At 40.2% G+C, this 72,089-nt stretch overlaps 2 protein-coding genes across 2 annotated transcripts; one reads left to right on the top strand and one right to left on the bottom strand.

Moving 5' to 3' along the window:
• Positions 1-25,680: 25,680 nt before the first annotated feature.
• Positions 25,681-51,756, bottom strand: LOC4577884 (knirps-related protein). The gene is made up of 3 exons (XM_001230803.2): positions 50,569-51,756; positions 31,138-31,215; positions 25,681-29,133 (listed from the first exon to the last, which is right to left on the bottom strand). The coding sequence occupies exons 2-3, from the start codon at positions 31,213-31,215 to the stop codon at positions 27,598-27,600; spliced, it is 1,614 nt and encodes a 537-aa protein (XP_001230804.2). The 5' UTR covers positions 50,569-51,756; the 3' UTR covers positions 25,681-27,597.
• Positions 51,757-59,904: 8,148 nt separating this feature from the next.
• On the top strand, positions 59,905-60,454 carry LOC4577883 (eclosion hormone). The gene is made up of 2 exons (XM_001230804.2): positions 59,905-60,074; positions 60,137-60,454. Exons 1-2 carry the CDS (start codon positions 59,984-59,986, stop codon positions 60,319-60,321), a joined length of 276 nt encoding a protein of 91 aa, XP_001230805.2. The 5' UTR covers positions 59,905-59,983; the 3' UTR covers positions 60,322-60,454.
• Positions 60,455-72,089: the final 11,635 nt, after the last annotated feature.

Below are 72,089 nucleotides of genomic sequence, written 5' to 3'. Positions count from 1 at the left end.
CATCATCATCGCAAGTGACTACAGATCAGTGTAGCTAATGAGAATAATATTTTAACACTTATCTATAACTAGACTTAATATATGTCGCACAAGATCGTGTGAAGCTGTACAATAATGTTTGATTAACTCCGCAAAGTAAGGGTAATTATCAAATTTTGTAGCATTACATTTTTGATCTGAATCGCTATTATTTCACGTAGGTGAAATAGAACATGAACATCTGGGTTAATGATTTCAATGAATGAAATCCGAAAACGTCGGGCAGCGCCCAGTAGGAGGTTGCTGGATAAGATCAAAAGTTCGTAAAAAATGTATTAAATGGATATTCTATTCAGGTCACGCTTATGATTAGAGTTGCTTCCTTTTTTGGCTTCGATTCGCTGCAGCCCAGGACTCATACCGATCCATTCGTTGACAAACCTATGAATGACAAGTCGAACTATAGTTCGAACTGGTGAGCGTAGCATTTGGATCCGATATAACTTAATTGGCAGTGGTCAAGATGCTATCTGCAGGTTCGTGTGGGGACATTTGGTACGATTCGGTTTGTATGGCATCGTTCATCTGTGCGGTATCGTAGATTACCATTAGATTGTCAGCAGGTCGCTTTAAACAATCAGCTTCCATCGCAGTTCTCCACATGGTTCGCTTAGTTTCTGATGAGCGGCGACCTCATAATAAAATTTTAGTAGAGCGATAATTTACATCCTTAGTCGTGATTATTACTGCACGGTTTTATGTTGATTAGACAAAATCGCTGACGGCAACGGTCGGATGTGGCTGCGGATAAGGAGTATAAAGTGTAGAATCCGGAGACTGTTTCGATACAGTACGGCTGTTCTCGTGCCATTGATGAATTACGCTATTTGGGAAAATGTTTCGAATGAAAGCAAGCATCTAGAGCAGGCCGTGCTAATTGGACGCAATAGTACGAGAATGCTTGCACTCGCGCAAGGCATCGCCACTTGCCTAGTTCGGTAAATCGGCTCTGCGTGTTGCCGATGGTGTTTACAAACAAACAGTTCGCACCTTAGCGCTCTGCTTAATTTTGCATCGGTGAATGATAATTGGGTTGTCTCGTGTCGATCGCGCAAAGGGTACGAATTTTAAGCACGAGCAGGAGCACGTACGATCGGCGCAAAGTGCGCCACCTACTGCTGAGCAAAAGAGCAACTTAGCAACCATTCTTGCAACTGGACGGGTCCATCCCGTCGGATGCTAAGTGACCGATTAGTGCTAAAATAAAACGGCACTCACGCTGGTAATCACACGCAGAGAGCAGCATGGACTGGCGCAGAGTGCTGGAAGCAAGCGAAGTTATTTATGAGTTTTACGATCGGCAAACTTTTGCAAGTCCAGTGAAACAGCAGTGGAGCGCGCTGCAACTAAGGTGACTCTACTGCACAGGTCGGCAAATTGCACACAATAGGGAAAGATAATCGATCGCCTGGTACGCCAGTTCTAGAAGGTCGGCTGGCCGCTGGGGCTTGGGTCTTCGTTAGCATCCCGAGCAGATGTGACTTACCCCCGTTGTGCTGTGCTTTTTTATGGCTAAATAAATTCGGCGGCGACATTGTAATAAGCAATTTGTGCACTCCTTTCGCACAATGCACATATATTGTCATGTGCAGAATAGTACAAGCAGAACTAGATTATCTTTATTCGCAGTAAACACGGTTGGTGTTGGTGCGAGGTGACACATGGGCCCGATGGTCGATACTGTTATTTCAAAGCTAACTTGTATTTATGGCAAATTATATGATGTACAATTTTGAACAAAAAAGGAATGTATATTTAGATTCTACTAAAAGCAGGATTTGTGTCGGAAATTAAAAATGATGGTAAAAAAATATCTAACAAAAAAGGAAACACATTTTAGTTTGTTTGAAATATTTATAATGGTTAAGAACGTTGCACAAAATATTGGCTTTAGTACAATAAATTACTTACGTATTAGAAGCTACAATCAGCCAAAGTTAAACCCCACTCACAGATTCACGCTGTGGATCAATATCAAATTCCTACAATCAAGCAAGCCCTTCGCCCGAGGTATTATTTTACATAAAAAAGAGAAGTTAAAATATCGATTAAACTATGGTGAATGAACAAAATATTTTAGAATTTGCCCTCTAGCATTGCAATTTTCATTGCTTTAGTTTGATAAAAAATAATCACCTAAAATAGTAATATGGCCACAGTTTGATGATTTTTTCATAATTTCAGTTAATTAAGTGAGTGGGTAAAAAAATTTCAGCATCATTGCACGAATGTACAATAAACAGCAGCAGTTGAAATGATTAGCGCTAGAGACGTCTTAAAGAGGTGAAAAATGTAGCGCAAAGCTGTCGGCAAAACGCCCGTCGATGGTAATACACCGTTTATCCATTCGTTTGAATTAATCGACACTCTCTGCGTGTCGTGACTTGATTGGAATTCATTTATTGTTGCTTCCCATCCTTATCGTTGCCACATTTATTTTCCCCAACCCTGTCGCTGGTTGGTGTTGTCGTTGGCAGTGCTTATCTACCAGAAGCATTTAATATATGTCACCGAGAAGACAAATCCAACCGCATCGCCCCGTTTCGATTCTGACGACGTCCATCGCCGATGTTGAACCTATGGATCCCGTTCGGTTCATTCGTCTATTTGTCAGGCGCATGGGTAAGCGGATCCTCGGCAAACTTACCGATGGTTTTGTAGCTGGCGACACGGTCAGCTGGTATCGGTTGACAGGGTACAAGAGTATGCCCAACAGCTTAAGATTAATTTCAGCGCTTTATAGTGACGACGCCCGGTTCGGATGCTTCATCGTGCGGCTGAAAAGAAAGGGGAACTAGGAAAAAAACCTGCGATCGTGTGCTATACGGTTTCTACCAGTCCGTGCGCCATTGGCCAGTGGCTGAAGTGGAGAAGCAGTAGACGTTCTTGTTGTGGCAGTTGTAGCAGTACAAGCTTAACCACATTCCAACAGATCCGCACGCACTGTACGGTCCCAGGAAGAAGAAGAAAAAGCTTCCCCCGCCGCGAAATGATGACGACTTCGCACCTTACCGAAAGCATATTTCACCATGCGGGCGAGTGGGAATGATTGGAGGATCGTGGTTGGTGGATAATTATTGATGCTGCTCTCAATTTCGTATTTAAATAAGATTAATGATAATCTCTCAGATCCATGGCAGGCGGGCGGCACAGCCGAGGAATACTCCAATTTTTTGGATCGGTTTGAGAAATAGTTTGACAGTGTCGCTTTTCGTAGATGTTGTCTGTTTGCTTTCGGGAGCGTCCCGCTGCTTTATTCTTGGGGACGAATGTTAGATTTGGAGGTATCGATTGAATGTTGCCAGTGATCAGTGAAAAAGGCTGCTGGATTGATATTGGTGTTTCGTATATACTTCTAGCTGGTAGTTGGTTGCTAACGTCGCATACCGGTTTTGCTATGTTGAATGTGAGGATCAGAGAGCAACGATTTGTATCAACATATTGGACAGGATTTCTCAAATGTGTCCTTGTGAAAATCAAATATGATGTCGACGTGAAATTGTTCTCTACATGTATCTACAGATATATTAATTGTTTTGTCGTTTTATTTGTTCTACATTGTTAAGAGAGGAAACTTTTCAACAGGTTGCCAAACCAACCTTCAAATTCTTGGTATCGATTATGTGGTATTCTGGCTTGAAAAATATTATTTACCCACTGGAATGGTTTGTCAATTTAAAATACAATTTAATTTTCATTATAAACTTGCATACCAATAATGAAATGAACATTGCACACCAGACACGACTCATTCACCATTAGTAGTACTTCTATTTCAGTTTACAATGATGACCATAAAAATTATAAGTAACAACTCCGTGCAGTTAAACAACATGGATGTAAGGATTACCTCATCACAGGAGAATAGACGAGCTGACCTCCGCAAATGTACGATTGATTAATATTGCAGCTTTGCCGTGATTTTTCATCGTCGAATGAGCTGGGTTATAAAAATGCGACTACGAATGTGTTCACAAACTTACGTCTCTCTCACTCTGGAAACTTTGTAAACAATCTGTATGGACTGGAATATTAATCTTATTGGTCTCAGTTTACGCAGTGCAAGAAGGTTTTGCGTGCTGGAATCGAGTACCGATAGAGAATTTGAAGTCAACGTTGACGATAGTTTGTATGAACGAGCCAGGGGTCCATGTGTTTCATCAGCGTGCCGTCACCGGGTGTTTGTGGATGTGCACAGAAGGCGAAGATGTGTATCGCAGCTTCCAAGCAGGTCACAACTATTGATGATGGTGAATTGAGCGCGGATTAGCCATAGTGCACGCGTTTTATAGCCTAAATAAAAATCATTACCGAGCCAATCCTTAGTCCGCATGGTTGTCTTCACTGGCGAGCCTGCACGATGGAAGTTAGCGATCCGTACTCAAGAAAGCGTACGGCATCGGGGCTATCTGTGTGTCCTTCATTATCCGTAGGCTTGGTGCAAGGCTTTACGTACAATAGTTAGCTGTAAGGTGTCATGTAAAAATCATAAAACCCGAATTGAATTAAATCTGTTGGCATATCTTTGAGAGCGTTCGCCGTGACTTTGTTTGAATGTTCGTTTTCTCAACACAGTTAAATTGATGGTTTATCGATTGCAAAATACAGGATAACTGAACTTTAGTTCGATGTTTATCCAGTGCGGCCTAGATGCATGTGAATACTAGTGTTGGGTTTCATGAATCTTTCGTTGAGATTCATTCATATGAATCTTAACCTAACTCATCGGTTTGAATCGCAAATCGAATTTCCAAAGATTTATAAAACTTCAAGGAATCATAATTCTCCAAGGAAACATAAATCAAGGAATCAAGAAAGATTCATGAATATTTAAAGTTTCACGTATCTATGATAGATGAGTATGAATCTATTAATCCATAAACTTTCACAAATCTCCAGCGATTCATGAATCGTTAGAGATATATGGTTTTCAATATATTGAATGTGGACTATCTCGTAGTACAGTGGTTAACTCGCAAGACTTCCGGCTGCGCGGCACTTGCCAAGAAGTCTGGCAAGCCTTGTATTGACTGGCTTGACTACGTAGGTTGTTGCGCCAAGAAGAATAATAAGAACACGCTCTAGCTCCATGAAAATTAGAAGATTTCCATGAGATTTATGAATCCTTCGAGATTCGAGAATCTTTCGAGATCTCTGAGTTCTAACCGATATTCAGATTCCTTGAATCATTACAAAGATTAATGTTGATTCATGAATCCAACTCAGATTTATCCAGCACTAGTGGATACGAAACATAATGCAAGAGAATGAATTAGTTTTAAGTATGGTTAATGTGCGAAGTAATAAGTCCGTAGTGCAGATTCACATATATTTCATCAGAAGTATGTCAGGACAAAAACGAAATAGAGCATCATACAAAAATGAAACCCATTTAAACAAACATGAAGTAACTCAAATGAAGACACCGAATGAAACAATTGTACATGAGAGACATGTCTCTCTGTCACGGCAATCAGCATTCTTTTGCTTATCACGTTTATAATACATCTTTTTGCCTTCCTTTCGCTTTCACCTAAAAAACAAACAAAAGAAAAGATACATACAAATATGGTAAAACGAAACACGATTCAATGCAGCACAGCTTGTTCAGATGATAGAAGTATTTCTGCATATCGCACTTAATGGAACCGTTTAAAAGGAGAGTGGAAAGGCCAGGATCGTAAAATTATTCTCAAGTTTAATTTGTCGAGTGTCTCGAGAGCAATTAACGCGTGATATAAGGTGCAGTCAGTGACGCTAGCGAAGGCATTGCGAGGAAGAAGAAGATAACAAATATGAAGGGAAAGAACGTAAGCTTCATAAGGCTTGTTATTTGACGGGCTCCATGGACAATCGATACGTACTGTCCTCGAAAACCGTGATCGCGAAGATCAGTGCGATCAGGTAGGCACAGTGTGGAATGGTGCCTTAATTTATTACCAATAAATTATTTTTTAATTTGCATGGCGCAAAAAAGTTTGACATGATGACGAGACGATGATTACATTAATGTGTGCCATCAAATCTCCGTTCTTGCGTGTTGGGCTGTTGGCCAACATCCGAACTGGAAGAGGAGCGCACCAATTGGCAAGGATCGTTTAGCGTGTTGTACAAGTTCAATACTGGATCGCTGCACTGAAACGAGGGAAGAGTGCGAGACCGATATTCCACTTGTGTGGCTGCTCTTTATCTGACATCTTTCTCTTTTTGAGCAGCGAGGATAAATCTCCTTATTTTCGTGATTTTTATAGCCATCATTAAGTGCACACAGTTTGGTCAGCCTGCGACGATCATTGAAGTTGTGGAGATCCCAACGTTTTCGTGGTGGGCCATTATACGGACGAGCACTCTATTCGAACGATTTACGTGTAACATACCGTAAAGAGAGAACGAGATAGAGCTTCAGGAAGAGATTAACAGAACACATTCTTGGGACATTTCGATGTACGATCCGAATCTAAATGGATTGAGGGAAATAATACTGTCGCTGAGCAAATCAGAGTGAAGGAGGAGGAATTGGTGCGGTCCGAGTAACATTTGAAGTCCTTTTATTGAAACACATTGGTTTGCTTTTAAAATTGCTTGCCTGGGCTGTAAAAATTATCATGTATGCACAATGTTGACCGTAACGCAATTGATGGAGGCACAGCATCTAGGTGCTGTTACCGTATGTTGGAGGAAGAATTGTTTTCACCTATGCATCTATGTATACTTGGAGGTTTCATTGCCAGTTGTTGAGTATTACACACTAGCTGCTGCTACCTGTCTGATAATGTCATGTTGAAATAATAAATTCCCATTTATTTCACAACAGTTCCATGTTTCTACGGTCCAAGTGCACTTTAGTGTCACATGCAATTGTATAGCTGCAGCGGAAAGCAGCAGGTCGTGTGGGTAAAATTTAATGCATCCACACGATCCGTCGCACGACAAAACGAAATCATGATTCATTTCTTTTCCTTACTTTCGGTTTGCATTGGACAAATCCGCGCACCTGAAAGCCGGTGTATTCGACTGGAGGCCATGAAATAATTCTTGCACACTGCCGCTTCATGAATGACTCCCCGACCGAACGGATCTGGTGGGCCACACTCGCGTTTCTCACATAGGACTTTTCACACTAATCTCATTCATATTCATCACTCTGTACTGCAAGCATTATCGAGCAGTGCAGGGATGTAGCATTGCCGGGAAGTGTACTAGTGCTTCACGACCCATTTGGGCCGCTAAATCGCAGTACGCTCGAGGCTAAGCTTCACGATCTCTGGCTCCTGCTGCAGACAGGCTGGCAGCCTGTTTTACTCTCAGCAGACTGGAAGTATTATCATCGTACTCCTGGAGCATGGGAAGATTCCACTGGTTTAATACGTTTGCTCTACACACCCTCGCCAGTTGCAGGGTGCACAATGCAACGAACAAAAAGAATGAAAAGTTTATTTTCTTGGAAATGAATAGCAGCACTTCCGTTTACAGAATGGAAACGATTTTCATCCAATTGTAAATGCAGCTTAAGCAGCACTTGTCTGGGACAATATTTCATTGGGATGAAACAATTTTTCATTAAATCAGGGATTTCTTTTCTTCTAGTCGTCAAGAAACGTTCTGTCCTATAAGAGATGATCAATTGAATATTTCGACAGCATCTTGTAATTTAACATTGAAAAGCTTTGTTTAGCTGTAGAAAACGATTGAAATGTTACTTTGCGTACAGCACAATTATGTTATACCATTGTGAAATTTACGTGGAAAACTACGCATCTTCAATTGTATCCAATGTAAATGTACCAATAGTGGCCCAATTTGCAGATGTGTCGTAATGAATTTGAAGCGTCAGGAAGCTAAACATATGAATATTTTAGCATATATCAATTGGAATATGTATTATCTTCCCAATAACAACCATTTTTACCATAAAACAAGACAAATTTAGTTCCTATAGTCGTCGTATTGTGTTCCTATAGTGGTGGTAAACAAAGATACCTCAAAAACTGTGTATAACATCAATAGAACTTAGTTTTGAAGCTGTTTCCGTAGGAATAGCAAGTATTGCAGCCATAATATTGATTTTAAAATAACTCAATCGTAAAAAATGTATAAGTTTGAGTTAGAAGAACTCAAACACCGTAAGAGTGTGCTTGATTCTAAGTCGATTTTTCGCTCATTTAGATATGAAAATTTTGGCTTTTTTTGACAAATTACTTACAGGAATTTTTTTCGGTTGCTTATTTTTGTTAAAAAAATATGAAATGTTAAAAATATCCCCGAAAAAATCTGAAACGTATTGTTTTTACTGATTTTATAACTATAACCACTATAGGAACATGCCTGTTTTGTGTACCTATAATGGTGCTATAGTGAAAAAGACTTAAAAATGTAAACATGGTCAAAAAGCAATTGAGTAAATCGATAACATTTCACAGTTATCAGTTATGTTAAAACACTGATAATTGCGTTGTTAAGTGGTCATTTAGAACGTTAACAAAAATATGAGTTTCGTTATGAAATCCTAAGGATTTTGGAAAAATGTTGACGCAAAATACAAAATAATGGATTTTTCGGCCACTAAGTAACGGAATGGCCCCATTTAACTTTTAATTCCTTTGTAAAAGACTAGAGATCATTTCAAACTAGCATAAATAACTTAATCACTCTTAAATTATTGTATGGAACGGATTTTGGTGCAATACCACCACTATTGGTACTACCACCACTATACGTTTAGTTTAGATGTATTACATTGCACATTTTAGTTTCAAATGTGCAATGTAAATGGAAAGTACAAGCATCTTACTCTCTATCTCTCTCTCTCTTTCTCTCTCTCTCTCTCTCTCTTTCGCTCTCTCTATCTACCTCTCTCTTTTTCCTACCTCTCTCTCTCTCTTTGTTTCTGGATATTTTATCTAACTGTCATCAGACCGTCTGGTGGTACAATTGTCAACTCGTACGACTTAACAACATGCCCGTCATGGGTTAAAGCCCCGAATAGACCGTGCCCCCATACGTAGGACTGACTATCCTGCTATGGTAACAATAAGTCACTGAAAGCCAAGCTCACTTCTCACTAGTGGGGTAGGCAGGCCTTGACCGGCAGCGGTTATTGTGCCAAAGAAGAAGAAGAAGAAGTCATCAGACATTGATAGTTGAAATTATCGAGAGAACATTCAACATATTTGTCATTTATCATATTCGTCAGCAAGGCTGCATGGGTACAATGGTCATTCGGACTTTTTGGGAATCTCTATAGGTCAGGTATAGGCTTATAGCATATAAGTCTCCGACATAGCTGGATCAGTTGTTACGTCGTGGAAAAGCTATGCAAAGAAAATTAATTAAGAATAATTTTGTGCTGATTAAATTTGTTTTTTGGTTGGCGAGGAAACACTCTATGCTTGGTTATTAAGTAATATTCACGTATGAACCAACAGAAAATTTCGTTGTCGGAGAACTAGAAAACCAGAATGAATGTTTGCTGCCTGTTTTTAGTTTCGTTAGCTGTTATTGTGCAATTATTAATTGATGTTTAAGTATAAACGACGCTGTGAGATATTTTTATTGTTTTGCCATTGGTTTTAGGATGAAAGAATCACTATTCCTCTACAGTATGTATGTAACTTGAATCCAAAAATGAAAAAAAAAAAATCTGAGCGAGAACCTTTAGGTAATGGCTTAAAGCAAACAAACATAAATGATCCCCAGGAAAACAAATATATGATCACTTATATTAATAACTTGTGCGCTTATCAAAGGTTTCAATCTAAATTTTTCAATTTCTCGGGCCGTCAGTTACTCCCATGACTATCCCCAGCGTTATGCACAGTAAAGATGACTGCGTTATGCTGCTGCTTCATGCAAGGGGATGAACCGTTTTGTTTGGCTGTGTGCGGATGGTTGTGCTACATTTTGAGCGTAAGTTTCACGGCAAATGGTAACAGAGCAGAGTATCGGTTCTTGCAGCCAGTCGATATTTCATATTCGCGACGGTGTGTTCGCGTTTCTGCGCGAGAACACATTTCTCATATTTCACGGACGGTAGGTGCGCGCGCGCTCGCGCGATCGAGCGTTCGTAAAGGCGATTTCGTTTTGGTGCCTGAGAGAACCCAGCCGTGGACTTTTCCTGTGCCCATCTAACATGCACTAAATCGTACACCAGCGTATGCAATATTCTGAACGCCTTCCGATGAAGCGGTGGCAATGCGCCCGTTGGTAGGCAGTGTATTCAGCTTGTAAGATTGAGAACGGGGTGGCTGCCGCAAATAACAATAATATAAATAACAGTGTAAATATTTACCCCCTGCAATTTTTAATAAACTGATTTCAAAATATCAAACTGGTGCTTGAAATTTATGCTGAACATACGAGTACACATGCCTATAGGTTTCGCGGGACCTCCCTAAGCTTTCCGCATGTTTTGCACAGGGCATAGGATGGTTTTTAGGGTTGGAAGTGCAGAAGGGAAACAAATTGATGACAACCATAAAACGAGGTAACTGCAGTGGTGCAGCTATCTTGCGTGGAGCCTTTGATACACATACACGGTTGTTGGTGGTTTGCTGGTGTTAATGCGTAAGGCGTAAGATTTACATGTAGTTTAATTGGTGCATTCAGACTCCTAATTTGTGAAACCATGGATCAACGGCAAACAGTTGGAACCAATCATTTTCCATGGTTTGTGTGTGTGTAAATCAAGCAAGAAACATGAGCCTTAAAAATCGGCTGCAGTCATCAAGTTATTTTAAAGTGTGCGCCGTGATTGGTAGCTCCCATGGCTTATTGGTATTTGGTGAAACATGATGCGCAGTCAGCATTGAACAAATGTTTGGATGCATGCAAAAAAAAAACAAACACACATACAAATACACAGTCTAAAATGCATCAGTGTTTTTTTCCGTAAACGCCAGAACGTCCGGGTGATGGGAAAAAATCGAAAGGTCCGTGCCTTGGCACCACCAGCAAGAAATCGATCGCCTGTAATGATAAGCAGTGCTATAAATTTAATTAGAAGCGCAGATGAAAGACTCCATGCTCAGGTGGCTCGTATCGGTGTGGCTGAGGTGGGCTTAAAAGATCCGCCAACCCCCACGGGGGCGCCCGAATGACTCCCTGAAAAGCGATCGCACTACCGTAGGGCTCGGAACAGAAAGGAAGAACGATACAGGGCGCAGTGCTGCATGGGAGCGTGTGTAGAAGAAATTAACGGAAATTATCCGTAAGTAGCAATTAAAAAATTTGCTTGCCCTGAAAGCAATCACGGGCCTGGGAAAACCGTGAGAAACCTCACCTCCAGCCCTTGTACTTGTTAACAGGCTCGGTATGAATTATGCACTTTAAAGGGGAACTGAGCGGAAAATAGGGAAGTGTAGTGCCGGTAATGAACCTTTGACGCATCGTGGGCGATTTAGAATAAAAAAGGAACATCAGCTTTCACACGAGCAATGGAACGGAATAAAGGACATGACAGCAGTTGTGATAAAGAAGAAAGTAGGGAAGAACCATCGTGAATGATGATCCGGTCTATGTAAGGAATGAATTATTATCTCTTGGCAAAAGAAGTGAGAATGAATCTGCTCGTAAACGAATAGATTGTGGCGTTATTCTTTGCAGTAATCATTACGAGTTTGATAAAATGTATTGTATGATCCACATTCAGCGTTACTATATATGTTTGTATATTTACACTTTCTAAACACTATAAGTAGTCGTAACAATAGATGTATGTAGGGCAATTAAAAATCTAACATTTTTAAATTTAATCAACCCGTCATGCAGTTACTTGTATCCTTCTTACATAAAGAATGTCGCGGTCTTTCGTGTAATTTAGCGTACACTATTTACAACCATCATGATCACGAGATGGCGGGCTATTTTTACAACCACCGTAGATCGCAGATGATTATCCGCGACCTCAGATACGTGGTGTCAAATGATTTTGGAACACGCTTTCAGGTTAACGATATGCGCAAACCTGATGACACTCGGCGCCGCGTGCTGTCTAATTAAAGGTACGCAACGTCGCGTCCCGCGTTACGTGAACCTTCGTACCGGTGGCCTATGGTTATTGGCAATGTATAAAACCATATTCAAACGTATGTTAGATTCAGCAATCAAATGAATGTCAATTAAAATAAATATATTGAAAATAAAACGGGCGGGCCGAATGAGCACCGACGAGCCGGACGTGTGCATGATCATTTTCCTTCAATAAACATTGTAATAGTTTAGTGTTGCCATTTGTTTGGCTAGTGGGAGGGTTGTGCAGGCATGTGATGACACGAGTGCTATATGCCATGCATTGCGTTACCTACCAACAATACATCTCACCTTGCCAGCAACGAACAACTGGTGGAAGTTATCCGTAGATGTAGTACCGGACAAGGGACACCCTGTTTGTTGCTTACTCGTATAGCGAACGTGCAATTCGTTCGTAATCGGTTCGCCCGGGACAACATATTTACATGATAAAAGTCTCATCTCTTTTCGAGGCAACTGCTCTGCCTGGGTAGGATGGTAGAAACACCCGATGGTTCTGGTGTTTGAGTACGTTCTGCTGAAGCCAACACAAAGAACCGATAGTGGACGCGCGCGCGCGACCGCTCGCGATGCAATTATTTTTCTTATTTATGATGAAATATTTCGAATACTGGTGCGATTGTGGGATCGTGTCGATTAGCCAGCTTCGGTGCCAACGTATGGTAGATCGGATTTCCACCGTGGTGTGCTGCAGGTGGAAGAGATACTAAGGGACAAGAAACAAGTGATTCATGTTTATAACAAATTAGTCAAGCTTTTCAAGTGTTAAATATGATGTTGTGTGGATGCTTTGCTGACTCTCACCGTTCACATGGTCGCCGTTCCGGCTCGCCCGGGTAGCCTTTTACCAGTGCTAAAATGTGTTTATCAATATTTTTCATGTGTTTTCAAAGAAACCTCGACATATTGGAGCTGTCGAGGAAGCTTTTATCTTCCAGCCGTGCACCGCATTTCACACGAGCAACCTTGTTCGGGCTCGTGATCGTTCTGCAAACGAGTTAGAGGGTTACCGACCGGCCAGTTTTCCAATAAGTCGAACGGTATTAATGTTCAATAGGAATGTGGGAAAAATAAGCTTTCAGCGGTCATGGTGACGTTGTGTCGTTTGTTGTCGATGATTTAGTCTGGTTGCAGAAGGGATTTGGAACTAAGCATTTTTTTATAAATAGCTAGAGATTACTTATGTTTGTAGGACATCATTATTATTATTCAACTAATATTTTGAATGCGTTTGAGAGTTCTATTATTAAGTTATTAAAGTGCAAGTTGTGGAAGACAGACTAAAAAATACAGTCGACTTAAGAGTAGATGGAGCATAAAATCTGCAAATAGATTATACTCACTTCACACTACTTATACCAAGTATTTTGTTAGCAAAAGAACAGTTGTTTGATTTTAGTGTATATAACTTTTTGACCTGATTATTGGGAATTGCCACAGTAGAATGCAGCAAATTTCGATTCAGCTTATTGCAAGCAGGGTGACTAGCGATTTTGTTTCAGTTCCAACGGGTCATTATGCTATCAATATCTGAGAAATAGTTGCAATTACTAGCTTGGAAAGTAATAGCCATCTAAAAAGCTTATGCGCTAATAATTTAAAGCTTTGAAATCTCCTAGAGAAATGCTGTGTGCAGCTACGAACATAGGAAAGTAAGCAGAAGGTATACTGTTTTCGTGAAAATTTGATGGACGATTCTCATTCGAGCAATATTAATAATCGCAATTGAAAACATCTCACTTGTGGTTCGGTGTCGTTAAATATTAGTCCATCACATGCAAGATCCCCTCGTTTGTGTGCACTAGTGAAACCGAATGCCGTGGAATCGTTCCACCAATCGATGAACATAAATTTCACCCAACGTTACCCTTGGTGCCGAGTGCGACCAGGCTGTGGGTTTCAGTGTGGCGGGATATTCAAATTAAAATAAAATAAACAAAACCAACAGCACGCAGCTTTTGCATTCATCCTGATCTGCCGCTTCTGGACGGGCTGCCCACTAGAGCGTTCTTTGCCACCAGTCGGTGTTCTTCCTTTAGCGACTTTAATGAAGTGCGATCTCTCATTTCAGCAACTGCTGCGCTCCAGGTGAAGATAATTGCATTCTGATGTGGCCAAGCGGCAAACGTGCGGAAAAGGGGTTTGCGGCAGTCGCTCTACACCTATTACGCTCACTTCTCAACGAGTTGTTACTTTTCTTTGGGGAATGTCCCACGTTTCATCGGGGTCGAAAAGGGGGTGTTAAGGAAAACGGCTCACGGATAACGTTAGTTTCGAGCGCACGGGCGAAGAATTAGCCAGTAAATAAATAACTTTAGGGCGCAGAATCGTTTTCAAAAGTAGTTGAGGTAGCGCCGTGACACTGCCTAGCTGGATCCGCTCCATTACATACATAGTGAGAAATGAGCTAGATAATGTTCTCCAGTAAAAAGGCAGCGTGTATCAATGTTTTAGCTAGACCTAGAAGTAATATTTTGTCGGTCGTCAGCTGAGCATGGCTATGCTATTTTATTTAAACTTGCATGAAAAAAATCTCCTGCAGTTGTAGCGGATGTGCGTCCAGGATCGTGCGCAAACAGAACTCGTGCAGGCTTTGCTATGACAGAGTGAACGCGTTTACTTGCGTTTCGTCTGCTGGACATCGATCGCGTTGGGCCCCCAAGGGGCAGTGCGGTTAATATATTTTATTTGCAAAACGAGACAAATCAATTTGTAGGCAATTATTTAAATCGTTCTCTGGTGATGAAGTCGTTTCCAGGATGTTGATTAGAAGTAATTAATAGTTAACGTGCGATTACCGCGGTACTTTGGTTCTTTAACAGCTGAGCCGACAAGAGAGTGTGAGGTAGTTATAAATATTTTTAACGTGTGGCTGAATATCAACAGAACCGAACGCCACTCGACCAGATAGACTGCTCGCATTTGGGAAGATTCGATTATAAATTGGAACAATTAAGTATTTTAACGCATGTCTCGCATAAATTAACGAAAGTTGGTCGGATTGTCAAGCGAAGCTGCAGCAAAAGAAAATGTCGAGATTGAGCGACAGTGAGAACCGCGGCACTGGCATTCGTGTAACATGGTGATGATCGCTATCAGGTTCAGAGTAACGTCGATTAGTTTTAATGGTTTCCGCCGATGTGATTTATGTGATATATTTATTATAAATTTTACGTTGGTTCAAATGATTTAGTGGGATTGTGCGATAATACTTTACTGGATTGTTGTCTATTCCTGAGTTAATATGTTTCTGGTAAAAATCTTAAAATTATTACAATTTGTTTTGAATATTATCTTGAAAACTAATATAAAAATATATACATATTAATTGAAAACCATGAACATAAAATTGACATTGATGTTGATCTTGTTTTATATTCCTAACATTATTATAATTGTCTTTAAACGACAAATGATCTCATATATGAGACTATTTGTTAGTCCAAAAAGATATCGAAGCATCGCCGAGCAAGTAGAATTATGATGACTCTCATGTAGCTCATTCGAACGAGGGTGGTTACAATAACAAGTTTTTCTTATAAATTTCCCATTATGCTATAATATTCACTTTCGTTACGTTGGAAATCATCATACATTATAGTTTATAATGTAGTCAGTGAAACTCAATCATGCTGAAATGTTGATCACAGCACGGTTGTCATGGAATAGATGAGATGAGCTTGGTGCTTTTTTCATGTAAATGCTGGCACAGTATGCTAGGGTTAGCTTTCACCCTCGCCGAAAGCGCCCCAGCGTCATATTGTCGTATAAAATGTGTTTAATGCTCAGGCTTATGATGGCACGACGAGCAGTTCTGATAATTTATAACTTTTAATGAATTCAGCTTCATAAAGATGGCCATAGTATGGTATTCGAAACTGTTGATAAGAATGTGGTGAAGATTACGAGGTGAACCAGAAATTTTCTAATATGACACGTTGCCATGGAACGGTGTCAGGTAGACAATTTAGTTGATGTCATCTGTGATTCTCATCAAATCGCAGCCTGTTGCTCCGGTTGTTATCCATTTTGAATTCCGTTTATTGCCTGCTGCGAATGATCAACATTTCGTGATTCCTGCTAGTAAAATGTCTATTTTCTTTCACGAATGTAGACATATAGTTAAGACAAGTTTTAACTATTGATCTACTCTTCCATATGGTGTCCTATTACATTATGAGGGTATCGATTACTGAGCTGAATTTTTGCACATTAACGCTGTCATGAACATATTAAGGCACAGTAGGATTAAACGTTCTTGGAAGCATAAATGAAGATTTAACCATAATGATTAATAATCTCAAGACTGGATTTGCACCGCAAATCGACCAATACCTTGGTGTGTAGCTTCATTGTAGCTAATAATTATTGTTTTTGGGAAAAAATCTATTCGCGACAGAAAAGTAAAACATCTTATCGGGTAGTTTAAATATTGAATTGTACCTGCTGGATCATCTTTTTTATGAAAATACTTTTCACTAATTTAATGTTCATTTATAAATTGTTTACCATTTTTCATATTCTTTCTTTTTTTCTCACAGCAGCTTTATGGAGATGTCAATCATATCATTCAACTTTGCCCTCTTTCTCTTTTAACATTATTCACTTAGCCAATTGGGGAATACTTTTCTCGATGACTCTCCCCAAACTATCCAATTATAGATGGCTGTTTCTCCGACTTTCGTCTTCGTCATTACCGGTTAGTACGGTTTCAAGTTATCTCGACAGCGTGTAAGTTCGATGTCACCGAAAGTGGTATGAGTTGAGCAACCAAATTTACGTCCACTTGTTGTGGACATTTTAATTTTGCGGTGAAAAAATTCCTGTCATCTTTCTACCGTGGCTTCTTCCGTGGGCAGTGAGCGCTGGAGCCACAGTATTTTTGTTTTCCTTTTTGGTAATCTTACGATGGTAAAAGTTTTTTGGTCATCTCTTCAATCCATCAATCTGTTGGCGAGCTCGCTTGACAATAGCAATTATTTGTGGCCAGGTCAATAAAATGTCGAACACTTTACATATGCTTGAGTGTGACGAAAGGATGGATAGTAGTGCAATCGAGTAGGATTATATATTTATACGACTTTGATAATGGTTTCTGGCGGATATAATGAAGGTAGCATTGGTAGAAGAGCTATTTTTTATGTTTAAGACGGTTTTAAAGTTCCTTCAGCACGAGTAAGAAAACAACAACGAAATAAGATCGATTATGATCATTGGAAGATCCACGTTCGATGCACCCCGGTGAGGATCAATTTAATATTTGGCCGCGGTGTGTGTTTGCATTGGAGTGCACAAGTGTAGAGCATAAAATTAACAGTCATCATCTTTGTCCGCCCGCGCACAAAACACGAGACGCGGTAATTGTCTTGCAGCAGGCCAGACAAGAGCATCCCTGTAGCACACCCTATGGCAGACGCGCCATGAGAACCAATCCATCTGCACGATTTTGGACGTGTGTGTAGGCAGTACCTTCCAATGCTCTGTATGGTTTATTCGCATGAATCACCATCTGCCGTTCGTCTCTGTTCTTGTTGTGGGGTAGAGATGTCCTAAGGGATGCTTGCCAGTCATTTCGTACCGTTCGTCTATCGGGTTGGGCAAAGGGGCGCGTGTCAAGCTTTGATACATTTCAAGCATCTCTCAGTGTTCCTGGATGGGCCTGAGGTTCAGACAGACACAGATCGCGAAACCGTATATCAAACAACGTGTCTCCCGTTTACAACCGTCTAGTCTAATTTGCCATCATCAGCAATCAAATTATGACGAAATGGTGTAAATCCACCAACGCTTTTTATTTTTTTAAATCATTCAGCACAGGCCGTGGAAGAAATACATGTGCGTAACAGAAATCAAACAGATTTTATATTTTCAAATAAAATATATCCATCATTGAGAAATGGTAAAAAAATCATAAAACTATCGAAAAAATATTAGCAGTCCCATTGCTGGATGTTTCAAGAAATTGGTCACACATTACCCACATATAATACAATAACAATCATGAAAGTGGATCAGCATTTTGTAACCAAAAGAGTGTAGATTATGTTTCTTTATATGCCAAACAGAGGCATAGTAAACTGAAGCAGAGAGCGGTCCCGTGGTACAGTAGTCAACCTGCGCCACTTAAAAGCTTGTCCGTCATAGGTTCAACCCCCATATGGGCCATACCCCCGAAGCAACGACTTACTATCCAGCTGGCTGTGTGGGACTAAGCCTCGAAAGCCTGTATAGGCCGGCATGATCACATAGGTCGTTACGCAAAAAGAAGAAGAAAACAAAAGGGTACATCACACTGGTACAGATAATGGTACAAGAGCGAAAAATATGATACACTGTTTTGGAAAATGCAATCTTTATCGAAACTTCGTCTTATCGACTGTTTGTGTTTACAAAGAGTAGCTTCAATCAAATTTGATGTATTGATTCCCGTGACAGTAGCAACGGCGAACAATGCTTTTCTACCCTCCAAGGGTGGTAGTCTGACAGATCTGACCACGATGGTAGTGATAATTATACGTTTAACATTTGATGGAGGAAGAACCGAAATTATAGTTGAACTGTGGATGATTACCGAAATCAAGAGCATTGCACGCCATACACGCTGAGCCAATTCTGTTCACGTTCTCACAGGTTTTCCCTTTCACCTTAAATGTTAGGACGCCGCTATGACGAAAAGAGAACTGGACCATCGGAAGACGGACGCGCTAAGTCGACTAGACTCGGTAGCCGGATGGGAGCGCTTGTTCCTTCGCCACTACGGGCGAGCACGAGCCGTGTGAACTGTGAAGCTTTATCTAAATTACAGGAAAAGCGTAAACACTGCTTTGCCGCTTTGCGCTCTATTCATTCAGCATCCGAGCACTTAGAGATCCAGACCATCCAGGCCAGCGTTCCAAACATCATTTGATTGGCAGTGAACACAATTTTGTACGGCGGTGGTCTGGTACAATCTGTTCACCAGCGAAAATCGATTAGCCCGGACGTGCGTCTCTACTAAAGCTGGATAGTTTTAATTGTATCGAAACGGTGCTCCGTACTCATGGTAAATCTATGCGAACTACTGTAAGCATCAGCTTCGTCTTTTGTTGAACGATGTGTGAACAGCGATTCAAGACTGGTAGCAAGTTCAAAGAAGAGGTTCGACATCAAAATATTTTTTTTCATCCTGATCGTACATTAAATTTGGTCTCGTAGGAATGTTATATTAACAATGCAGATAAAATAAATTAACAAAAGTACTGATGATAATTCCTGTTCGCTGGAATTTCATTTAAAATATTTATTTATTTATATTAAACATCAGATTTATTTGGAGGTTTACTTTTATTGAAGATTGAATATTTAATTTATTTTCCTATTATAAACTAAAATGTATGTGCAGCAGTAAAAAAAATTCAATATTGTATGGCGGCTAATTACCTGGTACAAAGAATTCATTAGGCTGAGTCAAACTTGGCAGTAAAATCTGTAAAAAAACATGTTTCAATACTGCCCTCGATGCGAAATCGTTTAATGAAGCACTGAAATCAATGAAACGTATCTAACTAGACGGATTCATGCGAACAAAAGACGCTCAACTGCAATTAGAGCTGTGTTGAATCAGAGTTTGAAACAAGTATTTGAAAGAAGGTTAAAATATAAACCATATTAAGCAACATTACAATACGTTAATCATATTATTTTACTATTATTTTATATTTAAGTATTTCAAAAAATTTGAATTACTAAAAATACACATCATATACCTGTCTATTTGAACTTCATTTCTAAACATAAATATTTTGAGAATCGATCAGTTGTCTGTTTTGTAATAACGCGGTACAATTATTTGGGATTGGGGCAAATTTACAAAAAATATGTTCAAAACATCATTGAATGCTGTGCAATATGAAATAAGATGACCTTTCGTTAAACCCGTTAATGTACGTTAAGCCTCGAATGCACAGTTTTGCGCTATCAGCTGCCAAGCCGACCGAACTGGGAATATTTCTTGACCACATCTCCCAAAACTCTCATCCAATATCTTTGGCCCGGAATTCCCAACACAAAAAATGGGGGAGAAAACGCGAGCACTAATTCTCTATATTTAACAATAGATTATCTAATTGAACCGTGAATTCTTACAATTCGCTGGCTTGGTTCCCAACGAATTAAAAATCAATAAAGCCAAATTGTTTCATGAAGCAGAGAAAAAATCGAGATCGAAGAAGTGCACCCCCGTACTCCGTGGCTAGTCTAGCTGGTAGGTGGGCATCTTCGAGGCTTCGAGAGGTTCTGTGAGATTCTACGTGTATGTTACCGGCACCTGATAGTACCATCGAACGAAAATTCAACGAAACCCATAATTTTAGATTCATTCATAGAAGTTTGAAGCGAGCCCAATGCCACAACCGCTGCTTCTCTTATGTTTGCTTTGGATGTTGTAGTTAAGGGAGCCAAGGCGGCTGAACGTTCGGTTGGGGGCCGCTTGAACTGGATGATGGTGTTATTGGCTACTGTTTGGAAGGAAATCATCGAAACCACCGAGCATTCGAATCGTAATGGATCAATTAATAAGTAAGCCTCTTTTTTCCTCGGTTAAGTTGAATCCAATAATTTATTGTGTCGAAACGTTTGCTCAGATCGCAACGATGGGAAAAACGATTGAAGTTACGTTACACAGGAAATTATCTAACTGGACTGGCGCGTTTTTTTCAGCAAAAGAGTAAACGGAGTTTTGTATAGCTCCTGTGCGAAAACGAATAGCTAAGGACAATGACATATAATGGAAGTGTTAGGATTTCTCTACTATCGGTTATTTTTTTTTCTTGAGTTGTTCAACAATAAATTGATGCTGTATTAAGTAGTGGAAAAGAAGCATTCGAAGGTATTGTTATTATTCTCAAGGTACCATAAAAACTGAAAAACTGAATAAAATTCTACAAGTAATTTATGAATTGCTGTTTTCGTAGAGTCAGCGCCATCGTAGCGACTATCTCTTTAATATGGACACATAAACAATGCTCCAATTTAGAAATTGCGGAACTCTCTATACTAACCGTATACTCGAGTCTAACCATTAGCATGCATGATCTCGCACGTAAGCAACCCACGATTGTGCGATATCCCCGAGAACAGGTCAGTTGTTTCGTGATCGATTGAGTGCAATTTATTATGAAATGAGGGTGAATTATGTTTAAACTTTGCCTCTTCACGCCGGTTATGATTTGGATTTTTTTTGTATGGTTGGCTCCAGTAATGTGCAGTGATCTCAATTCTCACGCGAAGATCGAATTCTATTTTGGGGCCCTCTAACCATCGATCATGACATGACTTCGGAAAGGCTTAGATTGCTCGGAACACACGGAAAACGTAGAAATTAACCCATCCCCGCAATAATAGAGACTATACGCTCCCTCTTCCATACGATGGAAAGAGCTGCAATGCTGCGTTTGTTAGGAGCTTTCGTCGCGCGAGATTCGTAATGTAATGTGAGAGAAAAGTGCATGAGCCACAGATGATACCGCAGCACACGTGCAAAACTCCCACAATATGCATCCATCCACCGCTCCACTTGTTTTTACTTCGTTTCAACGCTCCTTGTCCTTGGTGCTGGTTGTGATATTATTCACGCTTCGATTTTTCTGCCGCGTTCTGCCGGGCAGTGAAATACTTCAGGTTGTCCGCAACGATGGATACGTGCTGATCAATATTTCACGGGAAAATTTATGCTTCATTTCATTTGTAATAAATTTATAGCAATTTTGCTCTAGAGAAGGTTTGGTCGCACAAGGAGCTGTGGATGGTGAAACACATTGGCCACGTTAGATGCTTGCAGTAGACGCAGCAAAGATTCAGAAGCGATTGAACTGAACGGGAAGTGAAGGGGAGTAAGTTCCCTAGCAAATTGATAATTTTGTTCGGCGTTTTAGGTTGGTTGGGGGTCTCGAATACGTCGGGACTTCAACCAGACATCAGTTGGGGCGCTGGAGCATACGCAAACCATCAACCGAAGTCACCTTGCCTCACATGATGAATCTGCAGGGCAACGTGCCGATACAAGAATTTACCTTTCCGCGGTTTCTTTCTTTTGCTTTTTCATCCCTTTAGGAAGTTGATGGGTATAATTCCAAGTTCGGAAGGTGAAGCGACATGGTCTTCGTATAACGGGTGGTCACACGGAGGAAAGTGACTTCGACTTCAACGGCTCCGTGCGCATCTATCATATGACCTTTGGTCGCGCGATGGTCTTATTCGTTCGAGTTTGTTCAATTCCGCATTCCGCGCCGCAATCGCCGGGGAAGGCGTTCACGGATTATAAACGCTCATCAAGCAGTTCTTGGCGTTTTTGTTGTGAATCGGTGTTTCACAAAAAAGCGCACACATACACACATTAACACTCTTATGCATTATTTCTCTTCCTGCACACACTCTCTTTGAGTTTATTATTTCTTGACAACACACCTCCCAAAACTGCTTGTGTTGGAAAGCTCGATTTTCACCTGATAGATGTTGGCAGGATGATGTTTTGTGCGTAATCAATTAGTGTTTGAATTCATCTGCACATGGGCGGACACATTATTTACAATGGGATGTAAAATGATCACAAATTAGACGTTTATTCAAAAGAGACTGCAGTAGATGTGGAAGATGATCAATATTTATTCATGTTTAGGAATATCAGCCAGATAGAATGGTACACGTGATACATCTCACAGTGCATGTTCCGATTACGATTGAGATCATTTCTTGAACTGTGTTAAAACAGATCGAAAAGTAGCCGTTCCCTTCCAAACAACAAACAGGGGAATGGGGGTTTCTTCCACATTGTTAACCAATAAAGAAGCAGAATGGTGAGTACGTAGAAATATTCAGTCAAATTGTTATGAGCTATAAACATACATGTTAACATAAAACACCGTCCGCTGAAATGTCAAAGTATTTAAAAAAATAAACCAGAGAAGAGATCATATGTATATAACTGCTTTACATTTATCTTCCGTTTGCCAATAAGGGGTGTTAAGTAAATAACATAATTATTACTAATACGAAAAAATTCTCATTTTTTGTTTTCCATTCGAAACATTTTTAAACATTGTTAAAATATATGACCTATGTTTTTTTTATAAAAACATATGTTTAATATGTAACATGTTGTTAAAAATATAACACTATATGGTAAAATTAATCGATGAAGAAGCAGTACCTTCTGATTCTAGACAAACAATGAAGATAGATATATTCTGATTTTTTTTTGTCCCACGATCGTAGCCCGTCAATTATCTATTTACTAATGCATTAAATTAGGTGTCATCCATCAATTTTCGTAACGCAAAACTTACAAATTTTTGACCCCTAGTGTAACGTTGGAAGAAACCCCCCCTCCCCTCCACAAATTACGTAACAGATGGACCCCAAACCCCTCAAATAGCATAGTTTATTGAACAAAATCAGATTTTTTTTGTGATTTTTTTCTTTTTTATTTACTTTTTTGTGGTATATTAACAATTTTTTAAATCTTCCTTCTGAATAAAAAAAACAGTTTTTTAAATTGATAAAAAAACATGATATTATATACAAAGAAATACCAATGCAGCAATCAAATTCAAAAAGATTCTGATAATCGAATCCTCAGCACGTTTTGCAACATACTTGCATCACCATCATCAGAAGCGTTTTTCATCATGCCATCTTCCTGGTCCTTCATAAATATGTCTATTTTTACAGAAATGTTCTTTCTTTAGATATTGTATCATCATCAAATTGATTATTCTATTTCACATAACAACAGTTGTTTAATATGTTACACATGTCCTATAAATTACGAACAAAATCGATAGTGTTTGCAAGAGTTTCGGCTGTATTTCCGATATATTTTTAAAATTACGACCAATGATCAACTCTGACGAAAAAACGGCTGCATTAATTACATCTCCAATTTATTTTAAACAGAGCTGGATTAGTATTACACCTGTTTAAACCGTTACAATTGATCATTGTGCCATTTGTTTCAAATCACGTGTCGTCATTTGTGAATTGCGCATTCGTGTTATTTTTAAGTTTTTTCAGATGATCATGTACAAAATTACTGGTACCTTTTTTTAAAGAATATTTTGAAAGGTAAGGGATGCTATGTTGTTCCTATTTCTGTATATATCGCCATCAATAAAGTTATTCATAGCTGATAGAACTCAATTGTAACTTTCTCTCTCTCTCTTTTTCTCTTGTTGGCCTGCTCAAGATAGAGCACGTCGGTGTAACATGGCCCGGTCAACAATCATTCCAAAAGTGTCAGTAGCAAGTACTGTTGTAGTTAAACTTAGAAGTTATCTTCTGTTGGACATCTACATAGGCTCATGTAGGCTCATATTGATCCTTTTCTAAAGTACACAAAAAAAAGTTGACGATCCACTATCTATCTACTGTTTCAGGCCGTATGATTTGGTCTTAAAGGAACGAATAATTTACTCCTTCTAAGGCACATTGAATTTGAAAGATAGCATTAAAGTTATCCTCGTACTGACGTCGATAAAATTAAATGGAAATTGATTCGTTGTTGCTGTTTCATCAATATCTTGAATGTCTGCAAGTCTAAAATTTTGTTGGTGAATTGTATTAATTTAGATGAAAATTAATGTATAAAAGGAATTTGATATTTTATACCAAAGTTTGCTTGTTACAATTTGTTCCAAAGTTTGATATTTTTGTAAATAACTTTGGTAGGTGTAGGAGTGTTTCGAATTATAACATCGTTTTAAATTAAGCTTGATTTATCTAAAATACTTTCTTAAATTTCCATACACTACTAGAGATGGTAAAGAAAACGTGTTAGAAAACGTCTCATTTTAACCTATGTCATCTACGTGATCTTCACAATATCCGCTCGTAAATGTAAACTGAATCGAACCTTGGGATGCTTGGATCATTCGAAAGTGTTTCATGACTTCCTTCGATAATGAAAGTGGGGGATATTAAATCGCTAATGAGTCCGAAGTGTAGTGTACTTTGAGCCGAGATAAATACCTACTTCTTTATTGCACACGGATGAAGAAAATGTTGTCACTGGCATCATCTTTCTTTCTATCTGATATTCGGTCGTGGGTCATCAAATGCCTCAAAGTGCGTGAGAATCACCTTGGCTACGTGGAATTACAGTCAAAAACACACTGTGTAGATTACAGCTCCAAAAGCGGAGCCTAATTTCATGTGACCTATGCCACCCAACCGGATAAACGGTATTCTTTTTTCATTACCTTTGGCAGTCTGCCTATGTTCCTGTAGGAAACGGTGAAACAAATACGAAGCTCTTTATACTGTAAATGAGTATAAAAACACTTGAATTTCTGAGTGCTGTGGTATTCCATTTAGATGATCTTTAATAAAATATGTTCAAGCATAATTGAACTTTATAGCATCTTTATTTTTTGCCTGTCCACAAAGTAAGAAACACTTTTTAATCGTTGTTTTTATGACCTAAACAACGAGAGTAAGTAATAGTTGGAATTGATTGCATTTCTTATAGATTGCAAGGTAGTGGTATACAAAATTATGCTCATATATGATGTATAATAGACTTAAACGATAAAAATACAATTTAATTTCGGATGAAGCTTGGTGGTACTCTTAATAAATGTCTTTTCTTTGTTTTTCATGTTTTTAATTATTTTAGATTTATTGGATTTAAGTGTTACTATTCTTATGACATGCACAACTGTGTTCTTCATTCATATAAACATGTTGAATATCTAGCTTATTTTACTAAATTTAAAATAAATTTATCAGAACGTGGACTTGATTGCATGCTTAAAAGAATTAATATAAAAATTTAACTATACGTATGAAACGCATGTGCCACGCTTGACGTTATTCGACCATTCGGACCAGTTGAGGTTGAATATAAAACAAACATTACATTACCATCGTCTTGTAAAGGTGTGTGAGGACAAATCATGTTAATATAAATAGGATCGATTAGTTATCGACTGTTTTAGCAGCTAACAGAACAATCGCGCAGTTTAATAAATAAAGTTTTTTCAATAGATGGAAAGTAAAAGAGCTAAGTAGATGTTTATAGTGTGAAAATGTTTGGATCATACTTTTGAGATATTTGATTACATTATGTTGTATAGAAATGGCGAAAGAATAACTCTTTTGATTATGGAATTTTATTGCACGAATTTTAATTACCTCTCCAAAATAGCGATATTATGACAAACGCACGTTTTAATAATCGCCACAAAGAATGCTTTTAATGTTAAACTGTGCCAAACTGTGGATTAATTCGATTGACGTAGGTAAGATATTCACAAAATTATTATAACTATTGCGAAGGCCTTTTTTTAGATCATAGGAATAAGTTGAACTCGCCGAAGGCTTGGTGTAAAGAGTTGGTAACGATATATTTTCCTGCTCAAACATAGGCAGTACGGGAATGGGGAAAGAAACTGAAGTCCTACGAGACGAAATGAAAAATGATGATGATATAGAAAGAAAAGCGGTCGTTAATTTGTATGCATTTGATCGACACTCAACCCAGCATGTACATTGTTGGATAGAAGCAAGGCGAAGCATGATGGGATCCACTGTCTCAAACCAGTTTGAGTAGCACCAGAAGCCTTTTTTTCTGGAGTATTTGTGGCACAGGAATTCCGGTAGCTGCTTTGGCGTTAAATATCCGTATACTTTCGTTGTTTTTACAGGCTCGTTTATTACATTACTCAGAAACACCCACCAAAGGCAAACTTGCTTCTTCACGCATTAAAAGTGCCGTCTTCATAACGAAATGTGGAATGTACAGAAATATTTGGAAGTAGAGGAGTCTAATAATTGACTATATTGATATGAGGCGTTCACCTCATCCCATTGTCAGCAGACCTAAATCGAATCATCATTAATACTGACCAATGTTGCCTTGCCAAAATGATTATATCTGACTGGTAATCTACAGGTGACATTCCATGTACTGGCACATTGTTTTTAATCAATAACTCACTTTGACAAATCAAGTGTGGCGTTTTAGAATCGTCGAGTTTTTACAACAAAACATCCCACTTGAATATATGTTGATGCTTGAACCAAAACATGGTCGTTTATGTCATGGGATTCTCCCTTCATGCATTTGAATTTGCAATTGCAAATTATTACTATCCGCACGATTTTACTATTCATCTATTGATATGGACACACTTAGTGTCTGCAGCTATATCTAACAATGTAAAATATTTACAATATTCACAAACATGAACATCTGTATCGAACCATTGTCGATCTTTGGTAATGAACTGCTGATAAATGCTCTGCAGCTTGTTTTGATATTCATCGTGCGATATTTTGTTAAAACAATTGCTACTTCACTTGTACTATACACTTATTATTCTAGGCAACTGGCTACCTCCCATGTATCGCAGAAGATGTTTTGCACTTGTTGCGAAACAAAATCTAATCAATTATCAATTATTTTCACTTAGCTATACTCGACAGTTCTAAACAACAATTGCACCACAACATTCACTTCGGCAACATATACGGGAAGCGTCTTCGAACTTGGGCAGCTTAAACCTTAGTGGTAAGGTCCAACGGCGTGGTACCTTGCAGCTTCATACGTTTAACCTCACGATCGTACTCGGTTTCCTCTGGCTCGAGGTCTGACTCGCTTCCACTTCCAACATGATGTGCAAGAGCGTGACGTTGACGATGTGGTTGCTGCTGTAGATGCTGATGATGGTGATGGGTTTGGTAATGGTGTTGCAAGTGCCGCGGAGAGTCAGATCGTATTGGGGACACTCGGTGAGGCTGTACCGGGTGTGATGGCGATACCGACAACGGGCGTGGAGAATGACGTACTGTATCATGGTGATGATTTTGGTTGTTGCTGAAGCTGTTGTTGTTGTTGTTGTTGTTATGATGGTTAATATTGTTGGTGGCCGAAATGTTTTTGGTAGCTACAGGGATTGCTGTGGTAGCCAAGTTAAAATTATACTTGTCCATTCCGGATGACGGGCGACTGTCGGCATTAGCTTCATCATCGGAACCATTCGATTCAGCACCGGACATTGAAGATCTGCGCTCGTCAGCGGAAGTGCAACTGCTTCCCGTTTTCATACTCAAATCTATAGGATTGTCTTGTTGAATACGATGGCTGGAAGGAGTCGGAGAATTTCGCACTATCGTGTTCTGTTGTGGAGCAGACACAATAGGAGACCGTGGAGGAGTCATCGTTGCAGGAACCACCTCTTCCGATTCAGGTTCGTCTTTATCGCTTCCTGTCGTGCCATTACTAGGACAACGCTGTGACTCGAGCACCTGATCAAGAATGTAGCGTTTTGAGAAAGACTCTGGGGATTTTCCGTTATCATTACCGGATCCCGCGGTCGGATGGACGCTCTGATCGGTGTTGTGATTTGGTGTAAAGCGACTGTTGTTATTGGCGAGGGGTGAGCTAGGAAGCGTTAAATGAGTATCAGCAGGCTTTAGCAGACCTGCTTGTGGATGGGAATAAAGTGCCGGATGGAAGCCTGGAAACATGAGATGTGACGAGGGCAGGAAGCCAGGAGGCGGCATCAATGGTAGTCCACCAAACGGCAGTGGAAGGAACAGATCCTTGTTGATTGGTGAATCGTGCAATTTACCCTGCCGTAGTAGCGCATTTCTGCGATCATTGATCTCATTGGAGCTATCCGAGTTGTGACTATCAGGAGAACTAACGGAGGGCGATGCAGATGGGTGCTTGCTGTACTCCTCTAGGCCGAGAAGCATCAGCTCTTCCTTTGTGCATGGTGGTCGAGGATACATGCCATGAGGATAACCCCCGTGAAACATTCCCGCATGGATCCCGACTGGTTGTGACGGTTTCTGATGGTTTCCTTGTTGCTGGGCGGCTTGCTGTTGCTCCTGAAGCAAGCAGTGGATCTTAAACCAGTTCGACCGACGTCCGTAACGAGAGCCGCTTTTCGACATTCCAACCATCAGGCATTTGCGCAAGCGGCACGCCTTGCAGGCGGTTCGATTCTTTTTATTAATGATGCATTCTCCGTTATTTTTACACTCCGAGATCGAAGATAAGTTGTTGTATGATCGGCCGAAAAAAGACTGAAATTAAAATAAAAGGGAAAACAAACGAAATCGTTACATATGTACTTGCAATGCATATGATAATAATGGTGACGCATTGTTCTGCAATCATCAATTATTAGATTAGATACTTAATTATTGTATCGTGGTGTATTTGTATGAATTAGTGAAAAAAAAACTGGAACTAGAACAGCAAAAACATATATTATGAAATGAACAAGTAAAACTCTTTTCTTGATGAAGACTAAGGATCATTGCAGTATACCATACCAAATAAGTGAAATGATGGGAGAAACGTCCATCAACAACTAGCTTACAAATGTAACCAGTTGTATATAAATAACTGCAAGCAAGTGTTTATGCACTTGTTCGTATGCACTTGTACGTGACCAGTCGACTAGTTCAATAATTTTGAGTAATGGGATCTGTACGTTGTGGAAAAGAACGATTGCTTAATGGAAATTGCGAATGTACTTAGAGACACGCTTTTCAGTTGATGATCACGCAAAGTACTGTTCATACTCGGAGTAAATCAAGCTGTCATCAGCCTTTTCTTCTTGTAGAAGTTCAGAAATTGTTCTACAATCTGATGTTCATCGCGGAAGAAATTTGTTGTTGTACTTGAAATTGATATGACTTGAATGTGTTGGTTACGCAATACGTGGCAGGTTATTGCTAACTTACAAAAGATCACAATGATCGAGAGTGCTTTAATATTAGATAAAAATTGAAATTGCGTTTGGGTAATGTCACAATAGATGTAGAAATAGAGCTACATTTTACATAGATATTCGGTGTGAAATGAAATCCCACTGTGTGAGCACTGTTAAACAATTCGATTGCATTCACCACGTGCATTGAATCTGATTGATCTAAAGGGTCGTGGCAATACGTGATGTTAAAACGATGAGTGGGAATCACACAGCAGGTAATCTGGTTGCAACGGCAAGTTTGATTGCTTTTTCAACTTCCATTCGATCGGCTCTCATCAAACGATGATGGCGGTTGACTAATGTAGGCTAGGACTGATTTGTCATTTGTAATTTAACTTGAGAAAAAAAAAGAGAGCAACGCTTTACCCCCATCCTCGTGAATTTGAAGAACGGACCTGCTCTATCGTACCTGCGAAAAGTACGGTAACAATTGTGTTTTAACACGATCCCTAAGAAATCGCCGCAAGCGAAAGAAACTCGCTGAAATTTATGAAAATAGCCCACATCACTGAGGCTCGATCGATTCAAGTCCGTTTGTCTAGTTTGACCTTTAACGTACGGCAATGTAACCTTCATTAGAGCAAACCAACGCGATGTCGCAACTTTTGTTCTCCTTGTTCAGCAAATGAATGTAGGCTTATCCTCTTGATCGGTGTATCTGAATCCGTTTACGCTCAGTGAATGGGCAAACTGTTGATAAAGCCGTACAGTAAGAATTGTAGTTATAATATACAAGTAACTAAACAAGTAATGTAAAATTTCAATCATGGACTTTGAATTTGTTCTAAATCTTTAACAGGAACCATACACACAATGAAATATAGCCACTAAACTTGCAGTGCGCGAGCGATTGGCAACTTATTTGCGATCTGTTTATGCGTGGATTACTATGTTCCCTTGGTGACAAAATGTATGTGGGTGTTGCACGGGATGAGCGTTTACGATGTGATATTTGTAGACCAGAGTCATTGAGCAATGAGTTGTCACTCAATGCCCCGCAGTGTGATGCTGATTCATCAGCCCTTCCACAATCGTTGGCAATCCCATGAAACAAGATATTTGGGTGGATGGAATGAATTTGCTGGAGAGTGTGCCTAATCTGAACAACAACACGCTGACGATCCTTTTATGTCGAGAAGCTATACTGAACACGGCTGAACAGAAACACTACCAAGCAGTGCAGCGTTTCCACCAACGTCAGGAAGGGTACTTCTTCCGGCTGATGCATTACTGTGCGGTACTAGATGCAGAGCGCAGAATGAGGTTGTTGTTCCCACCATTATTATGAAACAAGAAAACAGCTTCTTACCTTGCAACCTTCGCAAGTGAAGGCTCCGAAATGAAAACCGGCTGCCGGTTCGCCACAAACTTTGCACTGCTGATTCATCTGGAAAAAGGAAAGACAGAAGGGTAGAATAAATATTTAGAACGAAAATTTATTTTGTTTTTTGTTGTTTCGGTTAAATAGGGTCTTAAACGATCCAACACGTCTTACAGCATATAAAACACGCGCGAGGAGAGGAAGAAGCATCAGTTTAACCGAGAATAACTAAAGCTCAAGTGGTAGTAGATACATTTTGTGGAATCCTCTGGTACACGTAAATGCGAAAAAAAGTAAACTTTGTTGCACTGCTACACGTTTCCAGTTAGCCGGCATTATCCTATGATTTACTGTTTACGAGTTCAGAATTGTTGCTTCCATTTTTGCACAGTCCACACCGATTGGAACCATTGGAACCGGTAACGTTGGAGGTGGGGGTCTGGGGTTGATGTGAGGTTTGAGGGGTTTCCCGGGAAAAAGGTGAACTTAATTACCTTGCGCTGGAAGTTGCAAAGAATAAACAAGCGTCTCGTTTTACCACATGGAACTTACATTATGACGCGGTTTGAGTTTCAAAATTTTTCTTGAATGGTTAACACCAAAATTCTGTAGAATGTTGCAGCATTTGATAAAATGCGCGTTTCGTTATCAACAATATGGCACACAAGTGCGGCTAAAAGTATGATATTTTCAAAACAGACTACCCTTACAGCCCGGGAAAGAGATAATTGAGTTTTACGGCTGCGACCTTACATTGACCTGTCCAAGTGAGTCTATCATAGCACGATGGAAATAAGCCGCGAGCAGATTTTTCAGTTGAAGAATCTGCGATGTGCTTTGCTTATGCAACACATAAGCATATGTGCAAGCGTTGCTAATTTGGGAGGTGTTTTATAGATGTAGCATCTCTATGCCAATAAGACTAATTTCACGTGGACATTAACAAACGCCAAATAGTTTTACTTGGATGATACTTACGATTTTGTTTTGTGCAGGTATCAGTGCAGGTAATTAAACCTCTATACAAAACATTGGACAAAAAATGGTATTGAGAAGTTTTGCACTCATTGGAGAGCCGTTTCTTAAACCAACCAAATATGATATTGCTCCTGTTATCAGCTTAGCGACTCGACGTCAGTTAATATTTAGCGGTAATGTTTACTGCAGTTGAAGAATCTGGTCGGCCACAAAATTCTGCATTCTAATGAGTTTCGATGAGCTTTATTGCTGGCATGGTATATTATGATAATGCATTTAAATTTTATGCCACTTATCCAACCAAAATAAAGCTTGGCCAGTGAGCATTCGCACGGAAACTGTTGGAATGGTCGTCCTCAGTCGGTGCTGCTATTTATCATAAACGGAACACACCTTCCACGGCACCGCAACCGTCAATCGCGTCCCACATTTGTGAGCCTTTCAATTCCGATTATCCTTTCTTTACATCGCACTGCTCAGCATCTTCCTTCTGGTCAGGCGTGATAAACTGCTTGTGGGAAAAGTCATAAACCGTGCTAAAATAATTCATTTTCGTGCATCGCTCGCGGACCGAAGGAAGGAGAGGCAAGATGGGTGTCCCAGCACAGATCGTCGTCGCGTTTGGCGCTGTGGATTCCCAAGTGTTAGCAGAGGAATAAATTTATATCACGATCGCTGCATTGTATCTCATCCGAGTGGCATTGCTGGTTTTGTTTTGTTGCTCGCGGAAGAACCAGTGCAATGATGCATGAGCTAGGTTGAATCGCGGCTGAAAAAAGACCTGTTGCTAAGTTTAGCGAATTGCCCCAAAACTCGAGGGTGTTTTCGTTCTGGCTATCGGAATAAAAGCTCCAATAACGAGTTGAATGCTAAATCAAGTCTCGAACACACTATCTTCAACGAAGTGGATGGGGTTATATGATAAGTTGTTTCGGTTACTTGCTCGTTCGGTCATTAATGTGCACAGTTTTGTCAGAATGTGGTTTTAATTGCCACTTTTACGACCACTCGTCTCAGATGGTGGTGTTAAGGCGGCAAGATAAAACCGCATGGATTTGGGGTAAAATTTGTCGATGTATTTTATGATGCATTTAAAGGTGAGCGAACCTCTACCATGATGCATTTGTGCACGGCACTGCTGCATGACGGAATTAAAATGATCCATCAATTCTCTGTTTTCTGAAGTCACCGTACATCTCTCAACTTCAAGGTTGGAGCACAATTTTAGAAACAACAACCTGTACCGTCGCATGTCCTCCAACATTTACCCGGCCTTAGCATGACGTTGACGAAACATTCGCTCGCACCCTTTTGGGACACGCAACTGTACCGTTTTGTTTCGTATTCCGTCAGCGTTCGAGCGTTGGATTTGAATATTCGCGCAATCGATCGAGGCCGCATTGTAGCAGTTTGGCGCTACGCTCTATTTCAGATGGCTCTCGTGTTCGTGCACAGGCACGTGCTTCAACGCTGCCGGTGGGCACTCAATCGAGGTAAGAGACGAAAGTTGCACCGTCCATTACAAGAATCGAGTAAACGTGAAAGAATCTTTTTTTTTCTTATTCACTATCCACCATCCTAACTTCATAGTAAGACGCGAATGCTCAAACTGGTGGCTCAATTCTTTGATCTCAAATCTTCCCTATGGTTCTGTGGCAGAAGAAGGAGTGGGTTTGTCTTTTTGTAAATGGAAAGAAGTTGCATGGGCCTGTAAATACCGGACAGCAAAACAATGCCGATTTCACGCGCACTGGATACGTGTAGGAGTGAATAAGATTGACATAATTCGAACACTAACGAGACAAGTTACTACTCACCTTCCCATCAGAGACAAGCTTGGAGCGTACCTGACCTAGCTCAAACCATTCGGAGTGTGTAGGCGTCGCGCAAAATAGCGAGAGTGCAGAAGAGATAAATCGGTTGTCTTGCCCGTGAACAATGTAGTAAACCGAGCAGCACCGATTCACGAACGAGTGTGGCAAACAAAGAGAGTACTAGAAAAGCGCGCAAAAACATTAAACGGCGCAACTTAACTGGAACGCAAGTAGAATGAAAGAATGGAGCAAAAGTGAGGAAAACTTGGCAACGGAACTAACCAATTTGAACTGTATCAAGGTTGGGTTGTTTTATAAGCGCTCCAGTTGAGTTGAAAGTGAAACTGCCCGAATGGTCAGATTGAAATGAAAACGAAGAAATGAGCGAGGGGAGAAACATGCAATGTAAACAAACAGCTGTAGGGTTTGCAACAAGCTAATTTGCCTTAGTGCGTAAGGTGTATCTTTAAAGAATGAATGGTTAGCAAGTGAGCACACGCCGCACCCAATTACCAAACAGAATCACCTTAAAACATTACAATTCGGTAAAGCCAATTGCTTGCAACGGCGAGGTAATGCAATTAGTTGATAACGTATATTGATTTCCATCTTGTCGTCCCATGGTTTGTAGGACGATTGGTAATAAATACTGCTCAAATAACCAAACGATTAAACGGCTAAGCTGGCCAAGCCTGACATAAGTTTTGCCAAAAGCAAACGAAATAGTTTATATAGATTGTTATAACTTTATATCAATAAGCAGCTGCAAGACTGCAACGCAAATCATAGTTCACGAAGCATCGATGAAAAATGCTGTCTAATAGACTCGATACATTAGTGAAAACTATGGAGGAAAGAAAAGAATGACACAACATATAATACCCTACCATCAGAAATGTTAAGTATTGTTCAACTTTACGAAATGTCCTAAATGAAATATGACAAATTGCTTCAAAGTTCATTTCTCATGGCAGTTGTTCCGGTAAATCCTAAGGGGCTAGTGCAATTTTCCTATTACATAGCCTTGATTGATCCGATTCCGATAAGTCAAGTCAGATGATGCATCGATCGAGGCTGGTTAAATAGACTGAGGTGGGGAACAATTCCGTAGGAGCGATCCATTTGTCATCACCCAACTGCTCGGTTAAGCACACGAAAACGGAACAGGGCGTGAGATAAACGTGACGGGAGCATCTCTACAAAGAAGAACTACACTATTTGATGTGTATCTTGCTGCAATGTTTCGATGTATACCTCCCGAAAAATGTGAAATCAAAATTATGTTAAGCGTACAGGGGACAAAGCTCTGCATCTTACGGTTGCGAACATGACGAAGCAAGTTAGCGTTCAGAGTTTTGGCCAAATTCCAAAGCCTTGCCAACGCTCTTTTGCTCTCATTTCGTTTGGGATAGTACGTAAACGCCGAAACACAATTACGAATGTCACCGTGTCGTTCGTTGAGGTTTATTTGGCAAATTGCTTGTCATCGAGCGTTTATTGCACGGGAACAGCTGTGGGATATAAAATACTTTCACAAAGCTTCAACGATGTGTTGCATTTAATTGCTGTTTTTGCATTCTTGCGTTCGACGCTTAATAATTTGTGAATAATTCCGTCTTTACGAGCCGCTAGTCCTTATTATTCATCCAATAAACGCAAAACAGCAGACAGAGAAAAAGAAGGAGAGAGCGAAAAAAAATAAACAGAACACTATTCATCCATCCATCCATCCGGAAGAACAGTGTTGCAGTGCGAGATGGTGTTGGGCATCAGCAAGCAGATCAGTGAGATCATCATAATCCCATCATGCTCGGCAGGAGAGGGAAGGAGGAAGTGCATTTTTATAGCCCGCGTGGCAGCCATCCGCGATGGAGTTTGATTTATTTGAGCCAGTTCTGTTCCGTTACCGGCTTGTAGCTCAACCGGGTGAAGTGGTAACATGCATGGAAAAAAACAAGTAAAAAAGGGCAACGTAGCACCTTAAAACGAGTGAACCTGTGTTCGGCCGTTTGCCCTCTAAATATCCGTACACATTTACGCAAAAGGTTGTAACAGGGTCGTCGATCGCGGAGGCTTTTCGTTGCTGTTCCAACTTGGAAGCGATGCCAACAGATGATGACTGGCGAAGAGTCAATCGACGGTTCGCCCCATACCCAAGTGCTACAGAAATCGCTTACACTAATACCTTCCCAAGATGCAATGACACATACTTAGCAGTCGAACTGTAGCAAAGGTACACACCGTGCACACGAGTTTGGAACGTGGTACGTCGAGATTCGCTGTAGTTAGTAGCTCTCGAGTAGAATCCCCTCGCCCTAGAGTGTTGGTGTATTAGTAGCGAGTACGCTTCGCTAGCGGGCCGGTGAATCACAAGATCTAATCTCACACCCTCGTGGTTTCTTTTCGTGAGAAACTATCGCGCTGAAAATCGTGTTTATTTCTTCATTACCGTATTATTATTCCCGCAGAACTGATCTCTTTTTCTATTCGTTTGATTGTATCCGGCTGCAGCGCTCTTTCAGTTTTTAGCGGCTGAATACGAGCAGGCGGAAGCTTCCCCGTATCGTCCGGGCACAAGAGAGCAGACCCACCGGCAGTCATGTAGATGCCATTAGAACACAGGTATGCGGTCATCTTGTCTCGTTTTCGTCTCCAATACACACACGGGCAATCAGCAGTGTTGTGGAACGGAGGCCGGATGCTGCACCCAGTGCAGCAGCAACGCAGCGGTGGAAAGGGAAGTTCGTACTCTAAACGTTCCAAACCCGGCGCGACGATGGTGCTGGTCATGGATGTGATAGTTTAATTTTCCATTTCGTGCACACGGCGCAAATTAATAGTGCATTCATGTTCGTGCTATTCTACTTTGCAGTTTTCTCCACCACACACCGTCAGGATTTGTGGCAATTCGCTTGCAATACACCGCGAATGTGATAAGCGCAGCAGAGAATATGGCACAAATCCCATTCCAGTGACCGGCTGTCAGCGGTTTATCGCGATAAGGTCAATCTGTTACGGAGTGTACAGGTATTCGGGTAGGCAGGCAGATTCTAGTGCATCGACAACGAAGGTGATGTTTGTAGTCGAACTCAAAGTGAGAACGTTCTGGGGTTTCGTTTCTTGAAGCACCTTTTCCGTTCCCATTCAATGCATTGTTTAACCTCGTTCGTCGTCTGACCTTCCGGTCGAAAGGTGTCCATTAGTGTCGCAGCGTGTCGCCCCTCCGGTAGGAACAATAGCGAGTGACTTTTCAATGATTTTTCTCATATCAACTAATCTAGATGAAGCGGGAAACTATCGCATTGTTGCGTCGCTGGCTGATGACACGTTGACAGCGCTGCTCTTAAAGATGCTTCATCGGCAGGGAAGCTGAACGGTAGTGAAGGTTTCGTTTGTTTTATATCGTAACGTGTTCTACGCTCGTAGAATCTTGACAATTTTCCATTGAACCTATATCATTAGTTGACGATTTATAGGTACGGCAGTATGTACGTTTAACCAATGATAGTTATAATACTCCACCGAGAATAGATTAGAAAGGAAATGTGTTGCAAAACAAGTGTTGATGTAGTATAATCTTTTCTGACTATGTATTTAAATATGTTACAAGAATTACGTAAAGCGATACAGATTACATTTCCGATTAAAATAACTAACACACTAGAACAACAAAGACAATGCAAAGAACAGAGCGTACAAGTATCGTTGATGTTTGCGCAATAATAACAATGCCTGAGTATTAGTATAATCCCACCTAACTTGGTATACAGATCATTTGGGCCTAGAGTTCGTTGAATGCTGGTGAATTGAGAAATAAGCATAAACTGGTAGAAATTTAGTGTGATTCGTTACGCCTGGCTTGCGTTAAAAGTGAATTTTAGAGCTTGAGCTCAAGCGCATCGTCTGAAGTGCGAGGTTACACGTGGGTCTCGTCGAGATCAGCAGTGTAATAAACAAATCTGAAGCAAAATTAATAGGTGTGTCACTTGCTGGCAGCAATGGATCTATTGACCCAACAAAATAGATTGAAGGCAAAAGCACTCATCCGTTTGCATGCAACTAGTTCGGTGAGCTCATCGAATAGATTTGATGCCGAAGCACATCGCGAAGGATCGCAACAGGTTGTGTGTCTCAGTCTGTCTCCACAGTTGTGCTACATCCAAGCATAACAATGGGCGCAATAAGAGAGTAGGAAGTAAACAAATGGTTGATATTTGTACATTAGCTCTATTAATTATGCAATTAACCTGCTATTGTTGAATGTAAATCAAATCGAAGAAAGAATGAAACGAAAGTGAAACGATGAACCTAAACAACCCGTGCCACTCCCTGGCATTAAATTGTGTATCCCATTTGTACTGTCTACTGTAAGATGTGTAAGATCGGGTTAGTTGGGTGTGTATGCGGAACTGAGAGTTACTAATCGCGTTGTGAGCAGGGTAGCATCAATCGAACCTTAATTAAATAATTGAACTAATTTTAGCACGCGAGCTTCACGCTCCAATCAGGCTGAATTCATGGCAGATGAATAAGCTCCATTTATCATCCATCGATGTGCTGACAAAATGCATATCTTGTGTATGAGCCTTGAAGCTAAGTGTAGGGTACATCCGAATTCTAGCCTCGCAAAAGGTAGACCAGTTTTTTTGCCAGATTGAGTATCACTCAAAATGGGGCAGGTAATCTAGTTCAATTTGTACCGGACTGAAAGGGGAATTTGATTGATCATAGTACGACATGTAACAACAATAGTACATTTGATCTGACACAATTGAAGTATCATGGAGATCATTTTAACACACTGATGGCAATTGCTGTACAGTTTTGAGCACGGTTCAAACCACTAGACAAATGCGGCAGGGCTGCACTCGGGCATCTCTAGTACAACATCTTAGCATTGGTTGCAATCACGCTGCATGCACTGGAGTGGATTTGAAAGAAGGCCGTACTTGGCGGTAAAATGCAATTAACGAAGGCACTTGCTGCTCAGCAACACGTCTGTTTGTCGGATACAGCGTGTTAGAAATAGCCGAATGCAACTATTTACCTTCCCATTCTTCGTAGAGCTGTTCTAATCTAAATAAATTGAAAACGTAATAATGGATTTCAAACAAAGACGACCCTTTAGTTCGTGTCTCGTGTGCACTGTTTTGTGGTAAACAGAACAGTGCAAACAGCATTTCCTTTAGTTGGTCAGAGATTCTCATTGACAGATGTTAAAAGCATCCTCTTCAAGTGCCGCCAGGCAACGTTTCTTACCGCTACACAAGTCAACCATGTCTGTGAAGCACCTTCTAATGCATGCTACCGGTATCGAACTATCCTCTTGGCGACCGTATTCCATTGTGTATAAAATCGAACGGAGGAAATCTACAACTGCTGTACTCTGACTCTCAAGGTTCGACGAGTGCGACTGCTAATTAATCAAACGATATCTGTTGCCTCATGTGAGATGGGAGTCTCACGGTAGTGAAGATTAATTTCATGCAATAGGTTGTATTGGATAGTTTTTCATAGTATAAACATTACTGACTGCTATTATTATTTATATAAAGCGGCAAAAGGTTATTCGTGACAAACTTTTACAATTATTTGTACCCACGATAAAATTAGTAATTTTGTATTTTTTTATTTATTTCTTAATTATTTGTTTAAATATGCTCTAGTTTAAGACAAATTCATCAAGATGAAGGCAAATGCATCAAGATGCCTATTGCGTCGCTTATGGTCGAAGTTACACAAATACATTGACGAACTAAACGCGGTTCAAAAACAGTCATCATAGATGCTTGCCTTACACGAACATCCCTGGTTTGTACGCAAAGATTTGCTGCAAATCACTCACAAACAAAGTAGTAGAGCACCCAGCTAAATTATAGGTTTCGGAACGAATTCGTTGGAACTGAGCGACATTGCATTACGAAGCATAGAAGGATGAACCATTTTCTAGTGGTATAATGAGCACATAAGTCATTTTCCATTGCGTGTGCGACAGCCGCCGTTCAAGGCGTACCTGAAGATGATCTTTGCGGTTTCGTGTAATTGAAAATTGCGCACCCTCAGCAGAAATCGTTATTGTCATCAGTGATGTTCACGGTAGTTGTCGCGATAGGTTCCTCAAAGACAGCGAGGGAAAAGGGATTTCAACACCTCTTGGCGAACAGCGTAGAACAACGGTGTAGCGGTGAGCCGAAAGAGTACGATGAAAGGTGCGGTCTTCCTAGAGTAACCTTTATGCCAACACACCGCAAATAAACTATGATTTACAAGTAATTGAAAAATGAAACGACCAAATGTTTGCACAACCGGTGGCAAACCATTGCCGCTTCAGTTGAACAAATGTGAGCTACAGCGGCTTCGGGCTACTCAGAGACAGTATTGAAACAGATAATTGAAGGTCTGTTTGTACGTAAAATATGCGACGTGAAAGTAACAAATCGATCCGGTTTGCTCGAGTGACAACAATTTCAAATCTGTTATTTTTAATTGTTGGCATGTAGAAACATTTCGGCCACGCTTCGGATTCCGTTTACAGAGGTTGCAGTTAACAATTGAAAACAGATAATTTTGCAATTGAAATCGAAAGGGAACCAAACAATATATCCGAAATAAATTATATTTTCATTTGTGCTACTAAGCTCTGGCAACCACAGCAAAACACGTTACTAACAGGCAATTAGCGGTTATTCCGTGGCGGACAGATACGGTCAAATGTTTCAATCATCCGAACGACCTTGATTGAGCGTTATGCATGAGGTGCGCCATTTTTAAAGAGTCCCAGTGGACTCCATTACATTAACGTCTGTTTTTCTACAACTGCATGGCAGCATGAATCCCACCTCCCCCCACACCTCGTAAACGGAATATGTCTTTGATCGTTTCGAATGAAGACATCTACGTGCCGACAAGTGCTGTTGGTGAAATAACCACTACAAACTCTTGCATCTTATGCTATAGCTTGTCTTTAGTTGTCAAGTGTACAACATTTCCATTGTACGGAGTAATTCATAAGTTCGACAGCTTACGAAAATCTGTTGCTACTGAAGCGTAAGCGATCAATCGTGTCGAGCGCAAAGAGAAGCATTTATTGATAGGCCGAATGTCAAGCGAGCGCGAGCGAGACTCAGTAGAAGTTCGTTGTCTAACTGCTCATTGAAATCATTCATGGAAGAAAAGCAAAAAACAGTTTGATTGACGCTGCTCTCTTTCGGGAATGTATAACGCTACATAAACGTACAAAAATAACTAGTTTCTTGTTCTTGTTCTTGCCATACCATTACACATGGTTTTGTAAACACCATCGACACAGATTATATACCCTGCCGTGCTATGCCATTCAATATGACATTGTGAAGCACGTAGGAAATGAAATTGTTTTCAAATCGGTACAACGAAATCAAACTACATTTTAACATTTCTGTAACGTTTTTGGACAGCTAACAAGTGTTGGGAATAAATGAAGGGGTCCTCAAACCAACGGGGTGGCTACACCTTTGGACATTAGGGAAACCACTTGGGCGCAGATGGGGAAGCAAAAGTGTGACGAGACAAATACCGCTACAAAAAAAAAAACATCAACATCTTTAACAATGCGTCTTGGGAACTCCGATTGAATGTGCTTGTTTTGTGGGCGGACAGCTATGTCTGTGGTACGTATTGGGGAAAAACATGATAATTACGACGAAAACTATTAAATCGTTACTCTCTTACCAAAGGTGTCAGCGTTGTTTTTGTGTACGATGGCCGAGGTGGTATACATGCGTCTACCCATCCTGAAGCGCGTACGGTTAAGCTTTTTTTTTCCTGAGAGCGGTGTGTGATCTTCACCTTTCGCTCGCCTTTCTCTATAACTAGTTTGCTTCCGCTTGTACATCCACGACTTTGGCCTCTTCTTCGTTTTTGTTGTTTGACACGATGATCGGAGGGAGAATGTGGTAAGATGTACGTTCGCATTTGATGACTTTTGTAGTGCTTGGTTTAATAACAAAAATCATCACTCAAATATCAGCGATGATCATTAACGTCGGTCAACGTTGGGTTGGTGCACTCAAGGTTCATGCTCGAGTCGCCAATAAGCCGCTTTGCGCCGAGTTGGAGGTGATAAATGCCGGACTTAATGTGACTGGGAATGGTTTATTTTCACAGGTCAAAGTTTTCCGATATTGAGATAAAAAAAGGGGTTGATCACAACGATAGCTAGGACATTTTATTGCGTAACAACACCTGTAAGTTGCTGTACGATGTTCAATCGGAAACTGCGATGAAGAAAATATATGAATGCGCGAAAAAAGAAACGGCAATGGTAAGTTAATATCCATTTGCTTTTGCTAAATACGTTTCCAGTCAAGAAAGTCGGCTACCGAAAGGCATGTGTTTCAATGGAGCATCAGACATATTGAGACTCATATACAGCTCCGACATGAACATAAAGCAAGATAAATTAAGTCGTTGGCCAACATAACATGTACGCACTTAACGAGAGTTTGCCGATACTTTTAAAGACTCTGAGTGACAGCATTCGTGTCATTATGTGCTGTACGCGATTGAGTTATCATCATCCTACATGTTTCCCAGATGTTAAGTATCAGTGGGCAAAGAAAAGGAAAGATATAGTGCACATCATTTATCTGGTCTTGTTACTATCAGCCCAATGCTGCCAAAGAAATTGAGCGATAGTTCTGAGAAAGTGGAACGGAAACTAAATGTTTTTAGTTTGTGAAGTGTGTGTGTTTGTGTGCATTGTATATTGGTATTAGTGTATATATATATATATTCATACATACATTGTTCCTTATTGTTCTAGTGGAATATAGATATGTATGACTTGTGTTCTGAATTTAACGGTTTTTATTACACAACTTCTGAAAGATTATTGCACAAAAACCTCTTCATTGTATTTTTTATTAGTTTGCACCTCAATCGTTGAAAGGATAAGTAACTGGTTGCATGTTTGCAAAATCGCTAACGGGTCGCGACGGGATTGAACTGACCGCAAAATACCGATGCCAAACGAGAGGCGGCGTCCGAATGAATAGTTTTCCCTTCCACAAAACACCCCCCTAGCAGGCAGACTAATCGTACACGGCCGATCTTCGTTTGGAGATCCTCGGAAACCAAAACCCGTACAATCAAACCGTGGGAACTAGATCATTCAAATTCTTGAACTCGATAATCGTTGACGATGATGATGGTGGCTGCTTCTACTCGGGATATCGGTTTCCACCCGCAATCGTGTACACGTGCTGGACAGAGAGTAAAACTGCAACTGTAACCACTGCAAGCGACCGGTGCAGCAAGAGGTAAAAAAGTAGAATGGAACATCTAGCAAGTCACCATTCCGTAAGAATGAAAACGAAGCATTCATCAACAACCTCGAAGGCGTACCGCATCGTCTAGCTTAGTTAAGGTAATGTACTGCAATCTTTCTTTCTCGATTAAAAAATTTCTATACAAGACGCAAGATGTGCAGCGCCAACTTGCAGTTTGCTTGTGAAAATGTGAGTGTGTGCGCAAAGACGACAGAAGTGTGTGGAAAGACGAAAAAAACGTTTCTTTGTGCTTCGCCTTCCATGCACTACTGGTAAGGAGATTTATTTACAAGAAGCAGTACGTACAATAATCCATGAGCCCAACTTCGTTATGTCAAAAAAATAGTCATCAACGCTCGATCATCGTCAATCGGTGGAACTTTATCTACATCTACAGCCATAGTCGGTTGTTGATGGAACTTGTCGTCCGTTTCCTGAGAGTATCTTGAAAGTGTAAGCTTACGCACGATATATTAAACTATTTTAATGCAATTAATAATAATACCATTGAAAGACTGGGAGGCTACAGCTGCTGTCACTACTGCTGATATATTTTGCATAACCTGACCGAACAGACGCCCTCGAATGTCCTCGTTTTGTGAGTTAAGCTAATTATCGAGCTGCATCATTGTACGTGCCTTTTTACGACAACTCCCTTATAGACAATCGTTTCACGAAGTGCCATGGCCTCCACCGTTGCTCCTCTACCTCAGGCATCTACAACATCTTCCTCCCGCTCTCGTGCCACCAGTTTGCACCGATATTTGCCACTTGCCATAAATTAATTCACAAAGTATAGCAATAAAAATCGCGCGCAACAGGCATGAAGATGAGCATGAGCTGCTCGCTAGTTGTTTGCATCCTCGTCGACCGGACCCATTGAGCGTTTGTGCTAACAGAAATAGCTGAACGATAGGTTACTGTGGCTGGAGACGTGCAGTATAATGTGAAACAAAAATACCATCAAATCGTACAGAAAATCAGTCGATCTCGAGATGAAAGAAAACCTTCACACGTCCGTGCCGGTCACGTTGAGTATGGCTAATTAAATTTTTACAATCTTGCCATATTTGAATACATGTTTGGAGCAGTACGAGCTCACGAATGGTAACTGAGTGCGAGTTGCAAGCGCAGCACTAAATTTTGAAACGAAAAGGGTAGGATATATGTTTTTTTTTAACGATGCAGAGTAAAAGTGATCGAATTCTCAAACAAAGTAGTATTTATTTCATCCCAATAATCCTACTTTTGCTGTAAGCTTTTGTCTCGAATAAATGTGATGGATCAAGAAATGAAAGCGAGCGACTTCAACGATCCTTAAGCGTTGAACGCAGAAGCATCCGCTGTTGCAATGCTTAACTATCACGAACAATGAACTTATTTTTCAATTTCGATCAACAATGATCAGCATATGTCCTTCAGCGCAAAACCGAACCAAAGCGTGATTTTGCTGTGTTGAATCTGTGCCAGACTGGAGGGGTATAATTTTATTTATTTATTTATTTATCGATCGATACACTGCATGGTAAGCTTCGTCTGCGGCAGTAAGTGCATCACAACAACATGCGTATGGGTTCGCTAGTGAATAGCACACAGGATCTTCGTTGAGCGATCAACGCTGTCTACCGGGCCGAAGTTGTACGAGTCTGATGCGTCAGTGCCCACCGCATGCGGTGCATTACGCAGCACGCAACGTACAGTATGACAATAATTTATTGTTTATTATATTCACTGCATTGCAATGCAATACGCGAACAAAAAAAAACGGGATGGGTGGATGTAGGGACAAGTGGATCTGTTGGGTGGCCTCCGTTTAGCCTGTTTTACAATTTGACGATACTGACAGCTGGCGACAATCATAGTTCGGCAGATTCATTCACTTTGACGGCCCCATCGTACACATAGCTATATATAAAATATTCACTTTCGAGAACGAATTATTAATAAGCGTAAGTAGTTTGTTTTTAATAATGTTAGTCAAGGATGAAAGGTATATGTGACCAAATACAAATCGCTCAAAGTTTGCACAATTGTTGGGAAATTGAAAAAGCGTCACATAAACGATCTAAATTCATGCGAACGTATACCCACCCTCATGTAATACAAATCGTGCATTTCATACGTTTTTTGCATACGTTTATAACGCTTCCGAAACAGTCTGTTAACTAAAATTCAGATCACATAATGATGACAATGGGCGACTCCCGCATCGAGTGGGTATGATTTGTGGCTTGTGTCCATGATTCTGGGTCGACGGTAAGCACCTACCGGCAGATATCTGGATCACATCGTTGAATATAGTTTCGGACACGTACGTTTATCGAACGTACGCCATGTTTATCGGACCACAATCCTCTTTCGTCCTTAGAGGACCTTCGTGAATGAAGATGACCTGCATAACCAACGACAACTAATACTGATTGTTAGTTTGCAATTGCATCAATCTGATTTGTTCTTGAGAGCTCTCCGCAAGGTGTTATCGAGGTCGAGTAATATAAACTGAAAGCGGTAGTGGCAGTAAAGCTGAACTAATAAATTGTATCGTCGCTACTACTATCGTCGCTAATACTCGATTTGCCCAATCTAAATGGGGTCGTGTCTTAATGACTATGCTCAGAAGAAAACATAAGAGCAATTAGTTAACCATCTGGGCACAGGCATCCCATTGAGTGGTTTGTCATTACGAATATGAATTGAAACGTCATAATGCTGAGTGGTGCCTACAATATGCATTCTTTATTCAACCAGAAGGAACAGTGATCGACTGAAATCGTGCCGATTATAACAATTTGTTATGATGTCATGTATCGTTCTCCACAAGATTTACACTCCAGTTTGCAATCAACCTTTTTGGATGGGCAACATATCGATGATCACAGCAGCATACTACATGTTTTTAACGTTGTCATAGCACAAGCTATAAAATGATACTACTTCTTATGTGTACCATTTGGTGCAGGTAATTGGACATCTGAAGACATCATTCGATACGAAAGCTTGTGATCATAAGCATAATAAATTTACGTATTGAAACATTTTCACGAGTTAACTCAATTTTGGAACAAAAATTCTGATCAAAATCGGGTGAATCAAGCGTGTCTGAGAGGCAATCCATGATCGTAGCATTTTGCGATCGTTTTTTTCGGTTAGCTGGTGAATAACAACAAAAACATGGGCTATTTTATCTGCAGAACGAGACGTTCCAGCACTGGCCTTTCCCTCCGTCATGCAACGATCAGCATAAATCGGTGTTGCCGTTCATTTGCGCCGACAATTAGTGAAGATCAAGATCGAACATTGTCAGCGGGTGCAGGTGAGCGCGGAAAGTCTTAACGCAGAGGATCGATCGGATTGATATAAAATCGGTTATTCGTTTCATTTTCGACGCTTATTCATCAGAATCCACGGTTCTTTCAGTGTCTTCCTAGAGCAGTGAGCGCGAGCCGTTTCCCAGAATAATTTGATTACCGCATTGAACATCTCGTGGAAACCCTTTCTATCAAGACCCTTTCTATGCCTTTGCTGTTCATCATTCACATCAAATTTTATGACTATTCAAAATACTTGTACGGTCAGTCGGATTGGGTTTGGTGCTTGGCCAACAAATCGAACTACCATATCAGAAACAATGTGGATTACGCGAGAAGCTCCAGAACGGTTGATGTGCCGACAAAGCTTCGAAACGGATCCTGAACTGTTGACCGGCTGCCGTTACGGAAAGGCATCTTCCCCGGGAGGCTTTTGAGATTTTATTGCTCCAAATATAAGTTGTTTGGCAGCGTCCGTGGCTGAGGACCTCCGCTTGGCAATTGATGCGATGCTAGAAGGCGGCATTCGCCTTTCATCTGCCGTGTCTCGCAGGGTGATGCTTGCAATAAAGCGCACGTCTGTTTCGTTTGGCTCCCCAGCTCCATTCCAGAGACGCAGCACCGAACGACATCGCTTACTAGTGTACTCGTGTGTGTTGTCATTCGTCGAAGGAAAGCTCATTTGTTTTGACTCGAATCAATTACGTTTTACGACATTCTCAGTTCACTTAGCCTTTTTGTTCAATTAACACGTTCGACTCGTCCTCATCTTGGGAGGATTGACGGATCAGATTGTATGTTGAATAGCAAGGGCCGCTCATGGTGAAGTCATCTCGCAGTAAAGTGTAAGATTTTTTCTCCTTTGCCGCCACACACGCGTCTTTGCCAAGCGCACCTCTAACCTCTGTCATTTGGCGCGGTTTGGCAGTCCGGGTGGCATCGGTAAAATCGAAGCCGACGCCCTTCGGAATGTTGAAGCGACGCAAATTGATCCTACAGTGCAAAAGGTATATTGCAACGTTTGCCTCTTCGAGGTGGTAATAAAAATTAAACCGCGAACAAACTCTCCCAGCTGATGGATCACGGTTTGTGATGAAGTGCGCACATAAAGGTACTGCTCTAACTTTCTCTACGCAGATCGCCCCTATGCAATCTACCTGCAATTGAAAAGGAGCGAAAAAGAGTGCGCCGCAATATAAGAAGGCAGTGTGTACTCTTTTGGAAGGACGAAAGCAAGTGTAACTGTTTCTTTGAGTAATAAAACTTGATCAAATTTCCCCAAAACAAAGCAAACCAAGCCGATGAGCCCTTGAGCCACGATTTGGCACCTTGACGATGGATAATGTACGGATTGGTATAAAGGGAGTGTAAAGGAGCCGCCTATAGATTGGGAAATGAAGTAATCTGAAATCAATCGAACCTACTACTTTGACCATAATACGATGGCCACCCCGAGAAGCAGCCGTTAAAGCGGCATGTATAAATCAGTTGATTTCACCGCAATAAAACAAATATTTTGATTAATGATGTTGATTTGATTCATATTTCTCCATTTGGTGTATTCTGTAAAGAGCTGATGCAGACTGGCAGAAAGCCACATTACGCGGTGGCAACTGGGGCTTTGAATCTAAATATAACAACTACGGTAGTTTTAGTTTTATTTTACAATTAGATATGTGATAGAAAATATGAACATGGTTTATTTAGCATTTGTTTTGTTTCAAAACATAAAAAATGACTAAATAATTCGAATTCCTATTGAAACAAATTATGTATATATATAGTAGAATAAAGCAATAAAGTGACAGCGTGTTAAACTATTGCACCTGTGAATCATATAGGATACGGCACACCGTTTCCCTTCCAGGTGCTGTATTGCTATTAATTAAGCAAATCTCGATAGTGACTCCACCTATCATGGCCAGCAACACGAAGCTTCATGATCATGTAAGCACATTGCACACAGCAACCATACCGCTAGACTAGCGTAAATGAATCCCCAAGTGCTCGAGCTCGCGCTAACCGGAATAGAGGGAAAGGCGCAAAGCGTGCCAACATGTCCTCCGCGCGCTTGATGCCGAAGACCAGAAAAAACCGTGGGAAATAAACCTATTTAACGCCTCCGGCTTGCGACGGTGGCTTTCTTTTGTTCCGTGCTTGTAACCGTGGCGCGAAGATAGGAGGATCATTGCTGTCGTTTTTCCCGCAGCTTGTAAGCTAGCATTAATCGTTTCGTTCTCCCTTCCTCATTCACCGCTGGTATCGACTGTCATAGGGACACTTGGAGGCAACTCGGTATCACTGCTCGTGATCAGATGGATGATCAGTACCGGTCCAGTTTAAGTTCTTTTTTATGTATGGAACTTTTCTGTTATTTGTCGAAAAAAACTTTTCAAAAATCCAAAGAGCTGATTTGATTTGTTGTTATTGCGTAATGTATTTATCAAGAGAAATCCAGAGAAAAAAGAAACATATACTTTAACGCAACAAAATTCGTTGCAACGCAAAAAAAATTGTGTCTATGCAAACATAAACCTGCTTTTCTATATAACAAAAGAAACGCCTATATTGTAGCACATCTAACGAATTCACCTGCAAAATGTATGCTATGGTTGTGCATCAATCAAATAAGACACCATCTTATTCGTTGCACTCTGATGGGTGATTCCGATGCATACGAAGTGTTGGAATTGTAATTAAACGCGAAAAAAACAACGTTTAAAAATAAGAATCGCCCAAACGCAATCACAGAGCGTGCAAAAATAAGACAAGCTGTCAAAAAGTCAAATTTTTTGGCAAATAGTTTCCGGTCGAGCGTGTCTGGCTTGTGCCGCGCGCTGGAAGTCTGTGCATTTAATTTGAATGCATTTGCAGCGACACTCATTGGGCCACCGGTGTACCCCCGGTACAAGAAACCGGCGATGTAAGCATGAAAAATTATCATCAACCAACGATATGAATTAATAATGGCAATAATCAGCAAAATAAAGACAACCACTTAGTAGTGGCGTTTATGGGCGATGCGATCGCGATACGCCATGCAGAACAATTATTCGCGGTCTCAAATTCCGTCGTCGGATGTCTTTGTGTGCGTATGATGTTTGCGAGTGGCCAATGAGAACAATGAGGTGCAATTTTGCAATATCATTAATCGTCGCACGCCACCCATCAGTTGCATCCCGCACGGATGCAGCGCGATCGCAATGCGAAAGGGTGGACACACGTACCGTATCTGTCAGATGAGTGGTTCGACCTAATGGATGTCTGCTTTGAGCCACTTTCCCCGTATGCTAGTAAGAAGGGTAGTGGCGAGCGGCAAGAATGGCGAGTCCCGTCTGCATAGCCGTGACCGATTTCTGACTGACTCCAGGTGCTGATTGTTATTCACCTGTGTAGTACAGGATAGGTGAATCGAGCTCTTTGTGTTTACCTTTTTGTCACGATTTCAATCGCCGTGTGTGGAACGCTTTTTTTGTTGTGTTCTAGACTACTGAAAACGCTACCGTTGCAATTTCTTCTTATAAGTGTGCACACAAATAGTGACGATAAAAAGATTGCTGATCGCTCCCTCCCCTCCTCCTACGCTTTATTGTGTTGTTTGCCCTTTTTTCTCTCTATAAAAAGGCTAATGAGACAAGAAGCCAGAGCGAAGTGAGCGTCACAGGCTTCAACGTGTGCAATGCGTCTGTCACGGTTTATTGAGCATAATTAAAATGTAATTTAAAAACACATTCCACAACGCACGGCCTCTTTTGATATTTTTTTGCAATAAAAAAGAAGACACGTTATAGTGAAACGTAGAGGTCAACTTTATCATTTTTTTGCCACACGAAGTACACGCTGCAACGCTTCTTCCTTCATCCATCGTATGCATTAATAATTCTGTTGCATCGTGAGGATTTCATGGTTCGGTAAATTTTGCGTGTTATACATTTTCAAACGAATTTGACGCGTGTTAGATTTAAGTTTAACAATCGGAGATGTTTTTTTTACACAGATTCTCTGACTCACCTTTATATTCTGCTGTGCGAGATGGGAGTTTGCCTAAAGCTCTAAGCAAATGCTTTATGCCGGATGCCGTTTCTTTGGGGTGATGCGTTTTCAAATTACACTACTGATTTACGTTAAATGCACTTTGAATATCGTTGTATGCTGCACGTCGTTCCAATAATTTCACAATCACTTTGTTAAACGTGTACTTAGTATTTCATCTACCGATATCGTGAGAAACGTGTAGACTACAAACAACTCATTCTTTCGGTATAGTTTGCTTTGTAGATTTGACCGTTTAGTTATGTTTGGCGACAAATGAAACACATTCCTTTTGGGGCACTGTTAACTAACACACGAGAGGCAAGATGGAGGAGATCGATAATAATAATCTGTGCTGCCTGTTGTCATAATCAATTTTCGTCAACACGCCACGGGTCCATCTTTTTCTTTGATTTTGTACAGTATTCTCGAAGTAGTTCGAAGATTTGAGCCGACGGTTCAGCTTGCTGCTTGTTGGATGAAACAATTAACATTCGTTACACAAAAGCGAACCTTTAAATAAACCACTTTGCACCCGGAATCATTTGATCCTTTTTAACAGCTTCTCACTTTTGTTCGCGCTTTGAAATTTTGTGTTAGCGCTTAATCACGAAGATAAGGGATAGCATTAATAGTTCCGGACGATGTACGAAGGCATCAAATTTTGTCGGTTTCCACAGCTATAATGCGTGTGATTGAATTGTGCCACTTGTTAGATTTTTTGTCGTATGCATATTTTCAATTCGGTGCATAAGGTTTCTTTTTTGCGACACAATTCGTCACTAATTCACTCGAACACTTGAAACATCACTATCAAATGGGCCAATGATAGCATCATGCGCACGCAGCATAACACTTCCACTGAGAAGCGGCGATAACAACTGACCAAACTGCACTGATCGAAACTGCACCGGAACTGCACAGACTGCATTGGGGTGCGTCCACCCCTCCCTGGATCACACGAACAGATCTTTTAGAATACGAGCACGGCGACGACGATGACGAGAGGGTAAGGATCGTAACAGCGAAAGTAAAACGCTGCCGTGGTTGCTGCTTGGTCCGAATCGGTATCGCAAAGTACGACGGTTGTTCCAACAACGGCGGCAGCAACACTGACATGCGATCGTGAGCGCGCCCTGTCTGAGACTGGAAAACATCTCGGCTCAAAGTGCGGCCAAAGCTCTGCCTGCTGCTTCTAAAGGTGACTTGAGTTGGGTTACCTTTGAGTGTGTTGGTGTGTTGTGTGCGTGTGTGAGTTTAATACCTGAGTTTGTTCGGATGGTGATGTTGCTGCACACAGGGGAGGTTAGAGATTTTTCGCTGCGTGAGCTAAGAAAGTGGATCGTAACACGACGTCTGCTCGTACGGACTAAAGAAGGGGAAGTAATCGCACCAATCGTGATCAATCTTCATATACGTTAGCTAGCTTACACGTGCGCAATGGGGAGGAGTCTAACGCAAAACAGCTGGAGATGCTTCGGCTATCGCTTTACTAATGTAAGCTTTTTCCTAGGATGAATACCTTTTTGTGTGTAATAAATACATCTAATCGAACTAGATTTTAAAAATCGTTCGTCATTACGGAAGTGACTGTGTACTAACGAACACAGCAACACGAACAGACGTTTCACGCTGTCCTTAGCAGGAATCGTCACAAGCGTATTGATATCGATGTGTTCGGAGTACACAGGTACATCTGATGCTGAAATTTTTGCGGGCGTAATATTTTCCTTTCCCGTAATGTTTGCTCTGCCCGCTCATTTTCACTGGATTGTAATTGAACCACTTTTTTGTGCTTTGCTCTAGGGTGTCAGGTCATAAGCGGCAAAGAAACGCATAGCGAGCGAGCGGGGAGTGCACACGCTTTTATTACTTTATAGTTTGTTTTGGGTCTCGATGATTTTATTGAACGCCTTCTTTTCGTGACAGGCCATACATAAAAAAGGCATCCGTCTGATCCTTACCTGTACTAAACCGGTACCGCTCAGGTTTTTTTTTTGCATTTCGCTTTTAGTTGATTGTTTCTGCTGGTTGAATGTTTGCCATTTTTTGAATCCCATCTTTCTGCATTGCCTTTTTGTGATTGGCATTCAAACAACCCGTGTCCTTGTGCGGAATGCCACGCAAGGACACGACTGAGGTACGCATTTTTGCAATGGTTTTTCGGAGATGCTTTTTTTCGGATCGGATAGTGTGGTATGGTTTGTCTACCCATGACGGGTTTTATTGATGACTCCCAGACCAAGGGTTTTGTCGTGGTAAGAGCATTTTTTGGCTGGTTCATTTTTTATAAACATATTTACAATGTGAAATTGTTAGTTTTTGCAGTACGCTTTACATGTCATCGTATTTCTTATTCCGTTTTAAATTTGTATCTTTAAAAAATCATTTATCTGAGAATGGTATGCATATCTACATGCAAAGCATATTTCATTGCAAATGAGTGTTTTTAGATAACAAACATGGCTTTATATACAACGGTTTATAGTATAGTACAGCATAGAGCATATGGTCTTGCCAAGCCTTTCATGCCAATAATGTTACGTCGTTCAAAGCGTTGAAAAAATGAAAGATAATATGTAAAATCGAACAGTTTGTTTTTAATGCAAGAAAATGTTCCATAAAATTAAAAACGCTTCATCACTGACATAATGTGCAATGAGTTGAACGAAGGCGTGCTCAATGACTGTAAGAATTACCTGTTGATGAAAGGATTTGTAAAGTTACTTTTGAAAAGCAAACATAGGTAGAACATGTCAGGATGACAGTTTGCGCATCACTTGAGACTGGGTCGTTATTTCAAATATTTACCAGTACGTGATTTGAAAGCAGGCATCCAAGATTCTGAAGCATATCCCTAAGGTCCTAAGAATAACAAAAGAGTGAATAGGTAAACAAGTACACAAAACATTATGAACTATTTAGCAAAAAGTTAGAAGAAAACAACAATCGACGTTAAACATTTATTCAGTTCTAATTCCTAACTTGTGTTTGACGTACTAGTAAATTTAAAATTAAGCTATACTCCCATGCCCTAGATTTATGTACGATATGCAAAAAGCTGGTTGTGTGAAAACCCAACCGTATAAAGAAAAACTATAACCAAACCGCATAAACGGTTGTAGGCTCTGAGACAAATCAAGACTGCCCCAAAAACTAAACCAACAATTCGGAACGGTCAACTCAGCGGGAATTTTTGAGCACCTCTAGTCAGCTCGGCAAATTCCAGAGTCAATCGAAGAAAGGCGACAAAAAAACTGTCCGAAGCGTAGAACGGATACCGTATGCAATCATCGGTTATTTCTAAACAAATATACATAATTCATAGCTGTTATAATTTTTCCCTATCCTATTATTCCTATTTGTCTTAACAGCATGCGGTAATAATGGATTAGCTTTTTTTGTGGAACTTCCTTTGGGATTGTCCTTCTGGGGCAAACATCCTTCTCAAAGAAACCCAAATAAGGCGAAAAGGATGCATCGCACCGCAGCAACGCCAAGCAATACAGAAAAAGGGTTGACGATATCTGCAGGAGCATTGCCTGACCGCAGTGTGACTTAGAAACAGCGGGCAATAAAAAGATAATCCTTTCTTTGTCTTTTCCATTCTTCCAGGCGTTTGGATGCATCGTGCAGTCTACGAGAATTCAAAGCAAATGTTCAGATAGTAGAAAAAGGGTTAAAGGCAATTGACAGTTACCCTTTCTTCTGTACATAGTGGATCCACCGAGTAGTCTATGAAGCTGTACATTCGGGACCTAGATCATAAATCTTCGAGTGTCTTCTCGCTACCGTTGGCCTAGAAAATGTACGCAGGCCCACAGTAGGGCTTCCGTTTGATTCAATGTGCCTTCAAGCAACATGGTGTTAAATAGCAGAGTGGATGATTTGCATTGCCAGATCAAAACAGACCCGTGCATAATTTATGAATTATAGTAATCATTCCCTCAACAGTGTAGCTTTTTAAATAGATTATTGGACCAAACTTTTTGACCTGGTTTCTGCTAGATTCTGGGGTAGTCTCGAATCTGATTTGGGACAGGACAGCATGTGTAATAAGCATCCTGAATAGTGAATCCCATTTGCCATTGGTCATCTACCGCTGGGTGATCATGTTGTTGCTATATGGCCATTGTGAATGGTCAACCGTTAGGAATGTTTTATTACTTTATTGTGCTCATCATTAGCATGAGTAACATACCGGTAGATGTCATAACTTACAGCTCGCTGCTCATGTGTCGCGATGGTTGAAATTAATTTGAAGAGAATCTGCTTTAAATGGTCAGCGCCTATTTTCCAGATATGGTAATTTACTCTTGTATTGATTGTAAGTCAATACAAGCGTTGAGAGTTCTACTATTCATTCCTTTATGTAAAAAGAGGGTTTGTGATACTCCTTGATAATTTTCTTCTTTAGCCTAGATGAGTTTCTGAGAAGAAGAAAAAATAGGAGAAAATGGTACGTTTCTTTTTTTATGTTATTATTTTGATTAGAATCTCTTTTTACTGTGTTTTTTGACGATATTCCATGTGGATTCATTTTAAAAGATTTTGAGCATTCTGTGGCTGGAATTAATGCCAATGTATCAAACAATTTGTGTTTTGGAAGAGATTAGAGTGGGCCTACACGTATTATGCATGCTTGCTATTAGCTTCAACGAGCTCTTAAATATACGATGTTTCTATCAATGCTTGATTCATGCCTTATGTATAGTATGTCTTTCATGGGATTCAATAAAGTACTCATTGTGTTTACCCGTCGTACCATCGGTACAACGGTGCGGGAGGCAAAGTACAAAAGAAACGTATAATTAGATCTAATTTTTCCCCTCCCCTAATTGGCAAAACAGTAACGGTGCCTGGAAAGGATGCTTCGCCTCAATATCTTTATCTACCGAATATGGTTTGCGGCTCGCTGAAATATACCCTACACATTCTAAGATATTGCCGACAGCAGAAAGCCGACAAGCATACGAATGTGCCTGGGAGAAACGGAGAGAAAACGCATACTGTCTTAATCGAAAATGTGCCTACCCCCAGAATGAACGATGGTTTGTTTTTCGAGTCGACTGCCACGGTGCGGTGCAGCCGATCTTGTTGTTTGATTTAAAAGTTGGCCAGCACTACAGAAAACAAATGGCACATCAATTGGCGAATGGACACAACGGGTACGGTTTGCCTGATAATCAGGTAAACGGAAGCGGATAGCATATACCCTGCAAAATGCGGGGCGTGATATATGGATTTTTGGCAGATGAACCATACTGGCAATGGCCTTTGGGACACAGAATGGACCATGTCGTTCATGGTATTTATGCGAATTTGTTTATTGTATGGGTTGTAAAATTTCGACATTGGTTCACTTTTTAGCAAAACCAAACAGATCCTTCTCCAAATGCCACCAATAATAGAGAAAGACAATAGTAAAAAAGTGACATTAAAAAACAGTTAGGTATCGATCCAATATTTGCTTATCGTAAAACCAGCTGACAATTGAGCACATAAAAGTAACGTCTGCTTGAGGATAGTAAAGCACACGCCAACTTTTTTAAGCCGTAACAATAGCATAGGATAAAAAAATATTCGGTAGGTATATGACGAATGAATGCCATACTTACCTGTTTACCTGTTTAGTTCTGTGTCCTTTGCAATATGCAAACACAGTTTTCAAGCTAGCACAGTTAAAAAATGCAATAAACAACAAGGTAATAAGTGCCTTATTTTCAGACGCGCACTGAACAGTGAAGTCCATTTGGCGCGATGAAGCATATACGCTTCACATGATATAAGTCCTTGTAGGCAAATTCATAACGTACGTTTTCTTTACAAAATGTAAAATATTTGAATTATCTTTCGTAACGGGAGTACTAGCCCAAATATTGATTTTAATGTAAAACAATCAAGCAACAAATCCTTTGAAGGAGATTAAATAACGTATAAAGTTTTCGAACAAATAAATACAGAAGTTTAAGAAAAAAGAAAAAAAATGATGGAGCACGTTCTAATGTGTCAAATATACTGTTTTTGTACCGTTTCTTTAAGAACTGTGTTTGATTTGCCGAAAACTAAAGTGCTATAATAACAACGAATCTTGAGCTGTCGAGAGGTACGTTCAAAAATGTTTACCGAACACGGTGGCCGTGTTTGCAGATTAATTGAAATGCGATCAAGAGATCCAATCATAGTCATCAAACAACGAACTAACTGGTGGATAAATGCTTCTGCTCGGCTTTAGATTGGGCCGAAAGGTTGACAAATATTGAACATATTCTCGCAAAGCTTGATCCGTGTAGTAACGGAAACCATGCGTACACAAGTTTAGACTGGCTTTTAAAGCATCGGAATGGAATATTTAGTTTCAGTTCGGTTTCATTTATTTAGCAATGCTCCAAGTACATCCCCTAAGAATGGTGATATGCACGCATTTCATCTGTTGCAAAGCGTACAGGACCAGCAAAGTGGTCCGCGACAGGGCGGCGTACGGTGCTAGTTCATCTTCGCACAGACAGTTCTCACCAAATCCAACAAAGATTTGTTATGATTCCGGCCCACCAACTGTCTACCCTGAGCATCGTTTCGTGGTTCTGAGCAGGATGAACGGGGTTTCCCTTTGGCGTATTATTTATATCTCGGCTTCCTTGTGGCAATTCGGAACTTGGAAATTGTAGGGGGCTTAGACCTCTGCACAAAGGTGAGGCAACGCGAAGTTCAAGTTCAGCCACTTGGCCAAGGACTGACTACGCGAAGGAGATAGATGCAGCGGGCTTGCGAACAAGTGATCACGACCGCAATGCGAAGGGTGTGTTACATCGACGCCCATGTGTTTGGTGGTGGACGGATTTGGATAGCGTTGGCGATGGTACCCCAATGATCAGCGGGCGGACAAAACCGAGTCACAGGCCACTGAGCCACAGTGATCAAGGAACTGAACATTATATACGGTTATTACATGTAGGTACCGGTCGGCACAGTTTCACAGTTTTGTTACCACGCAACGCGTACCGGTACGATGAGACGATGGATAATCTTCGGAGGAGAACTAAATCGAATTGAAAATTCATTTCAAACATTCCGTTGAGACGCTCGCGATAGCTAAACTTTTGACCTCTCTCACATACAGCATAACACGTCGCGCTGGAAACTATGAAACGATACTTACACCCCCTAAGCTGCTGTCCGGCCGCCGATGCATAAGCAAAAACTTTCTACTGTTTTTATTGGCGATCGGTGTGCTATGCTAAATGCAAAATTGTTTACATGTTTCATACAATTCTCATAAGCATTGCGAAGTGTAGGCTGAGAATTGAGTGATTACGATTATTTGTCTTAAGGAATAAATTAGTCTAAAAGATAAATTTATAACATCTTTCTTACATACTGAAATACATATTTTCTTAATGGATTAGATTTTGTTAATTTTTATTTCATTATTGAATGTTTGCTCATTATTGAATTTTGCAAACAAGATAAAACTATCATCTTCTATAATGACACATAACGATTAAAAACTTTATCAATAAGCTGCCCGTATTTCTGAAAAAAAAATCTAAAGTAGCCAGATATCTATGCGATAACCCAGTGGCTGCTTCACTTAAGTTAGTTTTCCAACTGAACCGAGTCGCGTAACAAGGAAACTAGTGGTAATAATAATAAGTCTTGAGAATCTATGTAGGCCAACATCACTTTGTAAGTCAAAGTCAGTATATCAAAGAAGAAGAAAATATGAGAAAAGATGATATTTTTACCATAGAAATTATTGATAATTTTGTCAAGTTTTTCAAAATATTCAATGTTATTCTTGAACTCATACTACTTGACAACATGCCCATCATGGGCTCAAGTCCCCAATAGACCGTGCCCCCATACGTAGGACTGACTATCCTGCTATGGTAACAATAAGTCAAAGAATGCCAAGCTCACTTCATCAATGGGTACAGGAAGGCCTTGACCGACAACGGTTGTTGTGCCAAAGAAGAAGAAGAAGAATATTATTATAATCTCTACAGACGAATAATTATACAACAAGCTTACTAGAGTTTTTACTAAAAAAACATGGGAACAACTGTAGAAAGGAAAGTAGGTAAATCGGTACTTGCAGCTGTTAAAAGGTAATATTTTTACAATCCATTAGTAATATATTCTTGCAAAAAAAAATCTTCCAGTCCACGCATTAGTTATCATTTCATTTATCGTTTCAGTTTTGATTCATTTACTAACAACACAACACATTTGGAAGGTGTGTCGAAACCCTTAATTTTTTTTAGATACCCATGACGCGATACAAATAATGGATTTGTATGTTTTTAAAGTACACACCAAGCTTTGGAGAATAAGATGTCATCCGAGAAATGCTATTCAGATGAACCTCCCATTGGGCTATTGCATCCAGTCGACTACAACTTACATTTGAATACCGTTAGTACTACCTCACCGAATTGCTACGCTTCTGTAATGTACCAAAACTAGCACCTTCTCAAAAATACACAATGCTCCGGTATTGTACCATTGGTTTGACACAAAAAATGAACAAACAAGTTCATCGCTACGGGGGGCTTGAAGATCATTAATAATTCATCCGAAAATTCCAACCACCGGAATTTCTGGCATCAACAGAGCTTTGAGCAGTGCAAACGCGGAGCCACTGAAATACGTTGGACCCAACTTTGGGGTTTTTTTTTTTTGGTTGGGGTTTTGCTTTTTTTCTTCAGATCAGGTTTACTCATCTCAATACTGGGATGACGAAATTCAAATGACAGCCCTATTTGTGCACCAACTGCTGCCACTTAAAATTTTCTTGATCTGGATGCTGATGTGAGCAGGGATTGATGGTTTAGCTGTTGACTGTTACAATTTGTACACATTCTTAGAACTTGTCTGCTTCTGTTTTGTTAACACTCAAATATTTATGCTGCCAGTTTGTCTGCCATGATTTTGGGCGAGCGAGCAAGTCACACGCTTTGACGAATTAAGCGCAGAAGAGAATTGTGATCTCAAATAAAAATAAATGCACAAAAAGTTAGATATTTAGTGCATTGACAATTTTCAAACAAATTGAATATTATCTTGATGGGCATGAGGAAACCATTAACATGTTATTTTCCTTGCGATGTCCTTTTTTGTGGTGTATGAGAAAATAGACATTTGTATCTATCCCAACATGAACTCACTTGTCGGTAGACTAATCAAATAAATGTAATTAAGCTCGTCTCATCGAAGGAAATGAGGACAGGATATGTAATTACTGCCGATGGATGCATCGATTTGCGATACAATTTAGGTATAAAAGGAACGAATTGAAAGAGTTGTGGCACAGTCAACCAAAGACACTTCGCACATTCTATTCGTTTTTACGAAATTAGACCGTAAATCTTCTAAGAAATCCAAACCTATAAAGATGGTTTCAGGAAAGGCGCTATTCCTTGGTGTTTGTCTCTTGGTATTCGTAGTTGTTAACAATGCGCCCGTTAAGGCTAGCCCACAGATTGGTAAGTTGAGTTAGATTGTTGTGATAAATCATAGCATTTCTTGAACAAAATAATTGTTTCAGAACTTATGGGAGGATATGACATTATTGGAATCTGCATTACAAATTGTGCCCAGTGCAAAAAGATGTATGGAGCATTCTTTGAGGGCCATTTATGTGCAGAAGCCTGTGTTCAGTTTAAGGGCAAAACCATTCCAGATTGCGAAGATTTGAGTTCAATTGCTCCATTTTTAAACAAAATGAACTAAAATAACTAAAGGAATATTGTTCATACAAAAGCACGGAATAAACAAATGTAAAGCTGCAGCACCACGAAATGTCACTGGGAAAAACACTGAATAAAAGACATCCTATTGACAAATAAAAAAAAGTTCATCAGCAGTCTACAATTTTTGACCGTGAACAATGAAAGAACTCTCTATTTGCTCAACCATTCGGTAGCTGGTGGAGGCAAGTGTTTGGATAATATAGTGAACTCAACATACCATATGGTGACCACCATTGAACATCAATCTACCGCATCACAAAATCGCGGGAACGTTTTGTTTGCCCAAGCAATTAAAAGAGCAGTTCTGGAAGCTCTTGATCTGGTGTAATCATAACAGTTCGAATCGAGCAACTGGACGCCCTTCATTGTGGACGTATGAGCGCTGAAAATCTTGAGCACTGTAAAGTGCTACCATTACGTTGCAATTGTCTGACATTAAGTGGACCGATCCGGAAAGCATCCTTGGCGTTAGTCGAGTTGGATTTCATTCGGACCCAGTGATCTGGTCAAAAGACAGCAGTCCGAACTACTATAGCTACCTTCTCGGTGGATCAAGTGTTTGCCTCTGTTGTGATAGTTTGAGTGTCAGTATCTTCATGTTTAAGGGCAGGCATAGATCTACATGGGTTTCGTTAAACCTTAGGTGGAGCACAGAGGCTTGCCTGGGTTGAGTTTTGCCTCATACAGTATGTAAACACTTAGGAAGGAGCATTAAGAGGCTGGTGTGATTTTTGTAAAGCTCCACGTTATACATCTACCATTTGTTGGGGCCAGATTGTGGGCAGAATTGTAACATATGGTTTGCTGGCCGAATCAAATGTATGGAAATTAGAGTACTTGAAACAACGTGAAATATTTGTAGTGTTCAAGTTGAAGTCATATTTGGAATGCTTAGTATAAATATAAAAGTGACATCTGTTTTCCAGTTTGAAATTGTAAAGACCATATAAAGACCAGACTCTATATATTTATTAAATATAAGCTAGTAATAGGGCCATTCCATGTATTGTATGAGTTCACCTTGAACTATTATTATCCACACACTATGATAGAGTTCATGTTCCCACGATATCTTCTTGACGCAAATCCTTGACACGTTAGCGATCAACATTTGATTAAAAAAAAAAGCTCTCCACTCCGCGCTCAAATCTCCTGACCAGGTTCTGCAGTTAACATGAAAAATGTACCGCACTTTTAAACAGACCCAGAAAATCAATATTTGTTCCTGATTCTGTTGCCATTTACACCTTTTTTGCTCCTCTTTTGGGGTAGAAGCTCACTAGCGAGAGGGTATCGATGGCGATCGACTCATCGTGTGACCGTACCGAAGCACCAAAACATAGCGGACGTCAATAGCTGACTGTTTCGTATACCGTGGCGATGTAGGGCTTAACAATAGTTTGAGGACATGATTAATGAGATGTGTGTTAACCATGTTTTCAGTTTTTCTTGCCCTTAAATCCAATAATTTAAGAAAACGGAGTACCAAACAAAAATCAACCGTACGGATGAAGGTGTACGCAAATGCCTTTTCGACTAGTTCATGCCGCACAAGTCTAACGTCGGGCTCAGCAAAGAGACCTGCAGGTTCAATATTGAAACTTCAATAGGCAGCATTTGTATCCTCGTAAACCAATTTGTATGCTTTCAAATTATCATCCATCAACTAATGGGTTACTGCTACGGTGCGGTGCAGACAATTTTCTAAACAGAATACGAGGAAGAGATGGTACTCGGTAGGATGTTTTTGCTGCTCTTGATTTACCCGCTCCATGTGTAGAGCTGTTGACTGATCACCATTTCATCAAACTTTAGCCTGGAACGGACAAGGCATTTCTGATAACCGTTACGTCACTCGAATTAGTTGGGATGTATCATGGAGCTACCGATGATTCTAGGCACTTCGGACTAGAAGAACAGACCCGAAAGCGACGAGCAATAGTTCACATCCTCTTGTGACTTACTAATTACTTGTTCTCGTTAGAATCACCGCGATTTACACACGTTCTAATTAACGGTGTCGGAAAGCTCTGCTAGCGGTGCGGAACAGACAAGCCAAAACTTTTCCCGAATGTATTGTTTGTGCGGCATGTGAAACCGACTTTAAATCTAATTTTAATTGCTCACACGTTGCGGGATAACCTGTTTTGTGCAGTAGCCAAATTTTGAATAAGCATGCTGTAGAGTAAGATCTGACGAATTAAAGCTGTGAAGTTTTTATGAGAAAATATTCTGTTATAAATTTTTCTTTTATTTGTTTCATTTGTAATGTATTTTATATAACTATCTCGCCCGGCAAACTTATTTTTTTCCTAAATAATTAATTTATACCATCTCTGCTTTGTTATTTGGGATATTTAAGATAACATCTTAAACCGCTACACACATTACATCGATTGTGTGCCGCTAGGCACCTTACACCGAATATAAAAAAGTGCTTTGTATAACTATAACAACAACCTTGCTCTTCATCTGAGAGTTGGAAAATGGTAATTAAATTAAGTTAAATGTAACATTTGAATATTTATTAACTCTTAAAAGCTGTTCAATTCACCACTGGATATTATAAGTTAATTACGTTAAGGTGAAACATAATCATTCTCAAATAGATCAATTGTTTTGAAATTCTGATAGGAGTGTCTAAATTTATCGTAATGAATCAAAATAGTATTTCATCGTCTTAATTCTTAATTCATGATCTACACAATGGAACAGTAAGTTACTTATTATTTCATTAGAGGAATTGCTTATGACAAAACAAAACTAGGCTGTCTTTAACACGTCACTTTCAACAAAGCGTAATATCTTTAATGAAAATAACGAAGTAGATTTCACTTGTAAAATTCAACATCATATGTAGGAGTAAAGGTAGACGGAATGTCAAACTGATCAGATGAACCAGTAGACGGATGTATAAATTTGTACCATCTTTGAAACCATTACCGATGAATAACTATTTTAAATAGAAATTCTTGGCACCATATCTGGATTAAACACAGCTGTTTCTCCGCAGGAGGTAATCATCCGGTTCCGGTATATTTCTGTTTTTGTTTTGGATGCTGTTTTGCTGACGAATAGCGAAACCAGATTTGTTACAGATCTCTTGATTTTTATCTAACACAGCATACAAACTCGTAGAAACAATGGGCTGTAATAAATTGATGAGAAATAATTTATTCTTAAGTGATTATCCATTAAAATGTGATAATTATTAGATTCGACCGAGCGATAGCGTATCACCGGATTTGTGGACGTAGTAATCAACATTGTCGCCTATTGAATTTCCTTTTTGGTCAAAGCTGTTGAACGAGTGACTTGATTTTGTTTGAATTTCTCACGATACTCTTTTGGCTGGCTGCTACTGTCAATTGGTATTTCAACAGCGAACGAATCATTCCACTCCTCGAAAATGTTGCTTCTTGCTCAATCTTCACAACGTACGGTTCAGTAGATCTCATGCAGATGGTACGGTGAGCTCGTCGTCCCTTGCCGAATGATGTTCAAGCTGAGCGACAACGAAAAATACGATATTGTCCCATTGCTTCGTTGTGTAAGTATTGAGTTGAAAGCTTACGCTAGCCACAACAAGTACCAAAAAAGTGGTAGCGAGAAGAATGCAGCCCCCGGATAATGTAATTATCGGGCGTGTGTCAAAATGAATATTTTATTTGGATGTTAATCAGTTTTGTTGTCTTGTCAAAATACGTCACTTGGCAATATTTTGTTAACTTAGCCTTAACTTAGGCCTTCTATTCTGTAGCTGTTATCATTAAAAATCGTTGTTGAACCGTTTGAATAAACAAACAGGTGCAGAATCGTATTGTTTAAGGCTTGCAATTTGTTACCAAAACTATCACGATTTATTAGGAATGTTCAAAGAATTTACGGCTGATTAATAAAAAAAAACCTCCCGGAAATTCTGCCATTCAGCTGACCTACTGGTAATGGATTTTTTTTTATTTATTTTTATGTAAAACATGATTAATGTGATAATGTTAGTGTTCCATAACTACCGACTAATAAGAACTGATCTTACGACACGTGCATACAGCGAGAACGACCCTATGACTGCGATCGCTCGTAAATTTAATCAGCGTTACATGTTATTAGAATGGCACCAACCTACAACATTCCGTTGATCCGTCTTGATATTGTACTGAATGTTTAGCCTGCTCTTTGTTATAGTTATTTAAGTTCTAGTTTTAATTTTGTGATAAGGCAGCTTGTTTGGCCAATCACTTAAACATAATGAAAAATTAAACAATTCAACAATTTTTTTTTCTTGCAACACGGAATAGCTAAAAGGTGTTACTGTCATCCGTAACAATGCATCATATAAATCGCTTAAAAAATACCAGGAACTAAAAATCTATGAAGCATAAAAACGTGTTGGATCTCCTCCCTCAAGAGTACATCTAACCTATTTGTCGAAATTCTCATTCCGGAGCATCTGCTAAAAGATTAATCCACCACTGCAAAAAGCCTCTAAGCCTTAATCATACCTCCGTCCAGTGCACTAATCTCAAACTTTCCCGCATCAGGTAAAAGTCACACCAACATCTGCCTGTTCGGGCGGCTTACACGCAGTTATCATTTCAATGAGTAAGCAAAATAAATAAACATGAAATTATCTGCGCAGCTCAGACACCGTCTTTTTTCTCTTTTCCTGCCCTGGTGCAGCTATGTGGTTGGAAACAAGACGATTTCAATCTTTCTCCATAACTCACAGCTCACTGGGCATTCGTTGCAGGCCAGTGCATTGGTCGGCCAAAGCGCATGCTGGAACTTACCGGAACCAGGAAAACATTTCGACTGCCAATGCTTTTACGTTGCTGAGCGAACCTGAAGGAGTGTTATTGTAGTTCGTCTTTACAGGCATCTATCGAGCTTATTCTTACTTGATATCTTCTCCGGTATCCCGGGCCCCGGGAATCCCGTTCCGGTTTCCTTTCCAGGAAAGCAGGAGGTGACAAAAGTAGAAATTATTCAGATTAGGCTTACATGTCTAATCCGCTTGGTGTGCGGAGAGCAGCAAGCACGGACAGTTGATGTTGTTGCGTTTAACATATTTTCGGTTATGTTTCGTTGTTGCATCGTGACTGTACTTTTAGCAACCGGAGTTCGTTGAGCAGCTTGGGCTGAGAAAAGCGATTCGAATGCGTCGATCTGATAGAAGCAGCAGAGCCCATTTCGTTTTTTGTGTATTATTGTGCACTGAGTCCCTGTATAAATAAACACACTTTGAACCGGGTTAACCGATGACCGGGTACAGATACAATGGGGTTCTTCCCGAATCAGGTCTTTCAGGTGAACTTGTAGTATTATCGAAGGCGTAGAGTATTATAACAAAAACAGTACGTTTTGTCGGCAGGTTCTTCATTGGGGTCCGGTGGTCTGGTTTGCTCGTTTCTTAGCATTCTTAAATCATTTGTTGCTTAACACATAGCCGTACCTCATTGAATGCTGCTGGACTTTGGCAAGGTGGTAATTTGTTACAAAACAAAAGAATGAATAATTCGTTGCACCTTCTACCAATTATTCCCGATACAATCACTTTTTGATACAATTTCAGAGGAAATTGTAAACACGAATAGCAGCAAGAGCATGCTCCCTGTGCAAACACGGCTCTTACAGGCAACGATGGTATACGAGTCCGTGTAGAATTTCGTGGTATCGATTAGAAAACTCATAAATCCTGCTGCACAACATGTGGTAGGTATTTTGAACTGATAATATAGAAGTTGCAACGAATTCACGCTCCAGGGGACAACACGGTGACACTTTGGTAACGTTTAGTAAATGATGTATGAAACTGATTGGTTGTTGGTAGTTGGTGAATGGTTTTCTTGTGATTTCGTAAGTAAGGACGGGTACCATATTATTATTAGCATTATACATGTAAAAGTTACTCTCCTGAAATTGTTGATTATCATTTTATTAATTTTCAACAATACTAACCTCTCAGTTCGCTCGATCTACTATTGTCGATTATTGATCGGCCTTATTGGAAAGGAAACATTTTAAAATATGTTTAAACGGAATGTATTATTAATTAAAACAATCATTATATACCATGCACAGAGGCATCTGTTCTGAAGTAGGATATTGGTATCCGGATAAACTTATCCTGTAGTGCAAATATCGACTTTGCTGGTTTGCTTAGTTTACTAGAATGTAGTTTACATAAATATCTGTGAATGTTGAAACTTGTAAACAGTTTAAAACAAAGAAATTAGTTATTACCTATTGGAGTTTGAATAAAAAAACGACATGTATTTTGTTTCTTAGTATGTCTCGTTTTAGCATGTTACATAAAACTAATCAATTGCGAGTATTTCAAACAAAAAGCGACGCAATCAACAGAGCAAAAAATCAACAATCTCACTCCAACAAGTATGATAAATACAAAGTGCTACTGGAACAGATCGTTTTACATCGATAGTTGCACCTATTTACATTCCCTTAGACGTCCTCGGGTGCTAGTTAACAACAACGACAACCGAACGGAAGATGCAGTACTTCCGAAACCTTCGATAGTAAGACCTTAGACCAATGTGTGCCTTGTACTGTGGAGCTTCTTTACGTAGGGATTTTCCATGCGCACTTAAGAGCACATTTAGGTAGCAAAGGAGACATGCACCGTTTATCTGAGAACAAGCATTAGCTCCCGTTCGTTTGTAGCACATGGTTGATTGTTTTACAGAGACTTTATTGACATCGAGATACCTCGATCACCTCAGGTCAGATTTCAGTTCGCAACTTCAGAGATAAGGGCCTATAACAGCCATAAGAACAGACCAATTGGAGCGCTCGCTTTTTGCTTTTCTCACGTTTTCGCTCAACATTTAATAAGGTTTTAATTAGACTCGATTTGAATCCGATTTTCAATATTTCGTAGATTGTGCTGATCATTACCGATAACCGCAAGGGGTCGTGGCTTTGGCCAAGCAAAGTCTCGACGACTGCAAGAGCGCTGGAATGGTTGATTTCAGCTCGCACACCAGCCTGTGGCCATGTGGGATGTATTACAGAGGTAAGGGAGTACAACAGTGTGCCTTACCGTATCATGTGAGCATCGTCTCTTGAGAATGTTATGGCCAGTTTTTCCTAACTCTTGCTGTATACCGGGATGCGAGGGATGGTTTCAGCGGAAAAGAGGTAACAATCAGTGACATCCTGTACACTACGGTAGCAGTTTCTCATGCGATGTCGTTCAATTCTTACTGGAATCTGGTGGCCCGATCATGCGCCTCCGCTTTTAATCGCTTGCTTCCGTTACGATTCTGGCGTCAATGGGAAACGAAGGTGGCTGTATCGGCTGGGGGCGATGTTGCAGTAATTTGAGCATGCTGGGATCAAGCTGCAGAACATTTATTGTGCATGTTCTGTTCAATATCGTGCCAAAAGTGGATTAACGATAGCGCACTACAACGGGGACATGGTTGGGTTAAAGTTTCTCCGTGCGCCTGATCAACTCCCGTGTAGCGAAACGTTACTTTGGAGAGCGAGTGTGGATGAACCAATGAACTTTGCTTCATCTGGCGCCAAAAGGCTATCGTCGCGATTCAATTGGTGTTTGGGACACATTCTTCAGTTGCCTTGGTCAATGTTGGCAAATAATCCACTCCGTACCGCTGAAGCATTCTTGCAGCGATCGAAGATGCAGGCACGGGAACTGTGTTTAGATACACAAACTGGAGCCAATTGTAGAGGAGTGAGAGGATGGCATGCAGGAAAGAAGAAAGCAATATTGAGTGTGTCTGAAGAAGGGATCATCTTAAACCGATGCTGAATGAGTGGGAGCAAGACGCGGGAACCTGTGCAGGAGCATAGACGGTGAAACAATTCAAGCGTTCACCCCTGCGCTTCACTGTTTGCTGACGGTTCAAAAGATGTGTCCACATACTCAATGACCCAATATTACCCGGAAGAAGAAGCGCAAACCGCTTCACCTGAACGCTATCCCATGGGACCACCCAAGCGCACCAGTCCATTCTGAAGTTCGTGCATTTTGTCGCATGCCGCTGCCAGCCGCACACACGGTAGCCGTAAAAGAGGTTGGTGGGCCGCAACGGTCAGAGCATAAGATGACAAGCGCAAATAGCACTTGGAAAATCTAATAACAATAAAACGTTCACCTTTTGCAAGGGATCTGAAGGGACCGTGGCTGAGCGATTCGTGCGTGCCGTGCCGCCGCTGACCGTTCCCGAAATCGCATCAGCTAATCCCATCAACCGATGAATCATAAGAGAATCTCTTTCGCTCCGCTAGTACCCTGTTCGCGTCGTTTTGCTGGATAGCGTGGCCAAAGCGTTTGCCACTTGTAAATGCAAATTTAGCTACCACAATCAACCGCCAACACTGCGATGCACCCAGCGCCTTTCACCGCACATAGCGTGTAGCGTGTCCAGCGTGCTCTTCCATGGAGACTGTAAAAGGACGCAAACGGACCGATACAAGTCAGTGGAATGGCCGTATAGGTTGCGCCAAAAAAAAAAAACAATTGCTCATCGATCCTCCGGATGTCACGATCCCCGTACCGTGCGAAATGTGCGTACTGGCACGGGTTTCTTATCGATTTCCTCTGCAGCTCCCTTTGATCTAAAAGCTTATCATGTCTGGATGAACTAAAAATTATGTTGCACATATGATAATGCAAAACTTTATGCAACATCGCAGGCTGGATATAATAAATTACATAGTTTTTTTTACTACTAACGTTATTGGAATAACATATATTTTGTTAGCTAGAAAGTTTTTAAAGTTATCAACACACCAAGTAATATTTAATGCCGAAGACTTTTTAAAGGCACTGTTTTACGAGTGCCTTGTGTATGAATTATGAACATAGCTCATCTCAATGAAGAACAAATGGAAAACTTTTCGGTATATGAATGCATTCTTGCATAATCCCGAGACTACTTTCCAATACAAGCCGAACTCACTTAGTCATCTTAATGATATTTAATCCTTTCCTCGCTTGATGTGTCATCGCTTAAAGTTGAAGTAAATATAAGAGTAACCCACATCGTTAAACAGGCTGTTTAGCGACCGGCGATAGCAGGGGGAAGTATCAAGATTCTCGGATGACACCTTTCACACCTAGCATGGATTTATTTCCCACGACAAGCGTTCGAGCACAGAAACGATGGATGACCACGGCAGACAGGCGTACACGCGCGACCGATCGTGTGTTTCAAATATTTCTAAATTAATGATGATAATAGTTTAAGATGACTTTTATAAATAAGAATATTATTATAATTCATAAAAATTACATTTCATTAATTTTACCAACATTATCATTATTCCTGTTCGAGTTACGACGCCGAGCGATCATCGTCGATTAGCGAAGGCCACGTTGGAAGCGTTTGCGTTTGCTCTGAAGGGTGACATCGAGAAAACTTTTCCTGTGTACGTGGTTCGAGTAAAGCTGAAAAAACCCAGCACGCTAAAGCAAAGGTTGGGAAAGTGGGAGCGTTCGGAAACTGGTGGACGTAGAAAAGAGTCACGTTGTTCATAAGGACTGGAAGTAGTTGGAAGGACAGTCAGCAAAAGGCAAACCAACAACAAAACGACGACGAATGCAAGGGAATCCACGATTAAGAGCAGAATACTGAATGTCAACCCAATGAAAATGGGCAACCGTCCTCCTTCTGTTGGCAGGTCTATCAATACTGACCACACAAGATGGTGCTTCGAAGCTATTTTTCAATTGAACCACCCATCAAACCAATCTGAGGTCTAGCTATGTACAGGTGAATGTGTCTAGATATATGATACGTGATGCACTGCATTTGACTTATAAAATCAACTTCATCCTTAAGGTCTACCGGAACATTATGCGACCGGTATGGTGTGAAACATTTTTGAGGCTATTTCTCAAGACCTATTGAATGATTCAACGTGTGCTCTAAAGGTTATGTTTGGTCATGGAAGCGAGGGTTAGAACAAATCTCATTTCCTCGGTCATAACGTGATCGACAAACTAAAACTGTGGTTAGAATTACAGCGAGATTGTATAAATTACCATTTATTTTTTCAATGGTTCTGAATTAATAAGTAATTGATAATTTGACTAAATTATAATAAAAATTGTTCAAATATATGTTAAGTATAATTATTGTATTCCATTGTATATTGCTTGGAGCAACAACTGTATTCGGTAAAGGCTCGGTAAGTCCGTAAGCTACTGGGAGCATGTATTCAGTCCTACATATCCATCGCGCTGCGGTGGTTCAATGCATATGCAATTTGAGCCCGTGATGTTATTATATCATCTTAAATTTTTTCTTTATTTTATTATCTACAACTATAGAGCACTACCAGAACATGAAAAACATTTTAAATTAAATTGTAGTTATAAATTGATGACACGGTCTCGTGGTACATTCCTCAACTCGTACAACTGAACAACATGCCCGTCATGGGTTCAAGCCCTAAATAGACCGTGTCGCCATACGTCGGACTGACTATCCTGCTACGGTGGGTCATACAACAAAAATCACTGAAAGCTAAGACTGCAAGTAATACAGGCATGCCTTGACCGACAACGGTTGTTGAGCCAAAAGAAGAAGATTAAAATGTGGCATACATGTATTTTTCCATGGAAACGAGCGATTAAAGATATGAATGATAAATATATATTATATTGGGATAGATAAAAGCATACTCTAGGTTTATTCATTTCAATAAAAAGTAACATTAACTCGAACGAAAGAATGTAATGAAGGGGCAATATTTTGTAACTTAGTAAAATGAAGATAAATTGTTCCTCCTGAATAAAAAATAAAGATGAACTGTAATTGGTTTGAAAACCTAAAATGAAACAGGAGATTTTGGAATTATACATTATTTAGTATTCGTTTGTAAAGGTTCGATACATTCTTCAAAGCATTGAGTCTCTATTACTTTGAAAAGCCAAAGCACATAAAATCCTTTTCTTAAGCAACAAAAATAATCAAAGCAATAAACCGTCGCTCACTCGTCGTCTCCCTTCAGATCCAAATTAAGACTCTCTCCATATTTATCGGATGTGCCTGACTTGTGTCAATTAACAGTGACTGATCTAGGATTGGAAATGAAAGAAACGAACGTTTTACCGGTGTTAAGGTGAAACTATTAAAATCCTGAAGATAGTGCTCGGTTCGATTTCCTCGTCAATGTTCTAATATTGTTTACCAGTAGATCAAAAGCCGCTTGCAGAGTATGGCACAGTATGGAATGGACATGCCGCACCAATCAGATCAATGATCTGGTTTCTGTGAAACAGACTATACATTTCAACAAATTGGAATACGAATCGATAAAACCGGTAGCTTTCATGACGGTCGTACGTTCGTAATGGGTTGGAACGACCATTCTCTAATCTAGATGAGAAAGCTAAGGGTTCCGAAAAACGATAAATAGCAGTATAAGCTTCACAGAATGAAGCTAGGTATTGATGGATTCTAGTGTGTGATCGATAGTAAAAAGGAAACATTCACTGGGTAAAGTGTATCTCATTTCAATAGTTATTCCAACAAACAGTTTTTAGTTCTTATCACAAAACAACTAGCTGAAGTCATCAAAAACTAAAACCATTGTATGGAAACCGTGAGGAAGAAGATTTAGTAGTGCATTTGTACAATTTGAAAACTACCCGTTTAGCGTACATAACTAGCAAATATGTTTTATAGATTTTTTTTTTTTATCGAGCATTACGTTGGTTTTGTTTTGCATAAACAATATAAAATAAAAGTTTGCCAA

Source organism: Anopheles gambiae, chromosome 3, assembly GCF_943734735.2.
Source record: "Anopheles gambiae chromosome 3, idAnoGambNW_F1_1, whole genome shotgun sequence".
NCBI lineage: Eukaryota > Metazoa > Arthropoda > Insecta > Diptera > Culicidae > Anopheles > Anopheles gambiae.
The sequence above is the reverse complement of the archived record's forward strand: the minus strand, read 5'-3'. Positions and strand labels throughout refer to the sequence as shown.

Coding starts and splice junctions, on each gene's coding strand:
- LOC4577884 (XM_001230803.2), bottom strand. CDS start 31,215: ATGAATCAGCAGTGCAAAGTTTGTGGCGAACCGGCAGCCGGTTTTCAT. Junction 29,134..31,137: donor TCACTTGCGAAGGTTGCAAG/GTAAGAAGCTGT, acceptor TTTTAATTTCAG/TCTTTTTTCGGCCGATCATA.
- LOC4577883 (XM_001230804.2), top strand. CDS start 59,984: ATGGTTTCAGGAAAGGCGCTATTCCTTGGTGTTTGTCTCTTGGTATTC. Junction 60,075..60,136: donor TAAGGCTAGCCCACAGATTG/GTAAGTTGAGTT, acceptor TAATTGTTTCAG/AACTTATGGGAGGATATGAC.